The sequence below is a fragment of the Petromyzon marinus genome, unplaced genomic scaffold (genome assembly GCF_048934315.1).
Source record: "Petromyzon marinus isolate PM22_M1 ecotype Great Lakes invasive population unplaced genomic scaffold, UKy_Petmar_22M1.pri1.0 PM_Scaffold_76, whole genome shotgun sequence".
NCBI lineage: Eukaryota > Metazoa > Chordata > Hyperoartia > Petromyzontiformes > Petromyzontidae > Petromyzon > Petromyzon marinus.
In genome coordinates, this window is record NW_027423684.1 from 134766 (window position 1) to 205392 (window position 70627).

The following is a 70627-nucleotide window of genomic DNA, read 5'->3' on the forward strand; positions in this document are numbered from 1 at the left end:
CCACTGTGCAAGTTCCAGTGTACAGGGTCCAGTGTGCAGGTTCCAGTGTGCAGGTTCCAGTGTGCAGGTTCCAGTGTGCAGGTTCCGGTGTGCAGGTTCCAGTGTGCAGGTTCTAGTGTAAATGGTCCCGTGTACAAGGTTGAGTTCCGAATGGCAATGTCATGCATCAACATCACGCGCAATCAGCACACAGAACACGAGGCGAGATGAACACAATATGTAAGTAAATAACTTAAAGTGTGCAAAGAAGAGCACGTACACTTGAAGGGATTGGAGGTCCAAAAGTGATTTAGAGTAGGACAAGTGTGGTAAAGTGTTGTTCCCAAACGTTGCTCGGCTATTTCTAAGATCATGGGTTGCCCTACGGAACAGGGGGTGGGAGGGTAGGACTGAGCACGAAGAGCGAGGAGCTGCTACGGAAGTGTGCACGGGGATTGTGGCCCCCGTGCATGGGGATTGTGGCCCCCGTGCACGGGGATTGTGGTCCTCCTGCACGGGGATTGTGGTCCTCGTGCACGGGGATTTTGGTGTCCGCTTTCAAAGGGACCAGCCACTGTTCTGGGCAACAACGGCCATTGCTTAGAAACAGACGCCTAATGTTTATATTCCATTGAAGACGGTGTCATTGACGATTGTGTTGAGTCGTGTTTGTTGTTAATTGTCCTTGCTCTCCACTGTACACGCAGCACGTACAAATAATCTGTTGGAATAGATTTGTGAACAAGAAGGCATAATGTGCAGGTGTACTGCATTGTAACATCAACAGGGTCAGGTGTTGAGCCATGGCACTGCTGCATGGAGTTTTGCACTCAACTCGGACCCATATCTGACAGAGTGGGGCCTTGCTTGTAACATCTGGCACTTTACAAGCATTGATACAAGCGATGAGACTGAGGGTCAAAAAAATATTTAAAATATAAGATAAATAAATAAAAACAAAAAATTGAAAAATAATATATATTTTTTAACAAAATAAAAAATATATATAAAAAAGAGGGTCAAAACCTGTCCAGAGTATTGCTTGTTGTTCAACCAATGCTGCTGATAGAATGCATTCTTAGAAGGTTGTGTGGCTGATGGGATGCATAAAGCACTTGAATCGTTTATGTGCAGGGACAAATATGTAGCGGCTCGTGTCTGCTTCGGTACTTCGTTATTTTATTAATGTATGTGTTGTAGCTTTGTATTTGTCCTGAAGTGGGCGTCACGTGACCGTGTACAGTGCAGTTCTGCACCGGTACTCCAAAGATGTCCCCCAGAGGGCGACTTATAGCCAAACCACTCATCTCTAACGTTCACCTCTAAACACTTAACCCTAATGACTGTAACCCTTGACCCTAAACCCGAACGATGACCACTAAACGGTGAGTATATAAGAGAGTACTGAATATGTCCACGAGAGAGTGACAGGTAACCACAGCGAACTCCGACCCCTCACCACCGTCATATAAACTTACTCGTTGGTAACTCAACCACAACCACACCACTACCCCCCCAAACCCCTGACCCTAACACCCCTGATATAAACGTTACTCGTGGGCTTGTGGCCACATCTGCGTCATTACATGGTGTTGCTTGCTGCCGGTCTTGTTTGATTCTCCGATTTAATGTCCCTAAGTCGACACAAGTATATGGTTGAAGCATCACCCTCCTCTCTAGGCCCCTCCTCGTCAATGCACGATAATAATTTACTTATTTATCTATCCAGGAGAGCCACACTGAGAGGGTCCTCCTATATTGGGTTCATATTTTGAGGTTTTATTTTGCCAATTGATTATCAGCGTTTATTATACGTGGAGAAAACCCACATGCGCAAGGGGGCAACACTCTATCCCTGTACTGATGGTAACAGATAGCAGTTATTCCACTGGCTAAAATAATGCCCAACCTTTAACCATAATCTCACTTAAACCTTCCATAATCCTTACATGAATCATACATTATTATCCCCACTTTTCATCATAATATTATTCGCTTTCGCGACTAATATTATTCATCATGAATATTTTTTTACTTAGATCCTATAAATATAAATGTGTCGTTAACGACGCATTTATATTTACATTATCTAACCCCGAACAACCTTTACTCAGAACACGTGTATTAGTTTATTCGTGCCGACACGTGGTACACCATGCTCCGTGTAACCCGGCTGAAGCGACCTCCACTCACTCTCCCAAAGCCGAGTTATTTCTAAGCCATCGCGCCGCGATTCCACTCGCGAAGGATGGAGATCGATGTCGAGCAGTGGGGGTGGCCGTGTACGGCGGTCACGCTCAGCGCGAGCCACCAACACAGCACGAGCGGGCGCAGTTGCGATCCGTTACGGTGGTCGCACGAGTTCATGAAGTTTGTGCAGCTGGTAGCTTTGGACATTCTGGGTCCGTTGCCAACATCCGTGATGGGGATACAGTAAGTACATCCAAGTAGCAATGGAATCACTTGACGAGGTGGCCCGTAACTTATGTCCTGTCAGATCAAATAGCCAAAACGATTGCAGATGCATCCATCAAGCGCTATGTTTTTTAATGTAACTGCCGCAGCAGCTTCTAACCGATCGTGGCACAAACCTTAAATGTGCATTACTTAATGAGAGAGACGACCATTGCCCGATGGGGATGGCGAGCCCCCCCACGCCTCTGCTGACAACCCCCTTCTCCTGGTCGAGAAGAAGGGACCCAGCGAGGAGGAGGAGGCGAAGCGACGAGCTGGAAGTCAGGTAGGGAGGAGGGGACTGCGAGATGCAGCAGCAGCAGCGGTGGTGGTGGTGGTGGACACTGTGGTCTGGTCAGGGAGCACCGGTCGTCTGGACAGGCAGTTAGACAATTACTGTAGGTGTGAGGGAGTGTAAGTGTGAGGGAGTGTAGGTGTGAGGGAGTGTAAGTGTGAGGGAGTGTAGGTGTGAGGGAGTGTAGGTGTGAGGGAGTGTAAGTGTGAGGGAGTGTAGGTGTGAGGGAGTGTAAGTGTGAGGTAGTGTAGGTGTGAGGGAGTTTAAGTGTGAGGGAGTGTAGGTGTGAGGGAGTGTAAGTGTGAGGGAGTGTAAGTGTGAGGGAGTGTAGGTGTGAGGGAGTGTAGGTGTGAGGGAGTGTAAGTGTAAGGGAGTGTAGGTGTGAGGGAGTGTAAGTGTGAGGGAGTGTAAGTGTGAGGGAGTGTAGGTGTGAGGGAGTGTAAGTTTGAGGGAGTGTAAGTGTGAGGGAGTGTAGGTGTGAGAGTGCGTAAGTGTGAGGGCGTGTAGGTGAGGGAGTGTAAGTGTGAGGGAGTGAAGGTGTGAGAGAGTGTAGGTGTGAGGGAGTGTAGGTGTGAGAGAGTGTAGGTGTGAGGGAGTTTAGGTGTGAGTGTGTGAGGGAGTGTAAGTGTGAGGGCGTGTAGGTGAGGGAGTGTAAGTGTGAGGGAGTGTAGGTGTGAGGGAGTGTAGGTGTGAAGGAGTGTAAGTTTGAGGGAGTGTAAGTGTGAGGGAGTGTAGGTGTGAGGAAGTGTAAGTGTGAGGGAGTGTAGGTGTGAGGGAGTTTAAGTGTGTGAGAGTGTAGATGTGAGGGAGTGTAAGTTTGAGGGAGTGTAGGTGTGAGGGAGTTTAAGTGTGAGAGAGTGTAGGTGTGAGGGAGTGTAAGTTTGAGGGAGTGTAAGTGTGAGGGAGTGTAGGTTCCAGTGTGGAGGTTCCGTGTGCAGGTTCCAGTGTGCAGGGTCCAGTGTGCAGGTTCCAGTGTGCAGGTTCCAGTGTGCAGGTTCCAGTGTAAATGGTCCAGTGTACAAGGTTGAGTTCCGAATGGCAATGTCATGCATCAACATCACGCGCAATCAGCACACAGAACACGAGGCGAGATGAACACAATATGTAAGTAAATAACTTAAAGTGTGCAAAGAAGAGCACGTACACTTGAAGGGATTGGAGGTCAAAAGTGATTTAGAGTAGGACAAGTGTGGTAAAGTGTTGTTCCCAAACGTTGCTCGGCTATTTCTAAGATCATGGGTTGCCCTACGGAACAGGGGGTGGGAGGGGGGGACTGAGCACGAAGAGCGAGGAGCTGCTACGGAAGTGTGCACGGGGATTGTGGCCCCCGTGCATGGGGATTGTGGCCCCCGTGCACGGGGATTGTGGTCCTCGTGCACGGGGATTTTGGTGTCCGCTTTCAAAGGGACCAGCCACTGTTCTGGGCAACAACGGCCATTGCTTAGAAACAGACGCCTAATGTTTATATTCCATTGAAGACGGTGTCATTGACGATTGTGTTGAGTCGTGTTTGTTGTTAATTGTCCTTGCTCTCCACTGTACACGCAGCACGTACAAATAATGTTGGAATAGATTTGTGAACAAGAAGGCATAATGTGCAGGTGTACTGCATTGTAACATCAACAGGGTCAGGTGTTGAGCCATGGCACTGCTGCATGGAGTTTTGCACTCAACTCGGACCCATATCTGACAGAGTGGGGCCTTGCTTGTAACATCTGGCACTTTACAAGCATTGATACAAGCGATGAGACTGAGGGTCAAAAAAATATTTAAAATATAAGATAAATAAATAAAAACAAAAAATTGAAAAATAATATATTTTTTAACAAAATAAAAATAAAAAATATATATAAAAAAGAGGGTCAAAACCTGTCCAGAGTATTGCTTGTTGTTCAACCAATGCTGCTGATAGAATGCATTCTTAGAAGGTTGTGTGGCTGATGGGATGCATAAAGCACTTGAATCGTTTATGTGCAGGGACAAATATGTAGCGGCTCGTGTCTGCTTCGGTACTTCGTTATTTTATTAATGTATCTGTTGTAGCTTTGTATTTGTCCTGAAGTGGGCGTCACGTGACCGTGTACAGTGCAGTTCTGCACCGGTACTCCAAAGATGTCCCCCAGAGGGCGACTTATAGCCAAACCACTCATCTCTAACGTTCACCTCTAAACACTTAACCCTAATGACTGTAACCCTTGACCCTAAACCCGAACGATGACCACTAAACGGTGAGTATATAAGAGAGTACTGAATATGTCCACGAGAGGGTGACAGGTAACCACAGCGAACTCCGACCCCTCACCACCGTCATATAAACTTACTCGTTGGTAACTCAACCACAACCACACCACTACCCCCCCAAACCCCTGACCCTAACACCCCTGATATAAACGTTACTCGTGGGCTTGTGGCCACATCTGCGTCATTACATGGTGTTGCTTGCTGCCGGTCTTGTTTGATTCTCCGCTTTAATATCCTTAAGTCGACACAAGTATACGGTTGAAGCATCACCCTCCTCTCTAGGCCCCTCCTCGTCAATGCACGATAATAATTTACTTATTTATCTATCTAGGAGAGCCACACTGAGAGGGTCCTCCTACATTGGGTTCATATTTTGAAGTTTTATTTTAATAATCCTTACATGAATCATACATTATTATCCCCACTTTTAATTATATTCGTCGGTTTCGCGACTAATATTATTAATCATAAATATTTTTTGACTTAGATCCTATAAATATATCGTTAACCCACCACTACCCGACACACCCATAATTATGGCAAATCACCTGATGAAGCTGGTTATAATCACCAGCGAAACATCGTACTCAAATTGTCAATGTTGTGTGTTTACTCTCCAACACACAACCGGTTAGTGATGTCGTAATAACGAATTGGCACGTTTTGTGGAAGGTTGACAAACCTCAGTAATTGGCTGTGTCGAGTGCTGGTGGGTTAACGACGCATTTATATTTACATTATCTTACCCCGAACAACCTTTACTCAGAACACGTGTATTAGTTTATTCGTGCCGACACGTGGTACACCATGCTCCGTGTAACCCGGCTGAAGCGACCTCCACTCACTCTCCCAAAGCCGAGTTATTTCTAAGCCATCGCGCCACGATTCCACTCGCGAAGGATGGAGATCGATGTCGAGCAGTGGGGGTGGCCGTGAACGGCGGTCACGCTCAGCGCGAGCCACCAACACAGCAGTTGCGATCCGTTACGGTGGTCGCACGAGTTCATGAAGTTTGTGATGCTGGTAGCTTTGGACATTCTGGGTCCGTTGCCAACATCCGCGATGGAGATACAGTAAGTACATCCAAGTAGCAATGGAATCACTTGACGAGGTGGCCCATAACTTGCCTCCTGTCAGATCAAATAGCCAAAACGAATGCAGATGCATCCATCAAGGGCCATGTTTTTTAATGTAACTGCCGCAGCAGCTTCTAACCGATCGTGGCACAAACCTTAAATGTGCATTACTTAATGAGAGAGACGACCATTGCCCGATGGGGATGGCGAGCCCCCCCACGCCTCTGCTGACAACCCCCTTCTCCTGGTCGAGAAGAAGGGAGCCAGCGAGGAGGAGGAGGAGGCGAAGCGACGAGCTGGAAGTCAGGTAGGGAGGAGGGGACTGCGAGATGCAGCAGCAGCAGCAGCGGCGGTGGTGGTGGTGGACACTGTGGTCTGGTCAGGGAGCACCGGTCGTCTGGACAGGCAGTTAGACAATTACTGTAGGTGTGAGGGAGTGTAAGTGTGAGGGAGTGTAAGTGTGAGGGAGTGTAAGTGTGAGGGAGTGTAAGGGTGAGGGAGTGTAGGTGTGAAGGAGTGTAAGTGTGAGGGAGTGTAAGTGTGAGGGAGTGTAAGTGTGAGGGAGTGTAAGGGTGAGGGAGTGTAGGTGTGAGGGAGTGTAAGTGTGAGGGAGTGTAGGTGTGAGCGCGTGTAAGTGTGAGGGAGTGTAAGGGTGCGGGAGTGTAGGTGTGAGGGAGTGTAAGTGTGAGGGAGTGTAGGTGTGAGGGAGTGTAGGTGTGAGGGAGTGTAGGTGTGAGGGAATGTAGGTGTGAGGGAGTGTAGGTGTGAGGGAGTGTAGGTGTGAGGGAGTGTAGGTGTGAGTGTGTGAGGGAGTGTGAGAGAGTGTAGGTGTGAGGGACTGTAGGTGTGAGGGAGTGTAAGTGTGAGGGAGTGTAGGTGTGAGGGAGTGTAGGTGTGAGTGAGTGTAAGTGTGAGTGAGTGTAGGTGTCAGGGAGTGTAGGTGTGAGGGAGTGTAGGTGTGAGTGAGTGTAAGTGTGAGGGAGTGTAGGTGTGAGGGAGTGTAGGTGTGAGGGAGTGTAGGTGTGAGTGTGAGGGAGTGTAGGTGTGAGGGAGTGTAGGTGTGAGGAAGTGTAAGTGTGAGGGAGTGTAGGTGTGAGGGAGTGTAAGTGTGAGGGCGTGTAGGTGAGGGAGTGTAGGTGTGAGGGAGTGTAGGTGTGAGGGAGTGTAGGTGTGAGGGAGTGTAAGTTTGAGGGAGTGTAAGTGTGAGGGAGTGTAGGTGTGAGGGAGTGTAGGTGTGAGGGAGTGTGAGTGTGAGTGAGTGTAGGTGTGAGGGAGTGTAGGTGTGAGGGAGTGTAGGTGTGAGGGAGTGTAAGTGTGAGGGAGTGTAGGTGTGAGGGAGTGTAAGTGTGAGGGAGTGTAAGTGTGAGGGAGTGTAGGTGTGAGGGAGTGTAGGTGTGAGGGAGTGTGAGTGTGAGTGAGTGTAAGTGTGAGGGAGTGTAGGTGTGAGGGAGTGTAAGTGTGAGTGAGTGTAGGTGTGAGGGAGTGTAGGTGTGAGGAAGTGTAAGTGTGAGGTTGTGTAGGTGTGAGGGAGTGTAAGTGTGAGGGAGTGTAGGTGTGAGGGAGTGTAAGTGTAAGGGCGTGTAGGTGAGGGAGTGTAAGTGTGTGGGAGTGTAGGTGTGAGGGAGTGTAGGTGTGAGGGAGTGTTGGTGTGAGGGAGTGTCAGTGTGAGGGAGTGTAGGTGTGAGGGAGTGTTGGTGTGAGGGAGTGTGAGTGTGAGTGAGTGTAAGTGTGATGGAGTGTAGGTGTGAGGGAGTGTAGGTGTGAGGGAGTGTAAGTGTGAGTGAGTGTAGGTGTGAGGAAGTGTAAGTGTGAGGGAGTGTTAGATAATGTAAATATAAATGCGTCGTTAACCCACCAGCACTCGACACAGCCAATTACTGAGGTTTGTCAACCTTCCACGAAACGTGCCAATTAGTTACTACGACATCACTAACAGGTTGTGTGTTGGAGAGTAAACCCACAACATTTACAATTTGAGTACGATGTTTCACTGGTGATTATAACCAGCTTCATCAGGCGATTTGCCAGAATTATGGGTGTGTCGGGTAGTGGTGGGTTAACGATATATTTATAGGATCTAAGTCAAAAAATATTTATGATGAATAATATTAGTCGCGAAACCGACGAATATAATTAAAAGTGGGGATAATAATGTATGATTCATGTAAGGATTATTAAAATAAAACTTCAAAATATGAACCCAATGTAGGAGGACCCTCTCAGTGTGGCTCTCCTGGATAGATAAATAAGTACATTATTATCGTGCATTGACGAGGAGGGGCTTAGAGAGGAGGGTGATGCTTCAACCATATACTTGTGTCGACTTAGGGACATTATAGCGGAGAATCAAACAAGACCGGCAGCAGGCAACAACATGTAATGACGCAGATGTGGCCACAAGCCCACGAGTAACGTTTATATCAGGGGTGTTAGGGTCAGGGGTTTGGGGGGTTAGTGTTGTGGTTGTGGTTGAGTTACCAACGAGTAAGTTTATATGACGGTGGTGAGGGGTCGGAGTTCGCTTTGGTTACCTGTCACCCTCTCGTGGACATATTCAGTACTCTCTTACATACTCACCGTTTAGTGGTCATCGTTCGGGTTTAGGGTCAAGGGTTACAGTCATTAGGGTTAAGGGTTTAGAGGTGAAGGTTAGAGATGAGTGGTTTGGCTATAAGTCGCCCTCTGGGGGACATCTTTGGAGTCCCGGTGCAGTACTGCACGGTACACGCTCACGTGACGCCCACTTCAGGACAAATACAAAGCTACAACAGATACATTAATAAAATAACGAAGTACCGAAGCAGACACGAGCCGCTACATATTTGTATCTGCACATAAACGATGCAAGTGCTTTACGCATCCCATCAGCCACACAACCTTCTAAGAGTGCATTCTATCAGCAGCATTGGTTGAACAACAAGCAATACTCTGGACAGGTTTTGACCCTCTTTTTATATTTATTTTTTAAAAAAATATATTTTATTTTTTTAGTTTCCCAATTTGTGTTTATTTATTTATTTTATATTTTCAATATCTTTTTTTGGCCCTCAGTCTCATCGCTTGTATCAATGCTTGTAAAGTGCCAGATGTTACAAGCAAGGCCCCACTGTCAGATATGGGTCCGAGTTGAGTGCAACACTCCATGCAGCAGTGCCATGGCTCAACACCTGACCCTGTTGATGTTACAATGCAGTACACCTGCACATGATGCCTTCTTGTTCACAAATCTGTTCCAACAGATTATTTGTACGTGCTGCGTTGACGGTGGTGAACAAGGACAATTAACAACAAACACGACTCAACACACTCGTCAATGACACCGTCTTCAATGGAATATAAACATTAGGCGTCTGTTTCTAAGCAATGGCCGTTGTTGTCCAGACCAGTGGCTGGTCCCTTTGACAGCGGGGACCACAATCCCCGTGCACGAGGACCACAATCCCCGTGCACGAGCACCACAATCCCCGTGCACGGGGGCCACAATCCCCGTGCACGAGGACCACAATCCCCGTGCACGGGGACCACAATCCCCGTGCACGGGGACCACAATCCCCGTGCACGCTTCCGTAGCAGCTCCTCGCTCTTCATGCTCAGTCCCCCCCCTCCCACCCCCTGTTCCGTATGGCAACCCATGATCTTAGAAATAGCCGAGCAACGTTTGGGATCAACACTTTACCACACTTGTCCTACTCTAAATCACTTTTGGACCTCCAATCCCTTCAAGTGTACGTGCTCTTCTTTGCACACTTTAAGTTATTTACTTACATATTGTGTTCATCTCGCCTCGTGTTCTGTGTGCTGATTGTGCCGTGATGTTGATGCATGACCTTGCCATTCGGAACTCAACCTTGTACACTGGACCATTTACACTAGAACCTGCACACTGGAACCTGCACACTGCACTCTGTACAGTGGAACCTGCACAGTGGACCCTGTATACTGGAACCTGCACACTGGAACCTGCACACGGAACCCTGTACACTGGAACCTGCACATTGGACCCTGCACACTGGACCCTGCACACTGGAACCTGTACACTGGAACCTGCACACTGCACTCTGTACACTGGACCCTGCATACTGGAACCTGCACACTGGACCCTGTACACTGGAACCTGTACACTGGAACTTGTACACTGGACCCTGTACACTGGACTCTGCACACTGGAACCTGCACACTGGAACCTGCACACTGGACCCTGTACACTGGAACCTGTAAACTGGAACCTGCACACTGGAACCTGCACACTGGACTCTGCACACTGGAACCTGCACACTGGAACCTGCACACTGGACCCTGTACACTGGAACCTGTACACTGGAACCTGTACACTGGACCTGCACATTGGACCCTGTACACTGGAACCTGTACACTGGAACCTGCACACGGAACCCTGTACACTGGAACTTGCACACGGAACCCTGTACACTGGAACCTACACACTGGACCTTGTACACTCGACCCTGCACATTGGACCCTGTACACTGGAACCTGTACACTGGAACCTGCACACTGGAACCTGCACACGGAACCCTGTACACTGGAACTTGCACACGGAACCCTGTACACTGGAACCTACACACTGGACCCTGTACACTGGAACCTTTACACTGGAACCTGCACACTGGAACCTGTACACGTGTTTATGGATGGTTTTGTTCGCGTTCTGTTTGCGGCAGTGAGCAGGTGTCTACGGTACAACCAGATCCCCATCGAAAGCGAGCATTTATTGCACATTGGGTTTTACAGGAGCCAAAATAAACCGGTCGCTTGGCGTCACTGCCACTTAGTTGTGAACGGCGGTCATTGGTGGAGGTGGTGGTAGAGTGGAGGTCTGATGGAGGTGGTGGTTTGGTGGAGGTGGGGGTCTGGTGGAGGTGGCGGTGTCTTGAGTGTGGCGGTGTGGTGATGGTAAAGGTGGTAGTGTTGTGGGGATGATGATGTGGTGGAGGTGGTGGCGTGCTGGAGGTGGTGGTGTTTTGTGGAGGTGGTGGTGTAGTGGAGGTGGTGGTGGAGGTGGTGGTGGAGATTGTGGGTGGTGGTGTAGTGGAGGTGTTGGTGGTCGGACGCTGCTAGACTTCTGTGCAGCTCATGGCCTGGTAATCACCAACATTTTGTTCCAGCATCGGCGTAGACACCAGGACCTACTGTGGAGTGTATCTGACTGTTAGCTCGTCATCTGTACGATGCGCTCGCCATTGTTCCACTGCGGTGGTGGCTGACCATCTCGGACCCCATTCAAAGACACAGTCGCCTGGTCTCAGCTCGCTGGTACAAGTTGCAAGCGATCATTTAATCATTGCCAGCAGCTGGGGTTGGCATCCTTCCCCCCCTCATCCTAATGCCGAGGGGGAATGGTTGAGCTTTAGACCTGTGGCTCATGCAGCTGCAATGGCTGCTTTGGTTACGCGTTCCACACTTCCCCAGAGACCCTGGCTGACGGAGGAGGTTCTCTAGCTGGCTGAGAAAACACGAAATGCCCCCTCCCACTGTCTACAGCGTCCCACGTCGACATGAAAACACGAAACGCCCCCTCCCACTGTCTACAGCGTCCCCACGTCGAAATGAGGAGGCTTACTCGTGGTCGCAGGTTGCTGATAAGATGGAGCTGCCTTAGACCCCGGGATTACAAATCACTCTTTAATTCCATCAAAAAAGTAACTTGCAACGGCACAGAATTCACAATCCTTACGGGAAAGAAAGGTGATCCGATCTCTAACCCCCAAGGACAGGTGTGCAGGTTTGTTAAACATTTCTGAGGTCTTAGGGAAAGGGAAATCCCTCAACCCAGACAACATCATGGGGGAAAGTGGGGATACCCCTGCTGAGGCTGCCGTGCCTCAAATCTCGGAAGAAGGAGTCGCACCTTGTGAGTGGTTGGCTGTTTCTCTCTCCCACCTGAAGACGATTGCTTGTGGCGATCGAAACGTCGTGATCTAGTATTATTTTTTCTACCTACGTGACTTGACCGAAAGAACCAAAGAGTATGGATTCCTGCAGTCACGAAATCTTCAAATCATGTTTATAGGCAAGGACCCTCTCTGTTAGACGTGGGTCTCAGTTCACGTAACGTGTCACGGTGGCTTACGGCAGTTGTTGTTGGTTGTGGTGACGGTGGTGCTGTTGCTGGGTGGTGGTTTCTGGTATTGGGTAGCGACTGGGGCCTGGATAGCCAGGCGGACAGGGCCGGACACGTCCGACGTTTTGTGATTTGTGCTGAACGCGCGCTCGTGGCCGATAGGTGCCGATGACGACTGATGGTGGAACAGTTTTTGTAAAAATCCGTGCGGTGTGCGGTGTCAAAGCCGTGCCTGAGGGGTGGTGGGGGGGATTCTGCCCCACAAGAAGCCAAACTATTTTTGTTTTTATAATCATTTTTGTGACATAGACGAAAATGTATCTGCAAATATCACTGCGTATCATCTCAACGCAAAGTATTGTCATCTTAAGCATGGAAACTTTTGTATCCGTAGAATCCGAAATAAAAAGTGATAAAGGTGTGACGTGACCGCTGTTGTGTTCTTGGAGTCTGGGCCTAGTAACGTTCTGTGCACTGTAACCCCAACCCATGGCATCAACCGTGGCGAAGGCGACGTTATCTCCCTCGCCTGGCATGGAGGATGTCGTGGGTTCGGTGCTGGAACCTGGCGTTGCCTGTTGTATATTTTGAGCTTGCGTGTTCTATCTCCGTGTGGTGATCACGTGGATTTTTCTCTGGGTCCTCCAGCGTTGCTGATAGATTAGTGAGGCCTATGATCAGTGGGCAGAGTATATTAACGGTTGTTAGTGTAAGCATGGCTATGTAAAGTAGGAGGGGGACAGATAGAGGGGCGACCAATTCACCATGTGTCCTGGTTGAGCCATCCAAACATTTGGTAGCCTTCAGCAAATGACGATGAACACATCGTGGTTAATGCCGCTGTCTCTTCCCATATAAAGGCCCGGTTGGTGTGTCATGCCCAGTGAGTTTTTGTTTTGCTATTCATCTTCGTGTGTATTTGTGCATGTTTTGCAGTTATTTTTTGCTGTTTACACACCAGGAACACACCACTGTAGATATTGCATACAAGCAACCATGACACAATGTAGCAATTCAGGGTTTTTATTTCATTTACGAATAAATGATTTACTGTTTAACACGTAAGCTTTCGCGACTGACGTCATCCATAATACAGGTTTTTTTTGTTAGATCGCGTAAATATGTGTCAAAAAACCCGCCACCACCCGACACTGCCAATTAGTAATGTTTATAATGTAAACAGAACGTGCCAATTCGTTACTAGTAGAGCACACTGCTGTGTTGGTGAGCAAAGCCACAACATTTACAATCTGAGTACGACGTTTCGCCAGTAATAACGAGCTTCATCAGGTGACAGCCAGATTGGTGGAGAAATCCTCCTGTTTTGTTAAATAGAGGGGTAGATGTGATGACATCACTTGTGTGCCGTTCTTGCGCGAAGTGGGGGAGGGATGAATTAATGCATATAAATTACTGTGGGTATCCGTTGCCGTTTGAGTTATATATATATGGTAATCAATGTACATTATGCATGCGCATTATGCAAGGCCATTGTTATTGTACCTGCTGCTGATTGTGTATACTAAAATAGCCATACCAACGGTAATCACTATTGAAGCATGCTGACCTGCATTTAAACATTTTATTATTTGATGGTTGGCTTACAAAGCAGCAATTAGATACATTATTTAAATACATAAATTATATACATTAATTATATACGTTCATTATATACATTAATTATATGCATTATTTATATGCATTATTTATATACATTATTTATATAGATTAATTATATACATTAATTATTTACATTAATTAATTCCCCCCCCACCACGGCACAAGAAGAACACACAAGTGTTGTCATCACATCTACTACCCCTCTAGTTAAGGAACGAAACAGGATTTCTCCACAAATCTGGCTGCAGCCTGAAGAAGCTCATTGTCATTACTGGCGAAACATCGTACACAGATTGTAAATGTTGTGGCTTTGCTCTCCAACAAAGCGGTGTACTGTACTAGTGACGAATTGGCATATTCTGTTTACGTGACAAACCTTACTCATTGCCTGTGTCGGGTGGTGGCGGGGTTAACGACACATTTGTACACTTACGCGATCTAACCTAGAAAACCTGTATTATGGGAGTTACTTGCATAAAACACATATTTACATAATGTACAGGTGTGAAGGGTGATCTTATTAAGCCTTCCAAAATTCTTCTGAGAGATGCCCGCTTGGCAAAGGAATCTCCCGATTAACAAAACAGTCCTGCAGGCAAACACAACACACACAAACACAACACACACAAACACAACACACACAAACAGGGATTAATGGATACTCGAGTCCGGGCAGCCCAGCAGCTCCACATGGGTTTTGAAGGGCCAACCAGTGGCAGCGTGCCAATAGAATGCCTCGCTCTGGTGTCTGGAGTGCTGTTAAGGTGAATATTTAATAAGTTATTTTAATGTAGCTGCTGTTTCTTGTGCAGGAAGCGATGCACGCCGGTCAGAGGCTTTTTCAGCCCAAAGCGCACTTTGTGGAGAAGTTCTAGACGCGTACTTGGTTGTGCTATTTGTATGTTTATTGAACAGTCCGACACACGCGTTAAGAGTTTCCTGGCAAATGTCCCGATCCACCATCGAGCTTTTCCCTCAACCCTTCCCTGCCTTTCCCCTTCAACCCTCCTGGCCAATCACCTTTCAACCCATCCTCCTGCTCCTCCCATTCAGGTGTGAGGTAGATGATCCCAATTACCTAACCCACCATCCCTGGTGTAATGCGGTAGGGAATGATGTCATTTGTGAGTTATACACAATCCTGGGGTAGGACTGCCGCACATGTCTGATGATGTACTAGAAACCCTGTGTGAAGGGGAGACCTGGTGATTCAGGCAATTGACTATTAACCGTCCCTTCGTGTGTACGCATGCCGGAATGAGAGGAGAATTACTAATTTATTTCTGGGAAGTGTTTCCCAACTTCCCGACACGTAAAAAATTACATTAAGTGACAAAGTGAATACGGGGCTAATTATGTGTTCGAGTGCAAAGCCAGCACCACTCAGATCTTGGGTTTGAATTGAGGTTTCAGCCATCTGTGATTAAACCGGAGTCTCAAGTGTAGCGAGTTTAAGGTATTATCCTGGGCACAGATTACTTCACGAAAAAATACCTTTGTTCAACTCAAATTTTCATCTAATTTGGATTTTCTAACTCTTAATATTTACGATTTCATTGACATGTACTTACAAATGCTTTGACAATAATTACACCCACACACATGGTACTAACTATGCCCCTAATGAATGTAACTTTGGCCGCATTGAGTGTTAACACTCTACTTCAGGATGGCCCTGTATTGGGATGTTTGGCGAATTCCGTAAAGGCAAGTTTGGCGATTGGGAAGAATCCAGAATACCCGGGGAAAAGCCACAACACATTCGGATAAAACACAGCTCTGCACAGTTACGTTCACTCCGCTGCTGTACTGACGTCTCCTGACCAGCTCGCAATGTGCCCACTAAGGATGGCGATTGCTGCGAGCATGGATAAAGGGAGCTACTGAGTGACTTCAGATATCATTATGTGATGTCACCTTCCGCGGCTGTTATGACTTAAGGTAATGCTACACACATTGCTGTGCGGGTTATGACAATGGCACTGGAATAAATGTGTGTGTGTCAAAGTTGTGTCGTCAAAGCCGGTACCTCGAGGAACAGCCTCAGTCTGACCACAGTTCCCATCTGCTGCGGGATGGATACTTTCTCGATTCTGCAGGACAAGAAGAGACGCAGCGAGTTTAGTTGTGCATCCATCGATTCTTACAAACTTCCGGCTCCAGTCCTTAACCGGTGACCATCACCAACCACAGCTTGAAGCTCGTTCAGAGACACACTGTAACGGGAGCCTGCTGTCGACAGCTGACTTCACAGTCACGTCGATCGCATCGCTACCGCCTCCCTGCCAATTGCTGTGGGTGGAAAACTGGGCTGGTCAAGAGTCTTCCAAGAGCCAAAGTTTACGATCCGCAGGGGAAAATTATGGCGGTGCAAGGACCTTTCTGTATGTACAAGTGCAATGTTACTTTGATATTAGCTGGTTACTTGACAAGGTGATTCAGTCTATTGCCACAACATAAAAACAGTAGAAAGCAAATCGACTTCAGGCGTCAATGCAAGGAACACGTGCAAATATAAATGGCTTCGTGAAGGTGAGATGGAGACGAGACTGCCACCGGGCGAGAGGTACCTTGGGATGTATTCTTTCCTTAACCCATCGAGCAGCTCCCAGAGCTGATCGCCGTATGCAATCGCCATTGCATTACCTGCCACCTGCTCACACACGCCAGGAGCATGTGAACAAGTCACAGGGCAGCCTCGTCTCTATCACAATGCTTGTGCGCTGTGTTCCCGTGTGTGTACCCGTGTGTTCCTGTGCACGCGCTGTGTGCTCATGCCCGTGTGCTCTCGTGCGTACCTCCAGAAAGCTGAAGAGCACCGTGGGGGTGACATTGGCCATGGGCTCCATATCCAGGACCTGCATGAGCCAGGTCCAGCCGTGACTCATGCCGTGGGGGTGGCTCTGCGATTCACGCACACGGCACGCGTGGGGTAGGGTGGCAGGTGTGGGAGAGATTCGTCAATTTAAAATCCCATTATCGTACTTGCGCTACACAGAGCCAGTGGCTTACGATTTAAGCAGATCGCATGCAAACAATGTTACACGTACACTAGCAGAGCGAACCAAACTGTACGTGATGGAGAGAGTGAGATCCGATTCTTGATGGAGATCGTGACCCCGGATTGGCGGTGCTACCTTGTTGCCACTGGAGGGGGGCACGGGCGCGGAGATGATGGCCGCGTACATGCGCGCCATGCCCGACATTCTCTGGAGAAACAAGTCTTCGTTCTCTACTCTCCCATCCTCGAAGCGGTAACCGAGGATCCTGCGGGTGATGGGGGGAGACACGGGCGTCAAGCACACGCCACACGCACGCACAGCTCTCACCGCTCACTCCTCACCCCCCAACTACCACCGCCCCCCAAGCCAGGTCCCTAGTGCCCTCACCTGAAAGTGTCCTCCTGGCTCTGCCCAGGCGTGGGACGAGGGAAGACGGGGCCCATGTAGGGGCACTTGCTGAGCAGGTGAGCAAGCAGGAGCTCCCCGAGGGCTGGGTGGCGGTGCCACAGTTCCACGGTGACAGCCGCGATGGGGAACACCGCCGCGTGGTTCCACCCCACCTCCTCCTCGCTCTGCTTCTGTAGTGGCAGAGACGCAGGGGGAGAGAGGGTGAGGTGAAGAAACCGGAACCGAAGACAACCAATTTGCTGTACTTATTTAGTTTGTCATAAATAACCTATCTCATTTAGCTTTCCCAATTAAACGGGCAATTATGAACTTCACAAACATTGCAAGAGGAGCCCCGCTGAAAAAAAACATTCTTGATGAGACGCATTGTGGCTTTCTGGTATAAGAAGCATCGATGAATGAACCGTGAGAATAAATGAACACACATTGAAGTGAACTGATCCTAGCAGCGAGCACACAGGCGAAGGTGAAATGCAGATGTCGGTGGATGATGGCGATGACGACGGTGGTGCCGTGGAGGTGCGTGCATGCGAGGTGCATTTGACTGCGAGGCAAGACGCGGGGGCTTTGCGAGGGGGCTTGTCGACGTACCACGAGCCTCTCAGCCACCCGGTGCAGGACGTAGAGCAGGCCCTGCGGGTGGTCCGACACGCTGGTGGAGCGCGTGCCCGACACGACGGCCGTGCCGCTCAACAGCAAGTCCAGCTTGCCGGTGATGACGCGCAGGTGAGAACCTGCGCACGAGGACACGTTGGGGGGGGCACGGGTAAAAACGGGGGGACGTGTATTATACAACAGCGCTGCACTACGGCAGTCGTGACACAGTGACTGCCGCGCAAGCTGCCCGATTGTGCGTTTACACCGCGGGAGCTGGGGCAGGCTGAGACTCGACGTTTCACGAGAGAGGGGAGGGGACGGTGCTCACCAGACGTGTTGGAGATCTGGTTGATGGGCATTGACGAGGCCTTGGCCAGCTCGAACTTCATGACCTTGGTCTGCCCATCGCGCACACACACACACAGGTACACTCACACTATTAAAACTAAACTATGACACTAAAACTATTTGTTTTTTATTTTACTAGGTAAGGCCCACTGAGCTATATAGCTCTTTTTCAGAAGAGACTCGGCTACAACTGCTAGCTCCACGAAGTGAAATATCGCATGGATATTTATAGCAGCCAAATACTCTAAAAACACGCGTTTCTAATTGTGGAGGGAAAAACTGGAGGACCTAGAGAAAAATCCACGCAACCATGAGGAGAATACGTACACTGCAAATATACAGTAGCTGTCAGAATCGGGCATTTGAACTCACGACCCCCCCCCGCATACCTTGAGGTCCTGGTTGCCGTTGAGCTCCTTCAGTCTCTCCACCGTCTCCGCCAAGTGGCGCTGCAGCTCTTGGTGACGGCGCTGCGGGACGCTGCCCTCCGCCCAATCTCCACCCGCTGTGGCAATCAATGCAACACACAGCCCGTTAGAAGCAGGGACCCACACAACACACATTATAACCAGGGTTCCACACGCAGCCCGTTAGAACCAGGGACCCACACAACACACATTATAACCAGGGTTCCACAAACAGCCCGTTAGAATCAGGGACCCACACAACACACATTATAACCAGGGTTCCACACGCAGCCCGTTAGAACCAGGGACCCACACAACACACATTATAACCAGGGTTCCACACGCAGCCCGTTAGAACCAGGGACCCACACAACACACATTATAACCAGGGTTCCACAAACAGCCCGTTAGAATCAGGGACCCACACAACACACATTATAACCAGGGTTCCACACGCAGCCCGTTAGAACCAGGGACCCACACAACACACATTATAACCAGGGTTCCACACGCAGCCCGTTAGAACCAGGGACCCACACAACACACATTATAACCAGGGTTCCACATATGGGTCATAATTACCAGGGTCCCACACATAACCCCTTATAACCAAAGACTCACACACGGTCCATTATAACCGGGGATCCACACGCAACCCGTTATAACAGAGGAAACGACGCCTCACCTTGCTCCAGCGGCTCGCACTCGCGTGCCAGACGCGGTGCATCCTCGCCACCATCACCGCTGTTCTGCAGACAGCAAACCACACCAGACCACGCTGTATTTTATAAGGGTGTGCCGCCAAATGCATTCTCATAGCTGATGAATGTTCCGACTTAAGAAAAATCAAAGCACGCGTATCTGTTTCACAGTCTATAAAGAAATTAACATTTTAGTTCATCGGACTATGAGCTTGTGGGACCAATGTTTTCCATCAGGGAATCTCTGGGCCGGTGTTAATGATCTGAGTCTCGTCAGCAGGGTATGCCTGATTGTCGTGTAGATGGGTGTCAAGGTTGCGTGTTCGGGCTAAGCCGCACGTTTAAAACATCGTTACAAACGTACAGTCCGTATTCCCTGATATCCCCCTCCAATTAATCTAGCCTTTGCTGGGAATCCAACTGAGGTGGCTGGGTTCACAGCACAGCGTGCAAACTGCTGTGCCGAACTACCAAAGCAAGTGGCAAAACAAATGTTACATGACAATTGGTGACCAGGCTGAGACTATAAACTCGCTACACCAAGACTCTTACCGTGATTCCAGAGAAACGCTCCTCAGTGATGATCTCGAGGATAACATTCTCAGAGCTGAACAAAAACAAAACAACAAATTATCACAATAGTGTTCGCTAGTGTCATTCTGCGTACCCTTATGCTAGCTGGAACCAACACCAGTGTACACGAGCTCTAGCTGACACTCACACTCATATATGAGCCTGCACAAAGACTCACACGTACACTACCTCGCACGTACTCACTCACATCTACACTCCCTCACACCTACACTCCCTCAAACCTACACTCCCTCACACTTACACTCACTCACAGCTACACTACCTCACACCTACACTCCCTCACACGTATTCACTCACACCTACACTCCCTTACACCTACACTCCCTCACACCTACACTCCCTCACACCTACACTCCCTCACACTTACACTTGCTCACACTTACACTCCCTCACACCTACACTCCCTCACACCTACACTCCCTCATACGTATTCACTCACACCTACACTCCCTCACACCTACACTCCCTCACACCTACACTCCCTCACACTTACACTCCCTCACACTTACACTCCCTCACACCTACACTCCCTCACACCTACAGTAATTGTCTAACTGCCCGTCCAGACGACCGATGCTCCCTAACCAGACCACAGTGTCCACCGCTGCATCTCGCAGTCCCCTCCCTACCTGACTTCCGGCTCATTGTCGCGTCGCTCCGCCTCCTCCTCGCTGGGTCCCTTCTCCTCGACCAGGAGAAGGGGGTTGTCAGCGGAGGCGTGGGGGGGCTCGCCATCCCCATGGGGCAATGGTCGTCCAGTGATGTCAAGTGGGGAGAGCGGCACAATGACCCGGCCCTCTGCCGGCGCCTCCTGTCGAGGGAATCACGTTCATGGTTTACGCACCAGATACAGAGTGCACATGTGCAGTACAGTGGTAGGGGAACACAAGCTAAAGTGTGCACCAAGACGCGTAGAAAGTCACGTTTGAACCATCCAATTGGCCGTTCCGATAAACGGGATTGTGCAGGATACATCGCGAGAACTGATGGACGGGATTGGTAATTGAATGGCAGCCAAAAAGGAAAGAGTACGGCCACCGCAGAGATGGATCAATGAGTTCAGTTCCCGTGCAGGAGTCGGATACATTGTGGCATTGCGTGACTGTGATGGGTGGTGATGATGTGTGTCGGGCCGTTAATCGGGAGCGGATAGAAAATAGTTGGTGATGATACGATGACAGAGGAATCATTCAACAATTGTCACTTATATAATCATCAGCCATAGTTAATCTGATGTTGGATGAAGGCCTCCCCAATCTGTCACTCCCTCTCACAGTCCGAAAATTCAAAATAATCCTCTCACAGTCCGACAATGCAAAAGAGTCTAGCTGGCACCTGCACATAAACTTATTTATTAATTCCATCTCCGTGGTGGATGTGTTCTATGCTGGTTACCATGTGGCTGAATGCACGAGATTGTGTGTTCGTGTGGGACGGTGATGGTGATGATTATTACCTTTCCACATGAGGTGTCTGCACCACCTTCCTGCACCACCGGTGACGCCGTGGTGGGAGAGGATGCATCTGCGTGGTCATCAAGGCCATTCTTCACACGGTTATGCCTGCAGCGGTGTTTCTTACAATGCCTGCAATAAGTGATTCGATTTTAATATCAGCATTGAGTTCGTCCAAGCAATGGATCTCAATCTCATAAAACATCTGGCATTTCACCAAAGCCGTAGCCATGGAGTCAACATTGGGGGGGACCAAATCTTCCAGGGGGTCTGGGGGTCCCCCCCCCAGAAAAAAAAATCTAAATTTGAAAACGAATTTCCTGCCTAAAATATTAAAAAAATAAACTAACATACGGGATTATTTTGATTTAAAGCTTTCGTGACTGCAGTAATTCATATTCTTAGTTTTTTCGGTAAAGTCACGTTGAAGGGAAACAACAAAATAATAAAAAAAATATATAAAACAATAAATTGTATTATTTTGTTGTTTCCCTTCAACGTAACTTTACCGAAAAAACTAAGATAATACGGGATTTTTATTTATTTATTAACAAAAATGTCTGATAGTGTATATTGTATTATATTGCTGTTTTTTTTCTTTTTTTTACCTTTTCTTGTTACATTCTATGTAATGGCAGAGATTAGTGATTTCTAAAGTACAACCATAACCACAATCATATAAACGGAAATCTATTTTAAAGCAATATAATGGGGTGGACATTTTGAGCATATTTGAATATTGGGGGGGATGCGTCCCCCCCCCCCCACAATATTTATTATAATTACGGCCTTGTATGTCACCAGTATTGGGTCAAGCAAGCCCGACTTTGGTGATGAGACACTGTCCAGTAGACAGGACTTGCTTGCTCCAATGCTGATGAAAGTTTGGGTTCTCAGAGGCAGTATTTGTTGTCACTGTGAATGGGCGCGATCAGTGCTTGGATAGGCGACCACTAAATCACAACAGGTGCTAGAGACTGCGGGGCTACAATGTGATTGGTGGACTGTGCTGAACACATCGTTGTACTGCACTTACATACTCCACCATCGCTGTCCCCCGCCTTGACAACCTCGCACTGCCCAGAGTGGTGAAGTATGGTCAAATAACCCCCACGACCCATACGGTGTGGGGAGGTCCTCATCCAGCAGTAGAGTGACTTGAATAAGACGCGAGACCGTGGATAAGTTGTGGCTACGATTATAACAATGGTCACCAACCCCTCCCCCAGTGTTTACACTGCGGGGCTTTAGCGTCCGACTCACACGGAGCCCGGCGTGGGGCTTTAGCGTCCGACTCACACGGAGCCCGGCGTGAGGCTTTAACGTCCGACTCACACGGAGCCCGGCGTGGGGCTTTAGCGTCCGACTCACACGGAGCCCGGCGTGGGGCTTTAGCGTCCGACTCACACGGAGCCCGGCGTGAGGCTTTAGCGTCCGACTCACCTCTTCTTGCTGGGACGCTCGCGCTTCGGAGTTCGGGAATAGCACGCTCCCATGGCGGGACCGTTCGTCCGCACGGGGACACGAGGGGCGAGTCGAGGCGATCGCCCTTTGGGTACCGACGAAGATCGCCGACGAGGAGGATCAAGATTGAGGAGGAGGATCAAGATTGAGGAGGAGGATCAAGATTGAGGAGGAGGAGGATCAAGATTGAGGAGGAGGAGGATCAAGATTGAGGAGGAGGAGATTCGAGCGGACGTAGGAGCGCTGCTGCTTTCCACCTGCCCAGCTCCACGTCGAGTGAGGTCACGCCCACAGGCCACGCCCCGCGCCTCCCATTAGCCACGCCCCGCGCCGCCCACAGTCCACGCCCCGCGCCGCCCACAGGCCACGCCCCGCGCCGCCCACAGGCCACGCCCCGCGCCGCCCACAGGCCTCGCCGCGCGCCGCCCACAGGCCACGCCCCGCGCCGCCCACGTGACCACCACACGATTCATCGATTCTCAACGAATCGAGGCCTCATCGCACCCTGATCCACTCAGGTTCGCAGCGCTATTTGGTTGAATTCCCAACTGCGGCTGTCCTATCGATGAGGGTTCGCCATGAGACGTCCCCTGTTTATTTTTCAATTGTTTTGTTTGTAAACGGAGACAGAATGACACATGATTAATAATCGACTCACGTTAACACTAACCGAGAGACATCGATTGCAACTATATGAATCGAATCGCGACCGTGGGGAAGATTGGGGCCAACGGCTCGCGAAAATGTTTTATCTCACCTGACATTGATGCCGATGGAGCGAGCAACAGTGGGCACGCGAGATCGATAGAAGATAAAATACGAAGTAGAGAGAGTGAACGGGGGAGGGGGGGGGTGGAGAGAAATCGATTACCAATTCGAATCGCGACCGTTCATCGCGACGACCCCAGGTGAATGGCCTCGTCGTGTGAGCAGTTTGCAGGCGAACGTGGGGGCCCAGCTGCTGCTGCCCGCATGGCTGGGGGGGGTTGGCGGCGCTGCTGCTGCTGCCCGCATGGCTGGGGGGGGTTGGCGGCGCTGCTGCTGCTGCCCGCATGGCTAGGGGGGGGGGGTTGGCGGCGCTGCTCTGTGGCCCGGCGTGGATCAGCGCCCAGCCGCCGCTGCTGCTGCTGCTCTGCCGCTCCGAGTGTGGGGAGCCGCCTCTTCGTACGCAAGGCCTCAGGCTCGCCACTCGCTTCACGTTCGGGCATCGTTCGTAAACGACTACAATCTGATCTTTTCAAGTTTAACGAAACGGAGTAGGCTTTCGCGACCAATATTGTCCATAGTAGAGGACTGTGGATTGGATCGCGTGAATAGAAATCTGTCGTTAAGCCCGCCACCACCCGACATCCAATTAGGTTTGTCACGTAAACAAAACACACCAAATAGCGTGTTGGAGAGTAAACCCACAACATATTCTTGGTTTCGATATAAAGCTTTCGTGACTGCAAGGATTCATCTTCTTTGGTTCTTTCGGTAAAGTAACGTAGAATGAGAATAAAATAATAAATTGATAAAATAACAATATTCTCACGACGTTTCGGCCACAACACAAACGGCCTTCATCAGGTGAAGGGACGAGACTGTCTGGAGGACAGCGCTGGAGTGAGAAAGCCACGCTGAGATCACGACCTTTAAGCTGTGTGAGAAGAAACAAAGCGCCTTGACAAAGGAATTAGCATAAAAATTAGCATTGAAATGGCTGAGTGATTAGCTTGTGACTGGTCACAGAAAAGGCTATGTTAAAGTTAAAGCATACACATCCGCAAAGGCACCCCTTGACAAAGGAATTAACATAGAGTTTAGCATTGAAATAGTTAAGTTAAAGCATACACATCCGCAAAGGCACCCCTTGACAAAGGAATTAGCATAGAATTTAGCATTGAAATAGCTAAGTTAAAGTATACACATCCACAAAGGCACTCCTTGACAAAGGAATTAGCATAGAATTTAGCATTGAAATAGCTGAGTGATTAGCTTGTAACTGGTCACAGAAATAGCTATGTTAAAGTCAGAGCATATACAATCACCGAGGCACCTAGTACAAATCAAACAGGAGAATTTAGCATTGAAATAACTAGGCGAATTTAGCTTTGAAATAACTGAGTGATTAGCTTGTGACTGATCACAGAAATGGCTATGTTGAAGTTAAGGCCTACACATCTGAGCTATTCACAGTAACTGGGTATACAATACAATATATAATGAATACTATATAGTGAACCAATAAAAAATACTAAAATATAAATTACCTCAATGTTATCAATAAACTCTATATTCTCCAATCAGCTAAGCTACCAACAATAAGTCGTCATATATCACAATGCTATATGGCGAAAAATGGGGGACAGTTTCAACCGAGAAGATGGATTCTGGCTTAGTAACCATTGGAAAGATGTTTTAAACCATTTCCGTTCTTAATTAATTGTATTTTACGATTACCTTCAGACCGCAGCTTTTTCGCTGGCATTGACTCTTAATACCTCTCGCACCACGGTTAATGGTATAGTTTACAACATGGAGTATAATAGCGCCTCGCAGCTGTCTCTCTCCCTCCTCTGTTCCGACCATGGATGAACTCGTCCGTCTGAACGGGGCCCGTAGCTATCCGTGGTGCTAAAGTTGAGGGTAAGAATCCACCCATTTTTTCGCCATATAGCATTGTGATATATAACAACTTATTGTTGGTAGCTTAGCTGATTGGAGAATATAGAGTTTATTGATAACATTGAGGTAATTTATATTTTAGTATTTTTTATTGGTTCACTATATAGTATTCATTATATATTGTATTGTATACCCAGTTACTGTGAATAGCTCAGATGTGTAGGCCTTAACTTCAAAATAGCCATTTCTGTGACCAGTCACAAGCTAATCACTCAGTTATTTCAATGCTAAATTCGCCTAGTTATTTCAATGCTAAATTCTCCTGTTTGATTTGTACTAGGTGCCTCGGTGAATGTATATGCTCTGACTTTAACATAGCTATTTCTGTGACCAGTTACAAGCTAATCACTCAGCTATTTCAATGCTAAATTCTATGCTAATTCCTTTGTCAAGGAGTGCCTTTGCGGATGTGTATACTTTAACTTAGCTATTGCAATGCTAAATCCTATGCTAATTCCTTTGTCAAGGGGTGCCTTTGCGGATGTGTATGCTTTAACTTTAACATAACCTTTTCTGTGACCAGTCACAAGCTAATCACTCAGCCATTTCAATGCTAAATTATATGCTAATTCCTTTGTCAAGGCGCTTTGTTTCTTCTCACACAGCTTAAAGGTCGTGATCTCAGCGTGGCTTTCTCACTCCAGCGCTGTCCTCCAGACAGTCTCGTCCCCTTCATCTGATGAAGGCCGCTTGTGTTGTGGCCGAAACGTCGTGAGAATATTGTGTTATTTTATTTTATCAATTTATTATTTTATTCTCATTCTACGTGACTTTACCGAAAGAACCAAAGAAGATATTCTTGGTTATTTCGGTAAAGTCACGTAGAAGGGAAATAATAAAATAAAACAATAACATTCTCACGACGTTTCGATTGCAACACAAGCAATCATCATCAGGTGTGAAAACCACAGCAAGAATGTATTTTTGAAAAAAGTGGCGTTTTTGTCTTAACGTTAGCACCACGGACAGCGACTAGCGGTTGTTGAGGCGGACGAGTCCATCTATGCTCGGAGCGGAGGAGGGGGGAGAGAAGGAGAATGGAATGAGGTCTGAAAGTCGGTCGAGTTAATCAATTGGCATTGTGCAGAGCAATTACTGCCCCCTTACTGCGGAAACTTGGCAGGACCCTCCAAAGGAAGGAAGATATAGTGAGGCTTTCCACGGTAAACACGTGTAGGAATAATATAATACAAATATATATATTTTTTAAAGGCAAAGTGATTTCCGGCTCGAATGAGAGTTACAGAGGTACTCATCTGTGGTTTGCAGCTGAGAACCAGCGGTGGAAATTCCACATTCCTATGGTGGGGGGGGGGGGGTCTGTCCATAAGGCAACGACTTGTTTTCGCTACCCAAGATAGGATTGCATGGTACAATAATATAGGATTATTGTGGACCAGGGATACCTTGTGTTGTAGTGGTAGTGCCTTATACCAATAGTCCCTACTTGCAAGCCAGCCTAGCAGCATTTAGAAAATGAATCCCAGGGTATAAGTCGCTGGGGAGTCGAGTCCGTAATGTCTGTCCTAAGCCGCTCTGCTGGCTCTCTTCTCCATGTCCCTCCCCCACGCGCACTCCTAGGATCCCTCCAGTTCCTCCTGCTCCTCCTCCTCCCGTTCGTTGGGGCGGTGCTGCTCGCTGTGCGGTTCGCACGCGGAACGTGGCACAGAGAGAGGTCCCACGCACGGGGAGGTGAGCGGTGGCGTACTCGCCACGACTCCCCACAACTCACCACCACTCCCCACAACTCACCACCACTCCCCACAACTCACCACCACTCCCCACAACTCACCACAACTCACCACCACACCCTGCACCGCTCACCATCGCCACCACACCCTGCACCGCTCACCATCGCCACCACACCCTGCACCGCTCACCACCACACCCTGCACCACTCACCACCACCACTCCCTGCACCGCTCACCACCACTACACCCTGCACCACTCACCGCTAGAGCTGCGATATCTGATTATATGTTTTATTTGAGTGATTGATTTCCCTACCGATTACCGGTTCCATTACTCAACCAATCGGATAACAGATTCTCAGGAGTAGTTTTGTCATGTCCGATCCCGAGGGTCGTTCGCCGTCACAAATGTGCACTGCTCGCTGAAAATATTTCCAAATGGATGCTTCACGTCTCGACACGCCACCCAATGCATAACCTGAACAGCACAATTCTGGTTATATTTGGCACAATATTTGTTGCATATCAGACATTGAAATCACACGCGGCAACAAATAATTATGCCACAGTTAAATAGACACGAAAACTAAATAATTAAACTGATTCTCTTATCCCCTGCCAGGTGGCATCAGATTACCGGTGACGGAATCGCAGCTCGTCCGCACTTCGACATCAACGCCATCACCGCCATCATCGTCATCACTGTCACCTCCGCCGTCGTCGCCGGCACCGCTACCCCTGGGCAATCACAAGGTCGAAAATTATGTGCGATTTGCACACTTTCATCCAACAAGTTCCACTGCTTGAGCCTAGACGTCAAAAGCTTGGTATTGGGCTTGGTGAGACCAAGATATCTGATCAAGTCGTTGAGGTCTTTTTGGTTGGGGTAGTATGGGTTTCTCTCCTCAGCTCCACCTCTGAAATTGTCATCTGGATCTACAACGTCTTCTTCGCTCTCTGACTTGCTGCTCTCTCTCCGGATGAGTGGGTACGGGTAGCTCATGGCATTGTGGCACCGGGGCGATGGATGAAGGAAAGTGATAGCAGGTGCATTCTTGACAGTCATACGTTTGAAAGGGTCCACCATGCAGAAGTAGCAGTTGCTTCAGTGGTTAGTGGGTTCTTGCCAAATTCTTGGGATAGCGAACTTTATGGCTCTCTTTTCCCCTCTGTACCATCTTACAAAAATATATATATTTCACCCATGACTGTAAGATTCTCGCAACATTTTTCATATGTTATATTTTTTCAACAACATTGAAAATTGTAAAACATTTTCAAATGTAAAACTTTTACAATTCTTTTTTTTTTACAAATTTCATAACATAAAATTACGAGCAACAATTGTCCATCTTACCGTGCAGAGTTTTTTTTTAATTGCTCGCAGGTGAAATAAGGTGCCCAGGGTTTGTCTTGATCCTCGACAGGCATGTCGAAATATGGCTTGTAGTCCTCACACATCTTAGCAGATGCTTCCACAGAGTGCTTTTTCGCTCTTGTCTTGATAAATTGGCCACAGACAGAGCAAAATGCGTCTGCCGGATGCTTGCAGCCGCTTGATGCCATCTCGGAAAAATGCAGATATGTATGCACTTAGGCAGCTGGAACTAAAATGAACTGGTGGGCTTAAGGCCCCTGTATTTATACTACTATTTATATTACTGGAAAGTTCTAGAATGTTCTAGAAGTTACTCCAAGTTTACTCAGCACTGAATCTTTCTGGAATGTTCTGGAAAATATGTAAATTACAAAATATCACTGTCCTGGTCACAAAAGCAAAGTTTGTGGATAATGATTTCCATCTTCTCTACTTTTGAGGCATAAGCAATTAGGAAATAACACTTACTACCCAGGAACAAAAAACATTGTTACACAGTGCATTATCAGTGCTGTAGTGACTACATTATCAGTGGTGTAGTAACTACATTATCAGTGGTGTAGTGACTACATTATCAGTGACGTAGTAACTACATTATCAGTGACGTAGTAACTACATTATCAGTGGTGTAGTGACTACATTATCAGTGACGTAGTAACTACATTATCAGTGGTGTAGTGACTACATTATCAGTGCTGTAGTGACTACATTATCAGTGGTGTAGTAACTACATTATCAGTGACGTAGTAACTACATTATCAGTGACGTAATAACTTCATTATCAGTGGTGTAGTGACTACATTATCAATGGTGTAGTGACTACATTATCAGTGGTGTAGTAACTACATTATCAGTGACGTAGTAACTACATTATCAGTGACGTAATAACTTCATTATCAATGGTGTAGTGACTACATTATCAGTGGTGTAGTAACTACATTATCAGTGACGTAGTAACTACATTATCAGTGGTGTAGTAACTACATTATCAGTGACGTAGTAACTACATTATCAGTGGTGTAGTGACTACATTATCAGTGACGTAGTGACTACATTATCAATGGCATAGTAACTACATTATCAGTGGTGTAGTAACTACATTATCAGTGACGTAGTAACTATATTATCAGTGACGTTGTAACTACATTATCAGTGGCATAGTGACTACATTATCAGTGGTGTAGTAACTACATTATCAGTGGTGTAGTGACTACATTATCAGTGACGTAGTAACTACATTATCAGTGACGTAGTAACCACATTATCAGTGACGTAGTAACTACATTATCAGTGACGTAGTGACTACATTATCAGTGACGTAGTGACTACATTATCAGTGACGTAGTGACTACATTATCAGTGACGTAGTAACTACATTATCAGTGGTGTAGTGACTACATTATCAGTGACGTAACTACATTATCAGTGACGTAGTAACCACATTATCAGTGACGTAGTGACTACATTATCAGCTCAGGGGGTGCGGCAAGGTGAGGCCCCAATATTTGATTTGTCTCGCACGGTCGCACCCCAGAGGCTATGAGACATCGCGGCTCCTCTTGCCCTAATCACATCATCCGTACGCTCACGGTCGCAAACATTTAATGCTGTAGGAGGCGCTCCATCTTCACAAAATGCAGCCACCACAGCTCCGTAGTCCTAGTTACCTCTTTGTAACATCACGTTACTGCTCTTAACTGAATTTAAATAAAACGTGGAACGTAAATGGACTCATTTTCATTTTTAAAAAAATTACGTGAACTGCGTTGTCAATAACTTTTTTGTTATTCTTTGATGCCGTTGTTGAAATCAAATACCATGGTGGTTGTCAGGGGGGGGGGGGCAGCTCGTAGCTTTGGCCACCAACGGGGGGAGGGGGTGCACCTCGTGCCTCCGCGCTTGCTGCCACGGTTGCTAGGAGATGTTAACTACCTCGCCTGGTAGGCAGGATGCCGTGGGTTCGATCCCCACCTTGAACCCTGCTGTATATTTGTAGTTTGCGGCGTCTCTCTCCCCGCGGTCGTGTGGATTTGTTCGTCTCCGGCTTCTCCAGCTTTCCCCCTCCACGTTTTAGAATCAACATCGTGGGGTTTAGAGTATTATTTGTGCTGCAATACATTGACGTGCGATGATATCAGCAGCCACTTCGTCAAGCCATCTGCTTTGTGAGAGCCAGGGCGCTTATCTGGTATACAATAACACTGAAAAAATAATTCTAGATTTGAAGCTTTCGTGACTGCAAGGATCCATACTCTTTGGTTCTATTCGGTAAAGTCACGTAAAAAAAATCAACAAAAAATAATAATCAAAATAATAAATAAAAAATGCCGCGACGTGTCGGCCAGCAAGTGCGGTCGACACTTGCTCCCCCCCTGTACATCGTTCATCATGCTAAGTCCTCCAATTAAATGCTATTTTTTATGCTAATTCCTTTGTCAAGGCGCTCTGCTCCCTCTCACACTGCTTAAAGGTCGCGGTCTGAGCTTGGCTCTGTTTCACTCCAGCGCTGTCCTCTAGACAGTCTGCTCCCTTCACCTGATGAAGGCCACTTGTGTTGTGGCCGAAACGTCGTGAATTTTTTTGTTGTTGTTTTTTTACGTGACTTTACCGAATAGAACCAAAGAGTACTGAAAAAATTATTTAGTTTTGCTACTGGTCGGTCTATGCAAAGCCTACGGCACTCACATTCCCGGCCGGCAATGCCGCCCCTCCGGCTGGCTGACGTCTCATCATCTCCTCCTTCCTACTAGAACCCCACACACGCGCGAAGCATTGTAATTTTTACGCAAACATTAAACACCACCCCCGCCCACCCCCGCGCCCTGGCCTTCGCAACACTGATTCACAAGTAATGATCTCACGTCATGTCCCGCTATTCAAGAACCGGGCAGGAGGAGGATTTATCCACAGCTCTGTGGCTGTCCGCCTGATGATGCTGAGTTGTAATTACAGGCGGAACGTCACGGGGCTCATATTGTAAATGCTGCAGTGGGTTTACTCTCCAACACACAACCGCTGTGTGCTGTACTGGTAACGAATTGGCCACGTTTTGTTTACGTGACACACCTTACTAATTGGCTGTGTCGGGTGGTGGTGGGTTTAACGACACATTTATATTCACACGATGTAACCCAACAAAATCTACAGAGACTCCTCTACTTAGGAACTAGTTGGGTTCCATATGTCTGTTCGTATATGTCGATTCGTTCGTAAGTCCAACTTTACTCCTGTCGATTCCAAACATGTTGTATGGCGTGTACACTTAACCCGGGAATGGCATTAAAAGTTATATAATCTCATTTAGATGTAGATGCCACTGGTTTTTCACGTTCTGCAGATGTAGATGCCACTAGTTCTTAATGTTCTACAGATGTAGATGCCACTGGTTCTTCACGTTCTGCAAATGTAGATGCCGCTAGTTCTTCATGTTCTACAGATGTAGATGCCACTGGTTTTTCATCTTCTGCAGATGTAGATGCCACTGGTTCTACAGATGTAGATGCCACTGGTTCTTCATGTTCTGTGGATGTAGATGCCACTGGTTCTTCATGTTCGGTTCTTCATGTTCTGTAGATGTCACTACCGCCATCTATTGCATGGCGGTTGAACTCACGACTCTCGGTCCGAACAGGCAACTGGACACACGGACAGGTTTGTTCATATCTCTGAAAGTTCGTAATTCACATATATTCGTAAGTAGAGGAGTCCGTGTGTTATGGATAATATTCAACCACGCAATATCTCTCTATCCAATCCACTCGATCCACGCCCGACCGCCTTTGTCTCCCCCAGTAGTGATGCTGACACAACGCACCATGTCAATGGACGCACTTGAGGCCGAGTCGACCTAGGGGAGGCCCAGGATGGGTTCAGATAATCATTGCCGATGTTGGTCGTGAGCGGGAGTCGAACATCAGGTCGCCAGGGTTCGTGGCGCAGTGCGGAGCTAACCGCTACCACTAACCGCTCCCTATTTTGCCACTCACCCACCCACCCACCCACTCACCCGCTCAAGCACTCACCCACCCACTCGCCTGCACACTTACCCACTCGCTCACCCGCACACTCACCCACTCGCCCGCACACTCACCCACCCACTCACTCACTCGCCCACCCACTCGACCACACACTCGCCCACAGACTCGCCCACTCGCCCACCCACTCGCCCACCCAACTCACCCACACACTCACCCACTCGCCCACCCACTCACCCGCTCAAGCACTCACCCACCCACCCACTCGCCCGCACACTCACCCACTCGCTCACCCGCACACTCACCCACTCGCCCGCACACTCACCCACTCGCCCGCCCAACTCAACCACACACTTGCCCACTCGCCCACCCACTCACCCACTTCCCCGCACACTCACCCACCCACTCACTCACTCGCCCACCCACTCGACCACACACTCGCCCACAGACTCGCCCACTCGCCCACCCAACTCACCCACACACTCACCCACTCGCCCGCAGACTCACCCACTCGCCCACCCACTCGCCCGCCCGACTCACCCACTCGATCGCATACTCACCCACTTACCTGCACACTCACCCACCCACTCGCCCGCCCAACTCACCCACACACTTGCCCGCAGACTCACCCACTCGCCCACCCACTCGCCTGCACACTCGCCCGCCCACTCGCTCGCTCGCTCGCTCACTCGCTCGCTCACTCGCTCACCCGTCCGCTCACCCGCCCGATCACCCGCTCACCCACTCGTCCACCCATTGACCCACCCACTCGCCCACCCATTGACCCACCCACTCGCCCACCCACTCGCCCATCCACTCGCCCACCCACTCGCCCACCAACTCGGCCCCCCACTCGGCCCCCCACTCGCCCACCCACTCGGCCAACCACTCAGCCACTCACTCGCCCACTCACTCACCCACTCACCCACCCATTGACCCACCCACTCGCCCACCCATTGACCCACCCACTCGCCTACCCATTGACCCACCCACTCGCCCACACACTCACCCACCCACTCGCCCACCCATTGACCCACCCACCCACTCACCCAATCGCCCACCCGCTCGCCCACTCGCCCACTCGTTCACCCACCCGCTCACCCACTCGGCCACCCGCTCGCCCACTCGGCCACCCGCTCACCCACTCGCCCACCCATTGACCCACCCACTCGCCCACCCATTCACCCACCCACTCACTTGCCCACTCACCCGCCCACCATCACCGGTGAAAGTAACCGAGGCCACCACCCAAGGTCGTCAATCATCCCCACCTCCTCTTTTAGTTCCTTGCATTGCTCCATTGTTCCCGTCATCATCAACAGCACCTGGTCTCGCTGCGATATGTACAAATACACGGGACGTGTGTGTGGTGCACAAGTCTACACCTCGCTCCTTCACAGCATCACCCCCCCCCTTCCTTCCCCCCGCCCCCCAAGAGCCCAGCGATAGACAATGAGAATAATCTATGGATTGTTAGACGCACTCAATAACCCCCCCCCTGCCCCCCGTCACGCTACGTTAAAACAAACGTTTGGGAGTGCGTCTTATGCTCCGGTAGCTGTGTACGGTGTTAACTTAATTTACACAGGGAAGACACCCGGAGTGGCGTCTTACTTTCCGGATCGTGTCTTATACTCCGGAGAATACGGGGGTAGCGATTATTCATCGATTAATGATCGATTATTTACATCAATTAGTTTTTGGCTCCAGGTACATTGCATAGAGTATTTTCGCGCCCGCGAACGAGTGTCGGTTCTTCTCATTACTTTTAACCCGGCACGCGGAGGCACCCGCAGAGTTGCCGGACAATCGGCTCGGGAATCACGAGACGGAATGACACCGCCAACGCAGACAGAACGACACCACCAACGCAGACAGAATGACAGCGCCAACGCAGACGGAACAACACTCCCAACGCAGACAGAACAACACTACCAACGCAGACAGAACGACACCACCAACGCAGACGGAACAAATGACACCACCAACGCAGACAGAACGACACCACCAACGCAGACGGAACGACACCACCAACGCAGACGGAACGACACCACCAACGCAGACGGAACGACACCACCAACGCAGACGGAACAAACAACACCGCCAACGCAGACGGAACAAACGACACCACCAACGCAGACGGAACAACACCGCCAACGCAGACGGAACGAACAACACCACCAACGCAGACGGAACAAACGACACCGCCAACGCAGACGGAACAAACGACACCACCAACGCAGACGGAACGAACGACACCGCCAACGCAGACAGAACGACACCAACGCAGACGGAACAACACCGCCAACGCAGACGGAACACCACCGCCAACGCAGACGGAACAAACGACACCACCAACGCAGACGGAACGACACCACCAACGCAGACGGAACAAACGACACCACCAACGCAGACGGAACAAACGACACCGCCAACGCAGACAGAACGACACCAACGCAGACGGAACGACACCACCAACGCAGACGGAACAAACGACACCACCAACGCAGACGGAACAAACGACACCACCAACGCAGACGGAACGACATCAACGCAGACGGAACAAACGACACCAACAATCGGACAAAACGACGCAACCGAGACGACACGAAACGAAGGAGGCAGACTCTCACCCCCCCCCCCTCCCTCCCTGAGATGATAAATCTCGACTCTAGAGTCCCACATCCGCAACCTCCTCCCGAATCTCGGCGTGCGGAGATGGCGAGGTGAACGCACGCAGGGACTGTGCTTAGGGTTGCCACCTGTCCCGGGGTTTCCCCCCGAGATCGACCTCTCGTTATTGAAGAGGCAGCTCTGACGTCCTCCTGGGAGAGCCGAGCCCCCCCCACACCCCCTACCCCCGCTTCTGTCAGTTTGATGAGAACCGTCGTGGTAGTGGTGGTGGTGATGGTAGTGATGGTTGTGGTAGTGATGGTGGTGATAGTGATGGTGGTGATAGTGGTGGTCGCCTTGGTGGTGATGGTGGTGGTGATGATGATGGCGGTGGTGATGGTGGTGATGGCGGTGGTGATGGTGGTGATGGTGATGGCGGTGGTGATGACGGTGATTATGGTGGTGATGATGATGCACGCGGTGCACCATTTCCCACCAATCGTTGGGAGTCATTTCGGCCACGCCGCATCCACTTCGCCTCGTCGCGTCAGTCTCGTTTTCGCAACGCAGCTGACAGGATTATTTCAACGTGGGACAAAGAGAGTTGAATCGTACGGGATTATTATCGGGCAGGCTTTGCCACTCCGACGGTTTTCGCCCAACGCCGTGGAACCCCGGACTCCCAAGCCCGCCGAGCAGCGTTCCGAACAGACATCGAGCGAGAGCAACAACGGAAGCTCCGATAAGTAATGAGGCATCAACAACTCCAGAATAATGGGTGCACCTGCGTGGCCGTGTGCGATATCCTCTTGCACACGATACGTCCCGGTTTTTGTGAACTCGGAGGTGGCAACCCCCCGCCCCAAGCACCCCCGGTACAGAGGAGATGCGTTTACATCCATAGCCGGTAGTGTCCCTGAAGAGTTCCATTTGTGGCGATGGTTCCGCCCACCCCTCGGTAGCCAAGCCGCTGTCCCCCGTGTCACCCTCCGCCCCCCCCCCCCCCCCCGGATGTCACATGGAACTGGCCGTTCTTCACTCTGTCGCGTTGCCCGGATTATTTTTACCACGATGCCGCGGGGGGGGGGGGGGTGAATGTTTACGCGTCCTTCATGACGGCGCTGGTGGCTGAACCCACCCACCCACCCCGCCCCCAACATAAAGCGGAACCGGGCAGAGAAGAAAGTGAAAGGGGAAGCCGTCCAGTTGTGGCCGTGGGCCTCGAGTCGAAGGTTCCTGTTCCTGCTCTTCCGTCTCGGGCGCCGCTTTGCCCATCTCGTCCGCCCCTCCGCCCCACGCTCCCTCCATCTCGTCCGCCCCTCCGCCCCCAATTCACGGTGATTGCCAAACGAAGCCACGGCGTGATGCATGAGACGCGCGATGCTGGTTCGCATTAAGATCGAGATCCTGTACACGTGTGTGTACACGTGTGCGTGCATGCCCAACGTGACACGGGCGAGCGTCGGTTCAAATCGAGACACCGTGCGAGTCGACGAAGGTCGAGGCAGCCCCCACAATGTCTGTCTGACGCCAGCACCACTGGGCAGGCTCAACGTAAAATCTCTCCTCGCTTCTGGCGCACTCCAGGTGATGTGGTCGTAGGTGTCTGGAGATGGCATCGCGTGAGATCACGTGTCCTGTCATCATCCCCATCGTCGTCATCAATATCATCTTCCTCTCATCAACAAGCAACATCATCATCATCAATACCACGTCCATCACCAATCATCACTCTAAAAACGTTACCATCAAACATCGCCATCATCACCACCCCCGATGCCATCATCACCATTGTCATCAGCAGCATCATCACCATCTTCACCATTGTCAGCAGCATCAATACTATAACCATTGCCATCACCAGCCATCACCATCGTCATCACCACCATTATCATCAGCAGCAGCAGCAACAGCATCATAACGTATTCTTCGTTGGTGGCAAACGCAGGCTCACGAACAGAGTTTGCGACTTCCCGGACCACAGCCATTGCCCCGCTCAGTGGCAGTTGGGGGGTGGGGACCTCCCACAACCCCCTCCTCCGGTGGTGGCTGTGTGGTGGTGGCGGTGGTGGGGGCCACTGTTTAGACGTCCACCTCCCTCCCCGCTCGCCCCCCCCCCCACACTCACGCCACCCGTTGTGTTTACTTTCAGAGAGTTCAGTTTCCGAAGGTCAAAGCCTTCCACCGAGGGGCAGCGGGGGTGGGGGTTGTGTGTCTAGGGGGGTAGAATGCGGGGGTGGGGCGGGTACAGCCGAGGGGGCTCCCCCCACCCAAGGGGGGTGCCTCAGTACATGTCCTTGAAGATCTCATGCAGCAGGGGCGGCATGGCCGTGTCGGCCTCCGTGCGCCGAATGTCGTGCACCATCTGGGCGTGCTCGGCCACCAGCTGGCGCAGGTCGGAGAGCTTCTGCAGCAGCTTGGGGAAGAGGAAGGAGCTCTTGGGGTGGCTGCGCCTCAGCTGCAGGTCGAGCGCCTGCAGCACGCGCTCCTGCATCCGCTCCACGGGGCCCACGTCCAGGAGGCCCGGTCGGTCTGGGCGCGGGCAAGGGAGCGACGATTAGAAAGCGGCGAGGGAAAATTTCGCCCGGCCGAGACTTTCACGTGGCGCGCAACGCGGCAGGGAGGAGGGTGATTCAGGGGTTCGAGAAAATCCACAGGCAAGCGGGAAAGGAAGGCCCAGAGTTGCTCGCCAACAATTGTCCAAGCTCTGCCGTCCTTACAGTGGAACGTCCAACTGGGGATAGTGAGTGGTGTACACACGGCAGAGAAAACCGCGAGTTCCCCGGACAAAACGTGTTGGCCGTGAGCGGGAATCGAACTCGGGTCACTGGGTTCGTAGCGCGGCATGTTTATCGCTATAAAGACAAAGATCCCCCGTGTAGCCTTAGCATACTGCTGGGGAAAGTGCTGTGAGCGAGCACCTACGCAGGCCGGGACGTCACACGAGGGGGTGTGTGGCCAGCACCACACTCGGCTGCCTTTGTCTCCCCAGTGGCGCTTATTTTACCCACCGCACCAGGTTATACGACCACGATGAGACACACGGACATACATACACACAGACACACACACACGCGTGTACACGAAGACAAATATCCCGTAGCCCACTGTTGGCGCAAGTGCTGAAACACAGGGACACAGACGCAGAGGGAAGGCCACCGCGTGGCCTCGGTAGCACCGTGACCGCACTGCCACCTGCTGCCCGCAGCATCGCTCTGCAGCCTGCATCATCTCGTCAAGGAGAATGAAGCCAGCGAGTGTTCTTCGTGTGCTAAGGCCACCGCGAGCCACTGGGGGCCTTCAGTGCGCACCCCCCCCCCCCCCCGCCAAACGTGAAAACTGAAAACTCCCCCCAACATCATCATCATCGTGCTGTTGTCACAAACCCAACAGTGGTTTCACATGGTGTGGCGGTCCCTCACACTGATGATGTCTGATCGGCCAAAGTGCCCACCCCCCCTCCCCTCCCACGTCGACTCCAGTGGCCATCCTCGCGGCGGCGGCGGCGGTGGCGGTGGCGGTGGCTTCCGGCTGCTGCCATCTCACACAGACGACGGCGGCGGTCACCGCATCGCGTGGCGCTTGCGGACACGCTTTCTGCGGCCGTCTGGAACGCCTCTTCCTTCCCAAAAAAGGAATCAGCTGGGAGCTGTGCACTTTAAAATCGCCATCTAGATTGACAAAACTCACTTCTTTAGAGCTGCGTTTTGTGTTTAGCTTGTTGGGTCCGCGCCTGCACCCGCGATGAGCACGGGTGGCTACATTGGGCACGAAAGAAGTTCAACAAACTTGCTGCTATGCAGCTGTGCAGGCCGTCGAGACGACCGCTGTCAGCGAGCCCCCATTTGGCGTGGTGTGGCTGGGACCACACCCAGTCACCTTTGTCTCCCCGCTGAACTCATCATCGTAGTCAGTCACCTGTGCGTGACTTGTGCTCTTTGGCACCAACCTTGGTTTCAAGATATCACACAGTCATAAACCGCACACACCCCCACAAACACAGATTATACAAACACGGATTACACAAACACATTGCACACACATTTACAAACATATTACACAGGTTACACACAAAGATCCCACGTATAGCCTGTAACCGCGACACTACTGCTCCCCACGGGCACATTACACACACACACAGATTACACACACACGGATTCCACGAACAGATTACACACACACGTTAACACTACAGATTGTACACACACACAGATTACTTGCACATATTACACACAAACATTACAAATACAGATTACACACACACATTGCATACACACAGATTACACACATTACACGGCTTACACATACACGTTACAAGTACAGATTACACACACACAGACTACACGTACAGAGTACACACACAGACTACACACACATACGTACAAAGATTACACTCCAGATTACACACACACAGATGACACATATTGATTAGACAAACAGATGACACACACATTACATACACAGATTACACGTACAGAATCCATATACACAGATTACACACACAGATTGCACATACACATTACACACACAGATTACATACACTGATTATACGTACAGAATCCATATACACAGATTACACATACAGATTACACACACACACACATTACATACACAGATTACACATACAGATTACATACACAGATTACACGTACAGAATCCATATACACAGATTACACATACAGATGACACACACAGATTACACGTACAGAATGCATATACACAGATTACACACACAGATTACACACACACATTACACACACAGATTACACGTACAGAATACATATACACAGATTACACATACACATTACACACACACATTACATACACAGATTACACGTACAGAATCCATATACACAGATTACACATACACATTACACACACATTACATACACACATTACATACACACATTACACGTACAGAATCCATATACACAGATTACACATACACATTACACACACACACACATTACACACACAGATTACACATACAGAATACATATACACAGATGACACACACACATTACATACACAGATTACACGTACAGAATACATATACACAGATTACACATACACATTACACACACACATTACATACACAGATTACACGTACAGATGACACACACATTACATACACAGATTACATGTACAGAATCCATATACACAGATTACACATACAGATTACACACACACATTGCACACACAGATTACACGTACAGAATCCATATACCCAGATTACACATACAGATTACGCACACATTACACACACAGATTACATGTACAGAATCCATATACACAGATTACACATACAGATGACACACACACACATTACACACACAGATTACACGTACAGATTACACATACACATTACACATACACATTCACACACAGATTACACGTACAGAATGCATATACACAGATTACATATACAAATGACACACACACATTACATACACAGATTACACGTACATAATCCATATACACATTACACATACACATTACATACACAGATTACACGTACATAATCCATATACACAGATTACACATACAGATGACACACACATTACACACACAGATTACACGTACAGAATCTTTATGCACAGATTACACATACACAGATTACACGTACAGAATCTATATGCACAGATTACACATACAGATTACACACACAGATTACACATACAGATTACACACACAGATTGCACGTACAGATTACACATACACAGATTACACACACAGATTACACGTACAGAATCCATATACACAGATTACATATAAACAGATTACATACACAGATTACATATACACAGATTACACATACAGATTACACATACAGATTACACATACACAGATTACACACACACATTACACAAACATTACATACACAGATTACACATACACATTACATACACAGATTACACACACAGATTACACGTGCTGATTATATACACACGGAGGCCGATCTTGATACCGTTGGTACCAGTCATCGGCAAGTACACTCAGCTCCACATCATCTTGTACCGCATCAGCTCCATCTCTTCTCCAGCCCGTTTGGCCCCCTCTAGCAATCCCTTCACTTCAATCCCACTGCCCGTCACCTAACCCTCAACCCTTGCACCCCCCCCCCTCTCCATGACCGCCGTCTAACCCCCCCCCCATCCCCCGGCTCAGGATGATGGCGCTCTGGGCCTGCACCGTTCAAGAGGTGGACTTGAACATCGCCGGGGGCGATCAATCGATCAGTCAATCGGTGTCTCTCGCACAGGATGATGGCGCTCTGGGCACTATGGTGGCTAGGAGATGTTAACTACCACGCCTGGTATACAGGAGAACGTGAGTTCGATCCCGACCCTGACGCCTGTTGTGTATTTGTAGTTTGCGTGTCTCTCTCTTTCCCTGTGGTCACGTGGATTTTCTCCGGGTGCTCCGGTTTTACACTCAACATTTAGAATCAACGTCACGCGTTTAGAGAATTTGACTGCTACTCATTGGTTTTTTTCGGTAAAGTCACGTATGTAGAAATACAATAAAATTATATTGAAATAAAAACAATAACGACGTTTCGATCACAACACAAGCGATCTTCATCAGGTGTCAAGAACAAATCATGGAGGTAAATACAACAAGATGAGAGAATTCAACAAACCTAAGAAACATTATGTGAAGCACAACCAGTCAGGCCAACAACACAGACACTTCCTGGCGGACCACGAATTTCAGAAGAGTGTTAAATTTCGTGTTCAACCTCTGGATTGCACATACCAGCATAGAATGAAAAAAATACGAGGTACACAGTCAGTAGAAATACATATACAAGCTCACAAGAGGCAAGGAGGGAGGAAAGACGGACAGGGAAGCAAGGAGAGAGAGAGAGGGGGGCTGGAGGGATGAACAGAAGCCTTAAATAGGAAATAAGGTTGGGGGGAGGGGCCAGAGAGAGCGCGGCAGCTGAAACAAGCACATCTTGCACATACACAGAAGCTTCACATAATGTTTCTTGGGTTTGTTGAATTCTCTCATCTTCTTGTTGTATTTACCTCCATGATTTGTTCTTGACACCTGATGAAGATCGCTTGTGTTGTGATCGAAACGTCGTTATTGTTTTTGTTTCAATATTATTTTATTGTATTTCTACATACGTGACTTTACCGAAAAAACCTATGAGTAGCAGTCAAATTCTCTAAACGCGTGACGTTGATTCTAAATGTTGAGTGTAAAACCGGGCGTGTAGGTGAGGGAGTGTAAGTGTGAGGGAGTGTAGTTGTGAGGGAGTGTAGGTGTGAGTGTGTGAGGGAGTGTAAGTGTGAGGGAGTGTAGGTGTGAGGGAGTGTAGGTGTGTGGGAGTGTAAGTGTGAGGAAGTGTAGGTGTGAGGGAGTGTAAGTGTGAGGGAGTGTAGGTGTGAGGGAGTGTAGGTGTGAGTGAGTGTAAGTGTGAGTGAGTGTAGTGTGAGGGAGTGTAGGTGTGAGTGAGTGTAAGTGTGAGTGAGTGTAGTGTGAGGGAGTGTAGGTGTGTGTGAGGGAGTGTAAGTGTGAGGGAGTGTAGGTGTGAGGGAGTGTAAGTGTGAGGGAGTGTAGGTGTGAGAGAGTGTAGGTGTGAGGGAGTGTAGGTGTGAAGGAGTATAGGTGTGCGCAAGTGTGGGTGTGAGGGAGTTTAAGTGTGAGGGAGTGTAGATGTGAGGGAGTGTAAGTGTGAGGGAGTGTAGATGTGAGGGAGTGTAAGTGTGAGGGAGTGTAGATGTGAGGGAGTGTAAGTGTGAGGGAGTGTAGGTGTGAGGGAGTGTGTGAGGGAGTGTAGGTGTGAGGGAGTGTAGGTGTGAGGGAGTGTAAGTGGGAGGGAGTGTAGGTGTGAGAGAATGTCGGTGTGAGGGAGTTTAAGTGTGAGGGAGTGTAGATGTGAGGGAGTGTAAGTGTGAGGGAGTGTAGGTGTGAGGGAGTGTGTGAGGGAGTGTAGGTGTGAGGGAGTGTAGGTGTGAGGGAGTGTAAGTGGGAGGGAGTGTAGGTGTGAGAGAATGTCGGTGTGAGGGAGTGTAGATGTGAGGGAGCGTAAGTGGGAGGGAGTGTAGGTGTGAGGGAGTGTAAGTGTGAGGGAGTGTAGGTGTGAGGGAGTGTAGGTGTGAGGGAGTGTAGGCGTGAGGGAGTGTGTGAGGGAGTGTAAGTGTGAGGGAGTGTAGGTGTGAGGGAGTGTAGGTGTGAGGTAGTGTAGGTGTGAGGGAGTGTGTGAGGGAGTGTAAGTGTGAGGGAGTGTTGGTGTGAGGGAGTGTAGGTGTGAGGGAGTGTAGGTGTGAGGTAGTGTAGGTGTGAGGGAGTATAAGTGTGATGGAGTGTTGGTTTGAGGGAGTGTAGGTGTGAGGGAGTGTAGGTGTGAGGGAGTGTAAGTGTGAGGGAGTGTAGGTGTGAGGGAGTGTAGGTGTGAGGGAGTGTAGGTGTGAGTGTGTGAGGGAGTGTAAGTGTGAGGGCGTGTAGGTGAGGGAGTGTAAGTGTGAGGGAGTGTAGGTGTGAGTGTGTGAGGGAGTGTAAGTGTGAGGGAGTGTAGGTGTGAGGGAGTTTAAGTGTGAGAGAGTGTAGGTGTGAGGGAGTGTAGGTGTGCGGGAGTGTAAGTGTGAGGAAGTGTAGGTGTGAGGGAGTGTAGGTGTGAGTGTAAGTGTGAGTGAGTGTAGGTGTGAGGGAGTGTGGGTGTGAGGGAGTGGAAGTGTGAGGAAGTGTAAGTGTGAGGAAGTGTAGGTGTGAGGGAGTGTAAGTGTGAGAGAGTGTAGGTGTGAGGGAGTGTAAGTGTGAGGGAGTGTAGGTGTGAGGGAGTGTAAGTGTGAGGGAGTGTAAGTGTGAGGGAGTGTAGGTGTGAGGGAGTGTAGGTGTGACGGAGTGTAGATGTGAGGGAGTGTAGGTGTGAGGAAGTGTAGGTGTGAGGTAGTGTAAGTGGGAGGGAGTGTAAGTGTGAGGTACTGTAAGTGGGAGGGAGTGTAAGTGTGAGGGAGTGTAAGTGTGAAGGAGTGTAGGTGTGCGCAAGTGTAGGTGTGAGGGAGTGTAAGTGTGAGGGAGTGTAGGTGTGAGGGAGTGTAGGTGTGAGGGAGTGTAGGTGTGACGGAGTGTAGGTGTGAGGGAGTGTAGGTGTGAGGAAGTGTAGGTGTGAGGTAGTGTAAGTGGGAGGGAGTGTAAGTGTGAGGTAGTGTAAGTGGGAGGGAGTGTAAGTGTGAGGGAGTGTAAGTGTGAAGGAGTGTAGGTGTGCGCAAGTGTAGGTGTGAGGGAGTGTAGATGTGAGGGAGTGTAAGTGTGAGGGAGTGTAGGTGTGAGGGAGTGTGTGAGGGAGTGTAGGTGTGAGGGAGTGTAGGTGTGAGGGAGTGTAGGTGTGAGGGAGTGTAAGTGGGAGGGAGTGTAGGTGTGAGAGAGTGTAGGTGTGAGAGAGTGTAGGTGTGAGGGAGCGTAAGTGGGAGGGAGTGTAGGTGTGAGGGAGTGTAAGTGTGAGGGAGTGTAGGTGTGAGGAAGTGTAGGTGTGAGGGAGTGTAGGTGTGAGGGAGTGTTGGTGTGAGGGAGTGTAGGTGTGAGGGAGTGTAGGTGTGAGGTAGTGTAGGTGTGAGGGAGTGTGTGAGGGAGTGTAAGTGTGAGGGAGTGTTGGTGTGAGGGAGTGTAGGTGTGAGGGAGTGTAGGTGTGAGGGAGTGTGTGAGGGAGTGTAAGTGTGAGGGAGTGTAGGTGTGAGGGAGTGTAAGTGTGAGGGAGTGTAGGTGTGAGGAAGTTTAGGTGTGAAGGAGTGTAGGTGTGAGGTAGTGTAAGTGGGAGGGAGTGTAAGTGTGAGGTAGTGTAAGTGGGAGGGAGTATAAGTGTGAGGGAGTGTAAGTGTGAGGGAGTGTAGGTGTGCACAAGTGTAGGTGTGAGGGAGTGTAAGTGTGAGGGAGTGTAGATGTGAGGGAGTGTAAGTGTGAGGGAGTGTAGGTGTGAGGGAGTGTAAGTGGGAGGGAGTGTAGGAGTGAGAGAGTGTAGGTGTGAGGGAGTGTAGGTATGAGGGAGTGTAAGGGAGTGTAAGTGTGAGGGAGTGTAGGTGTGAGGGAGTGTAGGTGTGAGGGAGTGTAAGTGTGAGGGAGTGTAGGTGTGAGGGAGTGTAGGTGTGAGGGAGTGTAGGTGTGAGGGAGTGTAGGTGTGTGTGAGGAAGTGTGTGAAGGAGTGTAGGTGTGAGGGAGTTTAAGTGTGAGGGAGTGTAGGTGTGAGGGAGTGCAGGTGTGAGGGAGTGTAAGTGTAAGGGAGTGTAGGTGTGAGAGAGTGTAGGTGTGAGGGAGTGTAAGTGTGAGGGAGTGTAGGTGTGAGGGAGTGTATGTGTGAGGGAGTGTAAGTGTGAGGGAGTGTAGGTGTGAGGGAGTGTAGGTGTGACGGAGTGTAGATGTGAGGGAGTGTAGGTGTGAGGAACTGTAGGTGTGAGGTAGTGTAAGTGGGGAGGGAGTGTAAGTGTGAGGTACTGTAAGTGGGAGGGAGTGTAAGTGTGAGGGAGTGTAAGTGTGAAGGAGTGTAGGTGTGCGCAAGTGTAGGTGTGAGGGAGTGTAAGTGTGAGGGAGTGTAGGTGTGAGGGAGTGTATGTGTGAGGGAGTGTAGGTGTGCAGGAGTGTAGGTGTGAGGGAGTGTAGGTGTGACGGAGTGTAGGTGTGAGGGAGTGTAGGTGTGAGGAAGTGTAGGTGTGAGGTAGTGTAAGTGGGAGGGAGTGTAAGTGTGAGGTAGTGTAAGTGGGAGGGAGTGTAAGTGTGAGGGAGTGTAAGTGTGAAGGAGTGTAGGTGTGCGCAAGTGTAGGTGTGAGGGAGTTTAAGTGTGAGGGAGTGTAGATGTGAGGGAGTGTAAGTGTGAGGGAGTGTAGGTGTGAGGGAGTGTGTGAGGGAGTGTAGGTGTGAGGGAGTGTAAGTGGGAGGGAGTGTAGGTGTGAGAGAATGTCGGTGTGAGGGAGTGTAGATGTGAGGGAGCGTAAGTGGGAGGGAGTGTAGGTGTGAGGGAGTGTAAGTGTGAGGGAGTGTAGGTTTGAGGGAGTGTAGGTGTGAGGGAGTGTAGGCGTGAGGGAGTGTGTGAGGGAGTGTAAGTGTGAGGGAGTGTAGGTGTGAGAGAGTGTAGGTGTGAGGTAGTGTAGGTGTGAGGGAGTGTGTGAGGGAGTGTAAGTGTGAGGGAGTGTTGGTGTGAGGGAGTGTAGGTGTGAGGGAGTGTAGGTGTGAGGGCGTGTAGGTGTGCGGGATTGTAAGTGTGAGGGAGTGTAGGTGTGAGTGTAAGTGTGAGTGAGTGTAGGTGTGAGGGAGTGTGGGTGTGAGGGAGTGGAAGTGTGAGGAAGTGTAAGTGTGAGGGAGTGTAGGTGTGAGGGAGTGTAGGTGTGAGGGAGTGTGGTGTGAGGGAGTGTAGGTGTGAGTGTGTGAGGGAGTGTAAGTGTGAGGGCGTGTAGGTGAGGGAGTGTAAGTGTGAGGGAGTGTAGTTGTGAGGAGTGTAGGTGTGAGTGTGTGAGGGAGTGTAAGTGTGAGGGAGTGTAGGTGTGAGGGAGTTTAAGTGTGAGAGAGTGTAGGTGTGAGGGCGTGTAGGTGTGCGGGAGTGTAAGTGTGAGGGAGTGTAGGTGTGAGTGTAAGTGTGAGTGAGTGTAGGTGTGAGGGAGTGTGGGTGTGAGGGAGTGGAAGTGTGAGGAAGTGTAAGTGTGAGGAAGTGTAGGTGTGAGGGAGTGTAAGTGTGAGGGAGTGTAGGTGTTGAGGGGAGTGTAGGTGTGATGGAGTGTAAGTGTAAGGGAAGTGTAGGTGTGAGAGAGTGTAGGTGTGAGGGAGTGTAAGTGTGAGGGAGTGTAGGTGTGAGGGAGTGTAAGTGTGAGGGAGTGTAAGTGTGAGGGAGTGTAGGTGTGAGGGAGTGTAGGTGTGACGGAGTGTAGATGTGAGGGAGTGTAGGTGTGAGGAAGTGTAGGTGTGAGGTAGTGTAAGGGGAGAGTGTAAGTGTGAGGTACTGTAAGTGGGAGGGAGTGTAAGTGTGAGGGAGTGTAAGTGTGAAGGAGTGTAGGTGTGCGCAAGTGTAGGGTGTGAGGGAGTAGGTGTGAGGAAGTGTAGGTGTGAGGTAGTGTAAGTGGGAGGGGAGTGTAAGTGTGAGGTAGTGTAAGTGGGAGGGAGTGTAAGTGTGAGGGAGTGTAAGTGTGAAGGAGTGTAGGTGTGTGCAAGTGTAGGTGTAAGGGAGTGTAGATGTGAGGGAGTGTAAGTGTGAGGAGTGTAGGTGTGAGGGAGTGTGTGAGGGAGTTGTAGGTGTGAGGGAGTGTAGGTGTGAGGGAGTGTAGGTGTGAGGGAGTGTAGGTGTGAGGGAGTGTAGGTGTGAGAGAGTGTAGGTGTGAGGGAGTGCTATGTGTGAGGGAGCGTAAGTGGGAGGGAGTGTAGGTGTGAGGGAGTGTAAGTGTGAGGGAGTGTAGGTGTGAGGAAGTGTAGGTGTGAGGGAGTGTAGGCGTGAGGGAGTTTGTGAGGGAGTGTAAGTGTGAGGGAGTGTTGTGTGAGGGAGTGTAGGTGTGAGGGAGTGTAGGTGTGAGGTAGTGTAGGTGTGAGGGAGTGTGTGAGGGAGTGTAAGTGTGAGGGAGTGTTGGTGTCAGGGAGTGTAGGTGTGAGGGAGTGTAGGTGTGAGGTAGTGTAGGTGTGAGGGATTGTAAGTGTGAGGGATTGTAGGTGTGAGGGAGTATAAGTGTGAGGGAGTGTTGGTTTGAGGGAGTGTAGGTGTGAGGGAGTGTAGGTGTGAGGGAGTGTAAGTGTGAGCGAGTGTAAGTGTGAGGGAGTGTAGGTGTGAGGGAGTGTAGGTGTGAGGGAGTGTAGGTGTGAGGGAGTGTAGGCGTGAGGGGAGTTTGTGAGGGAGTGTAAGTGTGAGGGAGTGTTGTGTGAGGGAGTGTAGGTGTGAGGGAGTGTAGGTGTGAGGTAGTGTAGGTGTGAGGGAGTGTGTGAGGGAGTGTAAGTGTGAGGGAGTGTTGGTGTGAGGGAGTGTAGGTGTGTGAGTGTAGGTGTGAGGGAGTGTGTGAGGGAGTGTAAGTGTGAGGGAGTGTAGGTGTGAGGGAGTGTAAGTGTGAGGGAGTGTAGGTGTGACGGAGTGTAGGTGTGAGGAAGTTTAGGTGTGAAGGAGTGTAGGTGTGAGGTAGTGTAAGTGGGAGGGAGTGTAAGTGTGAGGTAGTGTAAGTGGGAGGGAGTATAAGTGTGAGGGAGTGTAAGTGTGAGGGAGTGTAGGTGTGCACAAGTGTAGGTGTGAGGGAGTGTAAGTGTGAGGGAGTGTAGATGTGAGGGAGTGTAAGTGTGAGGGAGTGTAGGTGTGAGGGAGTGTAAGTGGGAGGGAGTGTAGGAGTGAGAGAGTGTAGGTGTGAGGGAGTGTAGGTATGAGGGAGTGTAAGTGGAGGGAGTGTAAGTGTGAGGGAGTGTAGGTGTTAGGGAGTGTAGGTGTGAGGGTGTGTAGTGTGAGGGAGTGTAGGTGTGAGGGAGTGTAGGTGTGAGGGAGTGTAGGTGTGAGGGAGTGTAGGTGTGTGTGAGGAAGTGTGAGAAGGAGTGTAGGTGTGAGGGAGTTTAAGTGTGAGGGAGTGTAGGTGTGAGGGAGTGCAGGTGTGAGGGAGTGTAAGTGTAAGGGAGTGTAGGTGTGAGAGAGTGATAGGTGTGAGGGGAGTGTAATTGTGAGGGAGTGTAGGTGTGAGGGAGTGTATGTGTGAGGGAGTGTAAGTGTGAGGAGTGTAGGTGTGAGGGAGTGTAGGTGTGACGGAGTGTAGATGTGAGGGAGTGTAGGTGTGAGGAAGTGTAGGTGTGAGGTAGTGTAAGTGGGAGGGAGTGTAAGTGTGAGGTACTGTAAGTCGGAGGGCGTGTAAGTGTGAGGAGTGTAAGTGTGAAGGAGTGTAGGGTGCGCAAGTCGTAGGTGTGAGGGAGTGTAAGTGTGAGGGAGTGTAGGTGTGAGGGAGATGTAGGTGTGACGGAGTGTAGGTGTGAGGGAGTGTAGGTGTGACGGAGTGTAGGTGTGAGGGAGTGTAGGTGTGAGGAAGTGTAGGTGTGAGGTAGTGTAAGTGGGAGGGAGTGTAAGTGTGAGGTAGTGTAGTGGGAGGGAGTGTAAGTGTGAGGGAGTGTAAGTGTGAAGGAGTGTAGGTGTGCGCAAGTGTAGGTGTGAGGGAGTTTTAAGTGTGAGGGAGTGTAGATGTGAGGGAGTGTAAGTGTGAGGGAGTGTAGGTGTGAGGGAGTGTGTGAGGGAGTGTAGGTGTGAGGGAGTGTAGGTGTGAGGGAGTGTAAGTGGGAGGGAGTGTAGGTGTGAGAGAATGTCGGTGTGAGGGAGTGGTAGATGTGAGGGAGCCGGAAGTGGGAGGGAGTGTAGGTGTGAGGGAGTGTAAGTGTGAGGGAGTGTAGGTGATGGAGGGAGTGTAGGTGTGAGGGAGTGTAGGCGTGAGGGAGTGTGTGAGGGAGTGTAAGTGTGAGGTGAGTGTAGGTGTGAGGGAGTGTAGGTGTGAGGTAGTGTAGGTGTGAGGGAGTGTGTGAGGGAGTGTAAGTGTGAGGAGTGTTGGTGTGAGGGAGTGTAGGTGTGAGGGAGTGTAGGTGTGAGGTAGTGTAGGTGTGAGGGATTGTAAGTGTGAGGGAGTGTAGGTGTGAGGGAGTATAAGTGTGATGGAGTGTTGGTTTGAGGGAGTGTAGGTGAGGGAGTGTAGGTGTGAGGGAGTGTAGGTGTGAGGGAGTGTAGGTGTGAGTGTGTGAGGGAGTGTAAGTGTGAGGGCGTGTAGGTGAGGGAGTGTAAGTGTGAGGGAGTGTAGTTGTGAGGGAGTGTAGGTGTGAGTGTGTGAGGGAGTGGTAAGGTGTGAGGGAGTGTTGGTGTGAGGGAGTTTAAGTGTGAGAGAGTGTAGGTGTGAGGGAGTGTAGGTGTGCGGGAGTGTAAGTGTGAGGAAGTGTAGGTGTGAGGGAGTGTAGGTGTGAGTGTAAGTGTGAGTGAGTGTAGGTGTGAGGGAGTGTGGGTGTGAGGGAGAGGAAGTGTGTGGAAGTGTAAGTGTGAGGAAGTGTAGGTGTGAGGGAGTGTAAGTGTGAGGGAGTGTAGGTGAGAGGGAGTGTAGGTGTGATGGAGTGAAGTGTAAGGGAGTGTAGGTGTGAGAGAGTGTAGGTGTGAGGAGAGTTAGAGTGAGGGAGTGTAGGTGTGAGGGAGTGTAAGTGTGAGGGAGTGTAAGTGTGAGGGAGTGTAGGTGTGAGGGAGTGTAGGTGTGACGGAGTGTAGATGTGGGGAGTGTAGGTGTGAGGAAGTGTAGGTGTGAGATAGTGTAAGTGGGAGGAGTGTAAGTGTGAAGTACTGTAAGTAGGGAGGGAGTGTAAGTGTGAGGAGTGTAAGTGTGAAGGAGTGTAGGGGTGCGCAAGTGTAGGTGTGAGGGAGTGTAAGTGTGAGGGAGTGTAGGTGTGAGGGAGTGTAGGTGTGAGGGAGTGTATGTGTGACGGAGTGTAGGTGTGAGGGAGTATAGGTGTGAGGAAGTGTAGGTGTGAGGTAGTGTCAGTGGGAGGGAGTGTAAGTGTGAGGTAGTGTAAGTGGGAGGGAGTGTAAGTGGAGGGAGAGTAAGTGTGAAGGAGGGTAGGTGTGAGCAAGTGTAGGTGTGAGGAGTGTAAGTGGATGTAGGTGTGAGGGAGTGTAGGTGTGAGGGAGTGTGTGTGGAGTGTAGGTGTGAGGGTGTAGGTGTGAGGGAGTGTAGGTGTGAGGGAGTGTAAGTGGGAGGGAGTGTAGGTGTGAGAGAGTGTAGGTGTGAGGGAGTGTAGGTGTGAGGGAGCGTAAGTGGGAGGGAGTGTAGGTGTGAGGGAGTGTAAGTGTGAGGGAGTGTAGGTGTGAGGAAGTGTAGGTGTGAGGGAGTGTAGGCGTGAGGGAGTTTGTGAGGGAGTGTAAGTGTGAGGGAGTGTTGGTGTGAGGGAGTGTAGGTGTGAGGGAGTGTAGTGTGAGGTAGTGTAGGTGTGAGGGAGTGTGTGAGGGAGTGTAAGTGTGAGGGAGTGTTGGTGTGAGGGAGTGTAGGTGTGAGGGAGTGTAGGTGTGAGGTAGTGTAGGTGTGAGGTATTGTAAGTGTGAGGGATTGTAGGTGTGAGGGAGTATAAGTGTGAGGGAGTGTTGGTTTGAGGGAGTGTAGGTGTGAGGGAGTGTAGGTGTGAGGGAGTGTAAGTGTGAGGGCGTGTAGGTGAGGGAGTGTAAGTGTGAGGGAGTGTAGTTGTGAGGGAGTGTAGGTGTGAGTGTGTGAGGGAGTGTAAGTGTGAGGAGTGTAGGTGTGAGGGAGTGTAGGTGTGTGTGAGGGAGTGTAAGTGTGAGGGAGTGTAGGTGTGAGGGAGTGTAAGTGTGAGGGAGTGTAGGTGTGAGAGAGTGTAGGTGTGAGGGAGTGTAGGTGTGAGGGAGTGTAAGTGTGAGGGAGTGTAAGTGTGAGGGAGTGTAGGTGTGAGGGAGTGTAGGTGTGACGGAGTGTAGGTGTGAGGTAGTGTAAGTGGGAGGGAGTGTAAGTGTGAGGTAGTGATAAGTGGGAGGGAGTGTAAGTGTGAGGGAGTGTAGTTGTGAGGGAGTGTAGGTGTGAGTGTGTGAGGGAGTGTAAGTGTGAGGGAGTGTAGGTGTGAGGGAGTGTAGGTGTGTGTGAGGAAGTGTAAGTGTGAGGGAGTGTAGGTGTGAGGGAGTTTAAGTGTGAGGGAGTGTAGGTGTGAGGGAGTGTAGGTGTGTGTGAGGGAGTGTAAGTGTGAGGGAGTGTAGGTGTGAGGGAGTGTAAGTGTGAGGGAGTGTAGGTGTGAGAGAGTGTAGGTGTGAGGGAGTGTAGGTGTGAGGGAGTGTAAGTGTGAGGGAGTGTAGTGGTGAGGGAGTGTAGGTGTGAGGGAGTGTAGGTGTGACGGAGTGTAGGTGTGAGTTAGTGTAAGTGGGTGGGAGTGTAAGTGTGAGGTAGTGTAAGTGGGAGGAGTGGTAAGTGTGAGGAGAGTGTAAGTGTGAAGGAGTGTAGGTGTGCGAAAGTGTAGGTGTGAGGGAGTTTAAGTGTGAGGGAGTGTAAGTGTGAGGGAATGTAGGTGTGAGGGAGTGTGTGAGGGAGTGTAGGTGTGAGGGAGTGTAGGTGTGAGGGAGTGTAAGTGTGAGTGAGTGTAGGTGTTGAGGGAGTGTAGGTGTGAGGGAGTGTAAGTGTGAGAAAGTGTAGGTGTGAGGGAGTGTAGGTGTGAGGGAGTGTAGGTGTGAGGGAGTGTAGGCGTGAGGGAGTGTGTGAGGGAGTGTAAGTGTGAGGAGGGTTGGTGCGAGGGAGTGTAGGTGTGAGGGAGTGTAGGTGTGAGGTAGTGTAGGTTGTAGACTTATATGAGGAGTGTTGGTGTGAGGAGTGTAGGTGTGAGGGAGTGTAGGTGTGAGGGAGTGTAGTGTGAGGGAGTGTGTGAGAGGAGTGTAAGTGTCAGGGAGTGTATGTGTGAGGGAGTGTAAGTGTGAGGAGTGTAGGTGTGACGGAGTGTAGGTGTGAGGAAGTGTAGGTGTGAAGGAGTGTAGGTGTGAGGTAGTGTAAGTGGGAGGAGATGTAAGTGTGAGGTAGTGTAAGTGGGAGGGAGTATAAGTGTGAGGGAGTGTAAGTGTGAGGGAGTGTAGGTGTGCTCAAGTGTAGGTTGAGGGAGTGTAAGTGTGAGGGAGTGTAAGTGTGAGGGAGTGTAGATGTGAGGGAGTGTAAGTGTGAGGGAGTGGAGGTGTGAGGGAGTGTGTGAGGGAGTGTAGGTGTTGAGGGAGTGTAGGTGTGAGGGAGTGTAGGTGTGAGGAGTGTAAGTGGGAGGGAGTGTAGGTGTGAGAGAGTGTAGGTGTGAGGGAGTGTAGGTATGAGGGAGTGTAAGTGTGAGGGAGTGTAAGTGTGAGGGAGTGTAGGTGTGAGGGAGTGTGTGAGGAGTGTAGGTGTGAAGGGAGTGTAGATGTGAGGGAGTGTAGGTGTGAGGGAGTGTAAGTGTGAGGGAGTGTAGGTGTGAGGGAGTGTAGGTGTTAGGGAGTGTAGTTGTGAGGGAGTGTAGGTGTGAGGGAGTGTAGGTGTGAGTGTGTGAGGAAGTGTAAGTGTGAGGGAGTGTAGGTGTGAGGAGTTTTAGTGTGAGAGAGTGTAGGTGTGAGGGAGTGTAAGTGTGAGGGAGTGTAGGTGTGAGGGAGTGTAAGTGTGAGGGAGTGTAGGTGTGAGGGAGTGTAGGTGTGAGGGAGTGTAGGTGTGTTTGAGGAGTGTAAGTGTGAGGGAGTGTAGGTGTGAGGGAGTTTAAGTGTGAGGGAGTGTAGGTGTGAGGGAGTGTAGGTGTGAGGGAGTGTAAGTGTAAGGGAGTGTAGATGTGAGGCAGTGTAGGTGTGAGGGAGTTTAAGTGTGAGGAAGTGTAGGTGTGAGGTAGTGTAAGTGGGAGGGAGTGTAAGTGTGAGGTAGTGTAAGTGGGAGGGAGTGTAAGTGTGAGGGAGTGTAAGTGTGAAGGAGTGTAGGTGTGCGCAAGTGTAGGTGTGTGGGAGTGTAAGTGTGAGGGAGTGTAGATGTGAGGGAGTGTAAGTGTGAGGGAGTGTACGTCTGAGGGAGTGTGTGAGGGAGTGTAGGTGTGAGGGAGTGTAGGTGTGAGGGAGTGTAGGTGTGAGGGAGTGTAAGTGGGAGGGAGTGTAGGTGTGAGAGAGTGTAGGTGTGAGGGAGTGTAGGTGTGAGGGAGCGTAAGTGGGAGGGAGTGTAGGTGTGAAGGAGTGTAAGTGTGAGGGAGTGTAGGTGTGAGGGAGTTTAGGTGTGAGGGAGTGTAGGTGTGAGGGAGTGTAGGTGTGAGGGAGTGTGTGAGGGAGTGTAGGTGTGAGGGAGTGTTGGTGTGAGGGAGTGTAGGTGTGAGGGAGTGTAGGTGTGAGGTAGTGTAGGTGTGAGGGATTGTAAGTGTGAGGGAGTGTAGGTGTGAGGGAGTGTAAGTGTGAGGGAGTGTTGGTTTGAGGGAGTGTAGGTGTGAGGGAGTGTAGGTGTGAGGGAGTGTAGGTGTGAGGGAGTGTAAGTGTGAGGGAGTGTAAGTGTGAGCGAGTGTAGGTGTGAGGGAGTGTAGGTGTGAGGTAGTGTAGCTGTGAGGGAGTGTAGGTTTGACGTAATGTAGGTGTGAGGGAGTGTAGGTGTGAGGGAGTGTAGGTGTGAGGGAGTGTAGGTGAGGTAGTGTAAGCGTGAAGGAGTGTAGGTGCGAGGGAGTGTAAGTGTGAAGGTGTGTAGGTGTGAGGGAGTGTAGGTGTAAGGGAGTGTAGGTGTGAGTGTGTGAGGGAGTGTAAGTGTGAGGGAGTGTAGGTGTGAGGGAGTTTAAGTGTGAGGGAGTGTAGGCGTGAGGGAGTGTAAGTGTGAGGGAGTGTAGGTGTGAGGGAGTGTAGGTGTGAGGGAGTGTAAGTGTGAGGGAGTGTAGGTGTGAGGGAGTGTAAGTGTGAGGGAGTGTAGGTGTGAGGGAGTGTAGGTGTGAGGGAGTGTAGATGTGAGGGAGTGTAAGTGTGAGGGAGTGTAGGTGTGAGGGAGTGTAGGTGTGACGGAGTGTAGGTGTGAGGGAGTGTGTGAGGGAGTGTAGGTGTGAGGGAGTGTAGGTGTGAGGGAGTGTAGGTGTGCGCAAGTGTAGGCGTGAGGAAGTGTAAGGGAGTGTAGGTGTGAGGGAGTGTAAGTGTGAGGGAGTGTAAGTGTGAGGGAGTGTAGGTGTGAGCGAGTGTAAGTGTGAGGGAGTGTAAGTGTGAGGGCGTGTAGGTGAGGGAGTGTAAGTGTGAGGGAGTGTAGGTGTGAGGAAGTGTAATTGTGAGGGAGGGTAAGTGTGAGGGCGTGTAGGTGTGAGGGAGTGTAGGTGTGAGGGAGTGTAGGTGTGAGGGAGTGTAGGTGTGAGGGAGTGTAAGTGTGAGGGAGTGTAAGTGTGAGGGAGTGTAGGTGTGAGGGAGGGTAAGTGTGAGGGCGTGTAGGTGAGGGACTGGAAGTGTGAGGGAGTGTAGGTGTGAGGGAGTGTAGGTGTGAGGGAGTGTAGGTGTCAGTGTGTGAGGGAGTGTAAGTGTGAGGGAGTGTAGGTGTGAGGGAGTTTAAGTGTGAGAGAGTGTAGGTGTGAGGGAGTGTAGGTGTGAGGGAGTGTAATTGTGAGGGAGTGTAGGTGTGAGGGGGTGTAGGTGTGAGTGTGTGAGGGAGTGTAAGTGTGAGTGAGTGTAGGTGTGAGGGAGTGTAGGTGTGAGTGTGTGAGGGAGTGTAGGTGTGAGGGAGTGTAAATGTGAGAGAGTGTAAGTGTGAGGGAGTGTAAGTGTGAGGGAGTGTAGGTGTGAGGGAGTGTAAGTGTGAGGGCGTGTAGGTGAGGGAGTGTAAGTGTGAGGGAGTGTAGGTGTGAGGGAGTTTAAGTGTGAGAGAGTGTAGGTGTGAGGGAGTGTAGGTGTGAGGGAGTGTAATTGTGAGGGAGTGTAGGTGTGAGGGGGTGTAGGTGTGAGTGTGTGAGGGAGTGTAGGTGTGAGGGAGTGTAGGTGTGAGGGAGTGTAGGTGTCAGTGTGTGAGGGAGTGTAAGTGTGAGGGAGTGTAGGTGTGAGGGAGTTTAAGTGTGAGAGAGTGTAGGTGTGAGGGAGTGTAGGTGTGAGGGATTGTAATTGTGAGGGAGTGTAGGTGTGAGGGGGTGTAGGTGTGAGTGTGTGAGGGAGTGTAAGTGTGAGTGAGTGTAGGTGTGAGGGAGTGTAGGTGTGAGTGTGTGAGGGAGTGTAGGTGTGAGGGAGTGTAAATGTGAGAGAGTGTAAGTGTGAGGGAGTGTAAGTGTGAGGGAGTGTAGGTGTGAGGGAGTGTAAGTGTGAGGGCGTGTAGGTGAGGGAGTGTAAGTGTGAGGGAGTGTAGGTGTGAGGGAGTGTAGGTGTGAGGGAGTGTAAGTTTGAGGGAGTGTAAGTGTGAGGGAGTGTAGGTGTGAGGGAGTGTAGGTGTGAGGGAGTGTAGGTGTGAGGGAGTGTAAGTGTGAGGGAGTGCAGGTGTGAGGGAGTGTAAGTGTGAGGGAGTGTAAGTGTGAGGGAGTGTAGGTGTGAGGGAGTGTAGGTGTGAGGTAGTGTAGCTGTGAGGGAGTGTAGGTTTTAGGTAGTGTAGGTGTGAGGGAGTGTAGGTGTGAGGGAGTGTAGGTGTGAGGGAGTGTAGGTGTGAGGGAGTGTAGGTGAGGTAGTGTAAGCGTGAGGGAGTGTAGGTGCGAGGGAGTGTAAGTGTGAAGGTGTGTAGGTGTGAGGGAGTGTAGGTGTGAGGGAGTGTAGGTGTGAGTGTGTGAGGGAGTGTAAGTGTGAGGGAGTGTAGGTGTGAGGGAGTTTAAGTGTGAGGGAGTGTAGGCGTGAGGGAGTGTAAGTGTGAGGGAGTGTAGGTGTGAGGGAGTGTAGGTGTGAGGGAGTGTAAGTGTGAGGGAGTGTAGGTGTGAGGGAGTGTAAGTGTGAGGGAGTGTAGGTGTGAGGGAATGTAGGTGTGAGGGAGTGTAAGTGTGAGGGAGTGTAGATGTGAGGGAGTGTAAGTGTGAGGGAGTGTAGGTGTGAGGGAGTGTAGGTTTGACGGAGTGTAGGTGTGAGGGAGTGTGTGAGGGAGTGTAGGTGTGAGGGAGTGTAAGTGTGAGGAAGTGTAGGTGTGCGCAAGTGTAGGTGTGAGGAAGTGTAAGTGTGAGGGAGTGTAGGTGTGAGGGAGTGTAAGTTTGAGGGAGTGTAAGTGTGAGGGAGTGTAGGTGTGAGGGAGTGTAAGTGTGAGGGAGTGTAAGTGTGAGGGAGTGTAGGTGTGAGGGAGTGTAGGTTCCAGTGTGCAGGTTCCAGTGTACAGGTTCCAGTGTGCAGGTTCCAGTGTGCAGGTTCCAGTGTACAAGGTTGAGTTCCGAATGGCAATGTCATGCATCAACATCACGCGCAATCAGCACACAGAACACGAGGCGAGATGAACACAATATGTAAGTAAATAACTTAAAGTGTGCAAAGAAGAGCACGTACACTTGAAGGGATTGGTGGTCCAAAAGTGATTTAGAGTAGGACAAGTGTGGTAAAGTGTTGATCCCAAACGTTGCTCGGCTATTTCTAAGATCATGGGTTGCCATACGGAACAGGGGGTGGGAGGGGGGGGACTGAGCACGAAGAGCGAGGAGCTGCTACGGAAGCGTGCACGGGGATTGTGGTCCTCGTGCATGGAGATTGTGGTCCTCGTGCATGGGGATTGTGGTCCCCGTGCACGGGGATTGTGGTCCCCGCTGTCAAAGGGACCAGCCACTGGTCTGGACAACAACGGCCATTGCTTAGAAACAGACGCCTAATGTTTACATTCCATTGAAGACGGTGTCATTGACGATTGTGTTGAGTCGTGTTTGTTGTTAATTGTCCTTGCTCTCCACTGTAAACGCAGCACGTACAAATAATCTGTTGGAATAGATTTGTGAACAAGAAGGCATCATGTGCAGGTGTACTGCATTGTAACATCAACAGGGTCAGGTGTTGAGCCATGGCACTGCTGCATGGAGTTTTGCACTCAACTCGGACCCATATCTGACAGAGTGGGGCCTTGCTTGTGTAGTGATTGTAGAATCACTACTGTGTACACACGCACAAGCGTGACGTCACTATGCGGAGGAGCGTCATGACCACGCGGGTCTACACACACGCATGACGTCATCCCGGCTGGAGGCGGGAATGACGTCAGGGCCGGTTCTGGGCTCCGGGAGGCCACGAGGGTGGTGTGAGGCCGTGGCACTCTCTGTGACCCCGGCTGGACACGTGACTGGACCCCAGTGGGGCCTGGGGGCCTAGGGGGCACCTCGGAGGGCACGTGGACAGCAGGGGGGCTTCGAGAGGGTTTTCGAAAGGAGGCGTGGCCGGGGTGGGGCCCGGGCACGCCGAGGCCCATATAAGCAGCCTCCTCACGAGGTTCGAGGCTGCCCGTATCAAGAACGAAGATGCATCGTGAAGATGCCAAGAGGAGTCAAGCCTCCAGTCAGCGGACCTGGCAGTAGCCCACCTGGCTGGATTAACGCTAGAGTATTTGATAAGTATGTGTTAGCTAGAGTAGGTTGGTGGTCACCACCTTATGTGCAGTGTTATATTACTTACCGTTCTAATAAATCAGCGTTGCCTCCCAAGGAGTCGTGTGTGCACCTAATTCGAACCCACTACACTTGTAACATCTGGCACTTTACAAGCATTGATACAAGCGATGAGACTGAGGGAAAAACATATAAAATAAATAAATAAAACAAACATTGAAAAATATATTTTAAAAAAATATAAACATTAAAAAATAATATATAAATAGAGGGTCAAAACCTGTCCAGAGTATTGCTTGTTGTTCAACCAATGCTGCTGATAGAATGCACTCTTAGAAGGTTGTGTGGCTGATGGGATGCGTAAAGCACTTGAATCGTTTATGTGCAGGGACAAATATGTAGCGGCTCGTGTCTGCTTCGGTACTTCGTTATTTTATTAATGTATCTGTTGTAGCTTTGTATTTGTCCTGAAGTGGGCGTCACGTGACCGTGTACCGTGCAGTACTGCACCGGGACTCCAAAGATGTCCCCCAGAGGGCGACTTATAGCCAAACCACTCATCTCTAACCTTCACCTCTAAACCCTTAACCCTAATGACTGTAACCCTTGACCCTAAACCCGAACGATGACCACTAAACGGTGAGTATATAAGAGAGTACTGAATATGTCCACGAGAGGGTGACAGGTAACCACAGCGAACTCCGACGCCTCACCACCGTCATATAAACTTACTCGTTGGTAACTCAACCACAACCACAACACTAACCCCCCAAACCCCTGACCCTAACACCCCTGATATAAACGTTACTCGTGGGCTTGTGGCCACATCTGCGTCATTACATGTTGTTGCCTGCTGCCGGTCTTGTTTGATTCTCCGCTTTAATGTCCTTAAGTCGACACAAGTATATGGTTGAAGCATCACCCTCCTCTCTAGGCCTCTCCTCGTCAATGCACGATAATAATTTACTTATCTATCTATCTATCCAGGAGAGCCACACTGAGAGGGTCCTCCTACATTGGGTTCATATTTTGAGGTTTTATTTTGCCAATTGATTATCAGTGTTTATTATACGTGGAGAAAACCCACATGCGCAAGGGGGCAACACTCTATCCCTGTACTGATGGAAACAGATAGCAGTTATTCCACTGGCTAAAATAATGCCCAACCTTTACCCATAATCTCACTTAAACCTTCCATAATCCTTACATGAATCATACATTATTATACCCACTTTCATTCATAATATTATTCGCTTTCGCGACTAATATTATTCGCTTTCGCGACTAATATTATTCATCATAAATATTTTTTTACTTAGATCTTATAAATATAAATATATCGTTAACCCACCACTACCCGACACACCCATAATTATGGCAAATCACCTGATGAAGCTGGTTATAATCACCAGCGAAACATCGTACTCAAATTGTCAATGTTGTGGGTTTACTCTCCAACACACAACCTGTTAGTGATGTCGTAGTAACTAATTGGCACGTTTAATGAAGGTGACAAACCTCAGTAATTGGCTGTGTCGAGTGCTGGTGGGTTAACGACGCATCTATATTTACATTATCTAACCCCGAACAACCTTTACTCAGAACACGTGTATTAGTTTATTCGTGCCGACACGTGGTACACCATGCTCCGTGTAACCCGGCTGAAGCGACCTCCACTCACTCTCCCAAAGCCGAGTTATTTCTAAGCCATCGCGCCACGATTCCACTCGCGAAGGATGGAGATCGATGTCGAGTAGTGGGGGTGGCCGTGTACGGCGGTCACGCTCAGCGCGAGCCACCAACACAGCACGAGCGGGCGCAGTTGCGATCCGTTACGGTGGTCGCACGAGTTCATGAAGTTTGTGATGCTGGTAGCTTTGGACATTCTGGGTCCGTTGCCAACATCCGCGATGGGGATACAGTAAGTACATCCAAGTAGCGATGGAATCACTTGACGAAGTGGCCCGTAACTTACGTCCTGTCAGATGAAACAGCCAAAACGATTGCAGATGCATCCATCAAGGGCCATGTTTTTTTTTTAACCGATCGTGGCACAAACCTTCAATGTGCATTACTCAATGAGAGAGACGACCATTGCCCGATGGGGATGGCGAGCCCCCACACGCCTCTACTGACAACCCCCTTCTCCTGGTCGAGAAGAAGGGAGCCAGCGAGGAGGAGGAGGCGAAGCGACGAGCTGGAAGTCAGGTAGGGAGGAGGGGACTGCGAGATGCAGCAGCAGCAGCGGCGGTGGTGGTGGTGGACACTGTGGTCTGGTCAGGGAGCACCGGTCGTCTGGACAGGCAGTTAGACAATTACTGTAGGTGTGAGGGAGTGTAAGTGTGAGGGAGTGTAAGTGTGAGGGAGTGTAAGTGTGAGGGAGTGTAGGTGTGAGGGAGTGAAAGTGTGAGGGAGTGTAAGGGTGAGGGAGTGTAGGTGTGAGGGAGTGTAAGTGTGAGGGAGTGTAGGTGTGAGCGAGTGTAAGTGAGGGAGTGTAAGGGTGAGGGAGTGTAGGTGTGAGGGAGTTTAAGTGTGAGGGAGTGTAGGTGTGAGGGAGTGTAGGTGTGAGGGAGTGTAAGTGTGAGTGAGTGTAGGTCTGAGGGAGTGTAAGTGTGAGAGCGTGTAGGTGCGGGAGTGTAAGTGTGAGGGATTGTAGGTGTGAGGGAGTGTAAGTGTGAGTGAGTGTAGGTGTGAGGAAGTGTAAGTGTGAGGGAGTGTAGGTGTGAGGGAGTGTAAGTGTGACGGAGTGTAAGTGTGAGGGAGTGTAGGTGTGAGGGAGTGTAAGTGTGAGGGCGTGTAGGTGAGGGAGTGTAAGTGTGAGGGAGTGTAGGTGTAAGGGAGTGTAGGTGTGAGGTAGTGTAGGTGTGAGGGAGTGTAAGTTTGAGGGAGTGTGAGGGAGTGTAGGTGTGAGGGAGTATAGGTCTGAGGGAGTGTAGGTGTGAGGGAGTGTAGGTGTGAGTGTGTGAGAGAGTGTAAGTGTGAGGGAGTGTAGGTGTGAGGGAGTGTAGGTGTGAGGGAGTGTAGGTGTGAGGGAGTGTGAGTGTGAGTGAGTGTAAGTGTGAGGGAGTGTAGGTGTGAAGGAGTGTAGGTGTGAGGGAGTGTAAGTGTGAGTGAGTGTAGGTGTGAGGAAGTGTAAGTGTGAGGGAGTGCAGGTGTGATTGAGTGTAAGTGTGAGGGAGTGTAAGTGTGAGGGAGTGTAGGTGTGAGGGAGTGTAAGTGTGAGGGCGCGCGAGTTTGAGTGAGTGTAAGTGTGAGGGAGTGTAGGTGTGAGGGAGTGTAAGTGTGAGGGAGTGTAGGTGTGAGGGAGTGTAGGTGTGAGGAAGTGTAAGTGTGGGGAGTGCAGGTGTGAGGGAGTGTAAGTCTGAGGGAGTGTAGGTGTGAGGGAGTGTAAGTGTGAGGGAGTGTAAGTGTGAGGGAGTGTAGGTATGAGGGAGTGTAAGTGTGAGGGAGTGTAAGTGTGAGGGAGTGTAGGTGTGAGGGAGTGTAAGTGTGAGGGCGTGTAGGTGAGGGAGTGTAAGTGTGAGGGAGTGTAGGTGTGAGGGAGTGTAGGTGTGAAGGAGTGTAAGTTTGAGAGAGTGTAAGTGTGATGGAGTGCAGGTTCCAGTGTGCAGGTTCCAGTGTGCAGGTTCTAGTGTACAGGTTCCAATGTGCAGGTTCCAGTGTACAGGGTCCAGTGTAAATGGTCCAGTGTACAAGGTTGAGTTCCGAATGGCAATGTCATGCATCAACATCACGCGCAATCAGCACACAGAACACGAGGCGAGATGAACACAATATGTAAGTAAATAACTTCAAGTGTGCAAAGAAGAGCACGTACACTTGAAGGGATTGGAGGTCCAAAAGTGATTTAGAGTAGGACAAGTGTGGTAAAGTGTTGTTCCCAAACGTTGCTCGGCTATTTCTAAGATCATGGGTTGCCCTACGGAACAGGGGGTGGGAGGGGGGGGGACTGAGCACGAAGAGCGAGGAGCTGCTACGGAAGCGTGCACGGGGATTGTGGTCCTCGTGCACGGGGATTGTGGTCCTCGTGCACGGGGATTGTGGTCCCCGCTGTCAAAGGGACGAGCCACTGGTCTGGACAACAACGGCCATTGCTTAGAAACAGACGCCTAATGTTTACATTCCATTGAAGACGGTGTCATTGACGATTGTGTTGAGTCGTGTTTGTCATTAGTTGTCCTTGCTCTCCACTGTCAACGCAGCACGTACAAATAATCTGTTGGAACAGATTTGTGAACAAGAAGGCATCATGTGCAGGTGTACTGCATTGTAACATCAACAGGGTCAGGTGTTGAGCCATGGCACTGCTGCATGGAGTTTTGCACTCAACTCGGACCCATATCTGACAGAGTGGGGCCTTGCTTGTAACATCTGGCACTTTACAAGCATTGATACAAGCGATGAGACTGAGGGCCAAAAAAATATTTAAAATATAAAATAAATAAATAAAAACACAATTGGGAAAATAAAATATATATTTTTAAAAAAAATAAAATAAAAAATATATAAAAAGAGGGTCAAAACCTGTCCAGAGTATTGCTTGTTGTTCAACCAATGCTGCTGATAGAATGCACTCTTAGAAGGTTGTGTGGCTGATGGGATGCGTAAAGCACTTGCATCGTTTATGTGCAGAGACAAATATGTAACGGCTCGTGTCTGCTTCGGTACTTCGTTATTTTATTAATGTATCTGTTGTAGCTTTGTATTTGTCCTGAAGTGGGCGTCACGTGTCCGTGTACCGTGCAGTACTGCACCGGGACTCCAAAGATGTCCCCCAGAGGGCGACTTATAGCCAAACCACTGATCTCTAACCTTCACCTCTAAACCCTTAACCCTAATGACTGTAACCCTTGACCCTAAACCCGAACGATGACCACTAAACGGTGAGTATATAAGAGAGTACTGAATATGTCCACGAGAGGGTGACAGGTAACCAAAGCGAACTCCGACCCCTCACCACCGTCATATAAACTTACTCGTTGGTAACTCAACCACAACCACACCACTACCCCCCCAAACCCCTGACCCTAACACCCCTGATATAAACGTTACTCGTGGGCTTGTGGCCACATCTGCGTCATTACATGTTGTTGCCTGCTGCCGGTCTTGTTTGATTCTCCGCTTTAATGTCCCCAAGTCGACACAAGTATATGGTTGAAGCATCACCCTCCTCTCTAGGCCCCTCCTCGTCAATGCACGATAATAATTTACTTATTTATCTATCCAGGAGAGCCACACTGAGAGGGTCCTCCTACATTGGGTTCATATTTTGAGGTTTTATTTTGCCAATTGATCATCAGTGTTTATTATACGTGGAGAAAACCCACATGCGCAAGGGGGCAACACTCTATCCCTGTACTGATGGAAACAGATAGCAGTTATTCCACTGGCTAAAATAATGCCCAACCTTTACCCATAATCTCACTTAAACCTTCCATAATCCTTACATGAATCATACATGATTATCCCCACTTTCAATCATAATATTATTTGCTTTCGCGACTAATATTATTCATCATGAATATTTTTTTACTTAGATCCTATAAATAGAAATGTGTCGTTAACCCAGCACTACCCGACACACACATAATTCTGGCAAATCGCCTGATTAAGCTGGTTATAATCACCAGCGAAACATCGTACTCAAATTGTCAATGTTGTGGGTTTACTCTCCAACACACAACCTGTTAGTGATGTCGTAGTAACTAATTGGCACGCTTTATGAAGGTGACAAACCTCAGTAATTGGCTGTGTCGAGTGCTGGTGGGTTAACGACGCATTTATATTTACATTATCTTACCCCGAACAACCTTTACTCAGAGCACGTGTATTAGTTTATTCGTGCCGACACGTGGTACACCATGCTCCGTGTAACCGGGCTGAAGCGACCTCCACTCACTCTCCCAAAGCCGAGTTATTTCTAAGCCATCGCGCCACGATTCCACTCGCGAAGGATGGAGATCGATGTCGAGCAGTGGGGGTGGCCGTGTACGGCGGTCACGCTCAGCGCGAGCCACCAACACAGCACGAGCGGGCGCAGTTGCGATCCGTTACGGTGGTCGCACGAGTTCATGAAGTTTGTGATGCTGGTAGCTTTGGACATTCTGGGTCCGTTGCCAACATCCGCGATGGAGATACAGTAAGTACATCCAAGTAGCAATGGAATCACTTGACGAGGTGGCCCGTAACTTATGTCCTGTCAGATCAAATAGCCAAAACGAATGCAGATGCATCCATCAAGGGCCATGTTTTTTAATGTAACTGCCGCAGCAGCTTCTAACCGATCGTGGCACAAACCTTAAATGTGCATTACTTAATGAGAGAGACGACCATTGCCCGATGGGGATGGCGAGCCCCCCCACGCCTCTGCTGACAACCCCCTTCTCCTGGTCGAGAAGAAGGGAGCCAGCGAGGAGGAGGAGGAGGCGAAGCGACGAGTTGGAAGTCAGGTAGGGAGGAGGGGACTGCGAGATGCAGCAGCAGCAGCGGTGGTGGTGGACACTGTGGTCTGGTCAGGGAGCACCGGTCGTCTGGACGGGCAGTTAGACAATTACTGTAGGTGTGAAGGAGTGTAAGTGTGAGGGAGTGTAAGTGTGAGGGAGTGTAAGTGTGAGGGAGTGTAGGTGTGAGGGAGTGTAAGTGTGAGGTAGTGTAGGTGTGAGGGAGTTTAAGTGTGAGGGAGTGTAGGTGTGAGGGAGTGTAAGTGTGAGGGAGTGTAGGTGTGAGGGAGTGTAGGTGTGAGGGAGTGTAAGTGTAAGGGAGTGTAGGTGTGAGGGAGTGTAAGTGTGAGGGAGTGTAAGTGTGAGGGAGTGTAGGTGTGAGGGAGTGTAAGTTTGAGGGAGTGTAAGTGTGAGGGAGTGTAGGTGTGAGAGTGCGTAAGTGTGAGGGCGTGTAGGTGAGGGAGTGTAAGTGTGAGGGAGTGTAGGTGTGAGAGAGTGTAGGTGTGAGGGAGTGTAGGTGTGAGAGAGTGTAGGTGTGAGGGAGTTTAGGTGTGAGTGTGTGAGGGAGTGTAAGTGTGAGGGAGTGTAGGTGTGAGGGAGCGTAGGTGTGAGGGAGTGTGAGTGTGAGTGAGTGTAGGTGTGAGGAAGTGTAGGTGTGAGGGAGTGTAGGTGTGAGGGAGTGTAAGTGTGAGGGAGTGTAAGTGTGAGGGAGTGTAAGTGTGAGGGAGTGTAAGTGTGAGGGCGTGTGAGTGTGAGTGATTGTAAGTGTGAGGGAGTGTAGGTGTGAGGGAGTGTAAGTGTGAGGGAGTGTAGGTGTGAGGGAGTGTAAGTGTGAGGGAGTGTAAGTGTGAGGGAGTGTAGGTGTGAGGGAGTGTAAGTGTGAGGGCGTGTAGGTGAGGGAGTGTAGGTGTGAGTGAGTGTAGGTGTGAGGAAGTGTAAGTGTGAGGGAGTGTAGGTGTGAGGGAGTGTAAGTGTGAGGGCGTGTAGGTGAGGGAGTGTAAGTGTGAGGGATTGTAGGTGTGAGGGAGTGTAGGTGTGATGGAATGTATTTGTGAGGGAGTGTAAGTGTGAGGGAGTGTAGGTGTGAGTGAGCGTAAGTGTGAGGGCATGTAGGTGAGGGAGTGGAAGTGTGAGGGAGTGTAAGTGTGAGGGAGTGGAGGTGTGAGGGAGTGTAGGTGTGAGGGAGTGTAGGTGTGAGGGAGTGTAGGTGTGCGAGAGTGTAGGTGTGAGGGAGTGTAGGTGTGAGTGTGTGAGGGAGTGTAAGTGTGAGGGAGTGTAGGTGTGAGGGAGTGTAGGTGTGAGGGAGTGTGAGTGAGTGTAAGTGTGAGGGAGTGTAGGTGTGAGGGAGCGTAGGTGTGAGGGAGTGTAAGTGTGAGTGAGTGTAGGTGTGAGGAAGTGTAAGTGTGAGGGAGTGCAGGTGTGAGGGAGTGTAAGTGTGAGTGAGTGTAAGTGTGAGGGAGTGTAGGTGTGAGGGAGTGTAGGTGTGAGGGAGTGTAAGTGTGAGTGAGTGTAGGTGTGAGGAAGTGTAAGTCTGAGGGAGTGTAGGTGTGAGGGAGTGTAGGTGTGAGGGAGTGTAGGTGTGAGAGAGTGTAGGTGTGAGGGAGTTTAGGTGTGAGTGTGTGAGGGAGTGTAAGTGTGAGGGAGTGTAGGTGTGAGGGAGCGTAGGTGTGAGGGAGTGTGAGTGTGAGTGAGTGTAGGTGTGAGGAAGTGTAGGTGTGAGGGAGTGTAGGTGTGAGGGAGTGTAAGTGTGAGGGAGTGTAAGTGTGAGGGAGTGTAAGTGTGAGGGAGTGTAGGTGTGAGGGAGTGTAAGTGTGAGGGCGTGTGAGTGTGAGTGATTGTAAGTGTGAGGGAGTGTAGGTGTGAGGGAGTGTAAGTGTGAGGGAGTGTAGGTGTGAGGGAGTGTAAGTGTGAGGGAGTGTAAGTGTGAGGGAGTGTAGGTGTGAGGGAGTGTAAGTGTGAGGGCGTGTAGGTGAGGGAGTGTAGGTGTGAGTGAGTGTAGGTGTGAGGGAGTGTAAATGTGAGAGAGTGTAAGTGTGAGGAAGTGTAAGTGTGAGGGAGTGTAAGTGTGAGGGATTGTAGGTGTGAGGGAGTGTAAGTGTGAGGGAGTGTAAGTGTGAGGGATTGTAGGTGTGAGGGAGTGTAGGTGTGATGGAATGTATTTGTGAGGGAGTGTAACTTTTAGGGAGTGTAAGTGTGAGGGAGTGTAGGTGTGAGTGAGCGTAAGTGTGAGGGCATGTAGGTGAGGGAGTGGAAGTGTGAGGGAGTGTAAGTGTGAGGGAGTGGAGGTGTGAGGGAGTGTAGGTGTGAGGGAGTGTAGGTGTGAGGGAGTGTAGGTGTGCGAGAGTGTAGGTGTGAGGGAGTGTAGGTGTGAGTGTGTGAGGGAGTGTAAGTGTGAGGGAGTGTAGGTGTGAGGGAGTGTAGGTGTGAGGGAGTGTAGGTGTGAGGGAGTGTGAGTGAGTGTAAGTGTGAGGGAGTGTAGGTGTGAGGGAGCGTAGGTGTGAGGGAGTGTAAGTGTGAGTGAGTGTAGGTGTGAGGAAGTGTAAGTGTGAGGGAGTGCAGGTGTGAGGGAGTGTAAGTGTGAGGGAGTGTAAGTGTGAGGGCGTGTGAGTGAGTGTAAGTGTGAGGGAGTGTAGGTGTGAGGGAGTGTAAGTGTGAGGGAGTGTAGGTGTGAGGGAGTGTAAGTGTGAGTGAGTGTAAGTGTGAGGGAGTGTAGGTGTGAGGGAGTGTATGTGTGAGGGAGTGTAAGTGTGAGTGAGTGTAGGTGTGAGGAAGTGTAAGTCTGAGGGAGTGTAGGTGTGAGGGAGTGTAAGTGTGAGGGAGTGTAAGTGTGAGGAAGTGTAGGTGTGAAGGAGTGTAGGTGTGAGGGAGTGTAGGTGTGAGGGAGTGTGCGTGTGAGTGAGTGTAAGTGTGAGGGAGTGTAGGTGTGAGGGAGTGTAGGTGTGAGGGAGTGTAGGTGTGAGGGAGTGTAAGTGTGAGTGAGTGTAAGTGTGAGGAAGTGTAAGTCTGAGGGAGTGTAGGTGTGAGGGAGTGTAAGTGTGAGGGAGTGTAAGTGTGAGGAAGTGTAGGTGTGAGGGAGTGTAAGTGTGAGGGAGTGTAAGTGTGAGGGAGTGTAGGTGTGAGGGAGTGTAAGTGTGAGGGCGTGTAGGTGAGGGAGTGTAAGTGTGAGGGAGTGTAGGTGTGAGGGAGTGTAGGTGTGAAGGAGTGTAAGTTTGAGGGATTGTAAGTGTGAGGGAGTGTAGGATTCAGTGTGCAGGTTCCAGTGTACAGGGTTTCGTGTACAGGTTCCAGTGTGCAGGGTCCAGTGTACAGGGTCCAGTGTGCAGGTTCCAGTGTACAGGTTCCAGTGTGCAGGGTCCAGTGTGCAGGTTCCAGTGTACAGGGTCCAGTGTACAGGTTCCAGTGTACAGGGTCCAGTGTACAGGTTCCAGTGTACAGGGTCCAGTGTGCAGGTTCCAGTGTGCAGGTTCCAGTGTGCAGGTTCCAGTGTACAGTGTCCAGTGTGCAGGTTCCAGTGTGCAGGTTCCAGTGTAAATGGTCCAGTGTACAAGGTTGAGTTCCGAATGGCAATGTCATGCATCAACATCACGCGCAATCAGCACACAGAACACGAGGCGAGATGAACACAATATGTAAGTAAATAACTTAAAGTGTGCAAAGAAGAGCACGTACACTTGAAGGGATTGGAGGTCCAAAAGTGATTTAGAGTAGGACAAGTGTGGTAAAGTGTTGTTCCCAAACGTTGCTCGGCTATTTCTAAGATCATGGGTTGCCCTACGGAACAGGGGGTGGGAGGGGGGGACTGAGCACGAAGAGCGAGGAGCTGCTACGGAAGTGTGCACGGGGATTGTGGCCCCCGTGCATGGGGATTGTGGCCCCCGTGCACGGGGATTGTGGTCCTCCTGCACGGGGATTGTGGTCCTCGTGCACGGGGATTTTGGTGTCCGCTTTCAAAGGGACCAGCCACTGGTCTGGGCAACAACGGCCATTGCTTAGAAACAGACGCCTAATGTTTATATTCCATTGAAGACGGTGTCATTGACGATTGTGTTGAGTCGTGTTTGTTGTTAATTGTCCTTGCTCTCCACTGTCAACGCAGCACGTACAAATAATCTGTTGGAATAGATTTGTGAACAAGAAGGCATCATGTGCAGGTGTACTGCATTGTAACATCAACAGGGTCAGGTGTTGAGCCATGGCACTGCTGCATGGAGTTTTGCACTCAACTCGGACCCATATCTGACAGAGTGGGGCCTTGCTTGTAACATCTGGCACTTTACAAGCATTGATACAAGCGATGAGACTGAGGGTCAAAAAAATATTTAAAATATAAGATAAATAAATAAAAACAAAAAATTGAAAAATAATATATTTTTTAACAAAATAAAAATAAAAAATATATATAAAAAAGAGGGTCAAAACCTGTCCAGAGTATTGCTTGTTGTTCAACCAATGCTGCTGATAGAATGCATTCTTAGAAGGTTGTGTGGCTGATGGGATGCATAAAGCACTTGAATCGTTTATGTGCAGGGACAAATATGTAGCGGCTCGTGTCTGCTTCGGTACTTCGTTATTTTATTAATGTATCTGTTGTAGCTTTGTATTTGTCCTGAAGTGGGCGTCACGTGACCGTGTACAGTGCAGTTCTGCACCGGTACTCCAAAGATGTCCCCCAGAGGGCGACTTATAGCCAAACCACTCATCTCTAACGTTCACCTCTAAACACTTAACCCTAATGACTGTAACCCTTGACCCTAAACCCGAACGATGACCACTAAACGGTGAGTATATAAGAGAGTACTGAATATGTCCACGAGAGAGTGACAGGTAACCACAGCGAACTCCGACCCCTCACCACCGTCATATAAACTTACTCGTTGGTAACTCAACCACAACCACACCACTACCCCCCCAAACCCCTGACCCTAACACCCCTGATATAAACGTTACTCGTGGGCTTGTGGCCACATCTGCGTCATTACATGGTGTTGCTTGCTGCCGGTCTTGTTTGATTCTCCGATTTAATGTCCCTAAGTCGACACAAGTATATGGTTGAAGCATCACCCTCCTCTCTAGGCCCCTCCTCGTCAATGCACGATAATAATTTACTTATTTATCTATCCAGGAGAGCCACACTGAGAGGGTCCTCCTACATTGGGTTCATATTTTGAGGTTTTATTTTGCCAATTGATTATCAGCGTTTATTATACGTGGAGAAAACCCACATGCGCAAGGGGGCAACACTCTATCCCTGTACTGATGGTAACAGATAGCAGTTATTCCACTGCCTAAAATAATGCCCAACCTTTAACCATAATCTCACTTAAACCTTCCATAATCCTTACATGAATCATACATTATTATCCCCACTTTTCATCATAATATTATTCGCTTTCGCGACTAATATTATTCATCATGAATATTTTTTTACTTAGATCCTATAAATTTAAATGTGTCGTTAACCCACCACTACCCGACCGTGTACGGCGGTCACGCTCAGCGCGAGCCACCAACACAGCACGAGCGGGCGCAGTTGCGATCCGTTACGGTGGTCGCACGAGTTCATGAAGTTTGTGATGCTGGTAGCTTTGGACATTCTGGGTCCGTTGCCAACATCCGCGATGGAGATACAGTAAGTACATCCAAGTAGCAATGGAATCACTTGACGAGGTGGCCCATAACTTGCCTCCTGTCAGATCAAATAGCCAAAACGAATGCAGATGCATCCATCAAGCGCTATGTTTTTTAATGTAACTGCCGAAGCAGCTTCTAACCGATCGTGGCACAAACCTTAAATGTGCATTACTTAATGAGAGAGACGACCATTGCCCGATGGGGATGGCGAGCCCCCCCATGCCTCTGCTGACAACCCCCTTCTCCTGGTCGAGAAGAAGGGAGCCAGCGAGGAGGAGGAGGCGAAGCGACGAGCTGGAAGTCAGGTAGGGAGGAGGGGACTGCGAGATGCAGCAGCAGCAGCGGTGGTGGTGGTGGTGGACACTGTGGTCTGGTCAGGGAGCACCGGTCGTCTGGACAGGCAGTTAGACAATTACTGTAGGTGTGAGGGAGTGTAAGTGTGAGGGAGTGTAAGTGTGAGGGAGTGTAAGTGTGAGGGAGTGTAGGTGTGAGGGAGTGTAAGTGTGAGGTAGTGTAGGTGTGAGGGAGTTTAAGTGTGAGGGAGTGTAGGTGTGAGGGAGTGTAAGTGTGAGGGAGTGTAAGTGTGAGGGAGTGTAGGTGTGAGGGAGTGTAGGTGTGAGGGAGTGTAAGTGTAAG

At 49.9% G+C, this 70627-nt stretch overlaps 1 protein-coding gene, 1 long non-coding RNA gene and 1 pseudogene across 3 annotated transcripts; 1 reads left to right on the top strand and 2 right to left on the bottom strand.

Moving 5' to 3' along the window:
* Nucleotides 1–13131: 13131 nt before the first annotated feature.
* On the bottom strand, nucleotides 13132–23009 carry LOC142923824 (mRNA export factor GLE1-like). Of its 2 annotated transcripts, XM_076064805.1 has the most exons (14): nucleotides 22699–23007; nucleotides 21258–21387; nucleotides 20431–20612; nucleotides 19760–19814; nucleotides 19192–19255; nucleotides 18489–18604; nucleotides 18080–18149; nucleotides 17746–17888; nucleotides 17134–17324; nucleotides 16882–17011; nucleotides 16543–16647; nucleotides 16315–16397; nucleotides 15774–15837; nucleotides 13132–14333 (listed from the first exon to the last, which is right to left on the bottom strand). In XM_076064805.1, the coding sequence occupies exons 1-14, from the start codon at nucleotides 22749–22751 to the stop codon at nucleotides 14265–14267; spliced, it is 1455 nt and encodes a 484-aa protein (XP_075920920.1). In that variant the 5' UTR covers nucleotides 22752–23007; the 3' UTR covers nucleotides 13132–14264. The 2 variants fall into 2 exon arrangements, with proteins under 2 accessions (XP_075920920.1, XP_075920921.1); XM_076064806.1 differs by lacking the exon at nucleotides 16315–16397 and having other exon boundaries at nucleotides 22699–23009.
* Nucleotides 23010–23233: 224 nt separating this feature from the next.
* LOC142923834 (uncharacterized) lies at nucleotides 23234–30181 on the top strand. Its single transcript, XR_012940878.1, has 3 exons — nucleotides 23234–23627; nucleotides 26968–27078; nucleotides 27700–30181. It is a non-coding gene; the product is annotated as an uncharacterized LOC142923834 (long non-coding RNA).
* A 6023-nt stretch (nucleotides 30182–36204) lies between these two features.
* On the bottom strand, nucleotides 36205–37590 carry LOC142923827 (peroxisome proliferator-activated receptor alpha pseudogene; annotated as a pseudogene).
* Nucleotides 37591–70627: the final 33037 nt, after the last annotated feature.

Coding starts and splice junctions, on each gene's coding strand:
- LOC142923824 (XM_076064805.1), bottom strand. CDS start 22,751: ATGGGAGCGTGCTATTCCCGAACTCCGAAGCGCGAGCGTCCCAGCAAG. Junction 21,388..22,698: donor GAGCGTCCCAGCAAGAAGAG/GTGAGTCGGACG, acceptor CACTTATTGCAG/GCATTGTAAGAAACACCGCT. Junction 18,605..19,191: donor GTGCGAGCCGCTGGAGCAAG/GTGAGGCGTCGT, acceptor TGATTGCCACAG/CGGGTGGAGATTGGGCGGAG.